This window comes from Corella eumyota, chromosome 5, assembly GCF_963082875.1.
Source record: "Corella eumyota chromosome 5, kaCorEumy4.1, whole genome shotgun sequence".
Taxonomy (NCBI): Eukaryota; Metazoa; Chordata; class Ascidiacea; order Phlebobranchia; family Corellidae; genus Corella; species Corella eumyota.
The window spans coordinates 1,938,925-1,998,067 of record NC_137494.1 but is presented as its reverse complement, the minus strand read 5'-3'; the positions used below and the strand labels follow the sequence as shown (position 1 = coordinate 1,998,067).

Genomic DNA, 59,143 nt, shown 5'->3' with positions numbered 1-59,143 from the left:
GTGTGCCCATAAAACGAAATGTATAACAAATCAGTATTTTTTTTTATTCAAACCCACCAATAATATCATAATAAATGTTAACCCAATTTACAAATTAGTAATATAATTTATGACAAAATTGCAAGTTTATTGCCAGCTAGAAAATAATAATCTACATTTTAATAGAGAGTCGAATCATCAAAAATATAAAAAAAGTATTTGAACAAGGATAAAATGTTGAAAAATGTATGGTTTTAAAAAAATGCTAAATTTTATGTTTACTTGAAAAAAAAGCTATTAAAAACTGCAACTGTACTTATATTTAGATCGGCACCGATGTAGGGTGTAGGGTCTTGTAGGGTCTTGGCTTCACTATATGAGGTTGTGGGTTAGATTCTGACTGTTTTCATGCTCACCCTTGAATAAGGCGCTATAAACGGTATAAACCACTGCTGAGCATTTTTATTCGGTAATTCCAAACTGCCAAAGGCAACTCGAGATTGGGTCGTGATAACAAATGTTACTCTGTGTTTATATAGTAAAGTCGACATTTTACATCGAGGATAAATAAGTACGTAAAAAAAGACCATTGTTAAAATATGTGATTTCTATGTACGCGGATGAATACGTAGGGTCACGTGATTACCAAAAGTTCTTATTTTTGCTAAATTATTGGCTCGCTAGCTTGTTAAACTATTTATCGTTATTAACTTAATTCTGGCCCAAATTCGACTACATTTTTCCAAAAAAGGTTTTTGCGCTGTACTTTGTGTAAAATTTGAACGTTAGGTGCAAAATTTGTTTTGTTAAGGCGAACTTTGGGGGTTATTTTAGCCGGACAGCATCGCATTATCATCTGTCTTTGCTGAATTTTTACATCTAAAATATTAATTTACGGTTAGTTATGGTTTAAATTAAGGCACATAAGTCTGCCAACTGTATGTATGCTAAAATTATGTGTAGTATGTTAACATTTATAAAAGTGCAAATATATAAATGTTAAAGAAAGTTTAGTTAAAAATGTTAAAAAACTGCTAAATAAAATAGGAGATTTCCAAAATTTGAAGTAACTCATTTGCTATGTTATATAAATAAGTATATAAGTTAGGTTAACAGCTACTTTTTTAACCATGTTATTTAAATAAGTATATAAGTTAGGTTAACAGCTACTTTTTTAACCATGTTATTTAAATAAGTATATAAGTTAGGTTAACTTTTAAATAAGTATATAAGTTAGGTTAACAGCTACTTTTTTATAATCAGAACTTAGTAATATTTAAATACAAATAATTTTAGAATAAATGGAAATTTAAACAAAACAAATGTTAAAAATTATGTTTTTTTTGTATCGCTTAAATGTCAGATCTGCTGGGTTTTAATTACACTTTTGTTTTAAAAGGGATCATTTTTTCTTAGCTTTAGAACTAACTCTAAAGTTTTCTTGATTATTTATAGATAGAGTCTAAGTCAGAATTTATTTGTATTAAGTTTTGTAATATAAATAAACCTAATTTCATTAAGGCTTGCAAACACACAGTATATTTGCTTAGAAAATAAAGTAGTCAAAAAAATTACATATTTTAGAAATATTTAAATAATAGATTAAGAACTGTGTTTCACAATAGCTTGCCTGCTTTAACTATAAACAGTGAGGTTAATTTATTTAATTAAAGTTCATTCAATTAATTGTTGTGGTTCTAAATATTTTTTTGTATAGGCCACTTATTTAATTAAGAATCAGTGTATCAAATAGTCAAGTGTTATATATATATATACACCTTAGTTTAAAAAAATGTTGTTGTTAATAAAGTTTTTAATTTGGAAACAATTTCTTAAACTTTAATGCTTTTATTTGACAAGGAATCTTTAGTAAAAAAACATGCAGTATTTTGCAAGGGACAAAAACACAGATCGCATTCGATTGGATGACTACACATGCGATCTAAACTTGGAAATCACAAATAACGGCTACTCCTGTTATCCTCTTTGTAACGATGGTTTCTCGTATATGTGGGCAGGTGCTAAATCAAACTATGGCATACGGTGATTTTTAAAACTTGTGTTTAAAGTTAGGTTAACTGGTTGCAAAGGATTATCACTTATTTACTCTGTGTAAATACTTGATGGGAATCACGAATTGCAAAAAAATATATACTAATAATTAAATGAGATTTTTAAATATAGCATGTTTATTGAAATTTAATACTACCAGCAAAAGTCTGACTTATATAAAAGCACATTTTAAAAATCAAAAAAGTTTTTCTTGTAAATAAAAAGCAGTTAAACAAATAAAACTTAAAATAACAAAACAAAAATGCATTTTACTGGTCAGTAAAATTTTTAGTTAAACTAAAGGGTCACATATGTTGTCCGGTTCTAGACAAAACATAATTACACTACAGCTCTGCTAAATTCTCTTGTCTGAAATACGGTGCGAGAGAATTCTTACCTATGGAGACTAGTTCGTCAGAATTCTTTGCAATGGTAAACGGAATTTTGTTTTCTCTTCGTTTGGGGCCTGTCTGCTAATTAACAACAAACTTAAATAGGGTTGGGGTATATATATTTGAAGACTTAGATGATGCTTGCAGAGGTAAAACAATCGTTGGTGTTCAGTAAAGTCGCATTCTTATAACAATAGGTCTTGTCTGACGACTAGTAATTAGCAACAAGCGAAGTGCTTGCTTTAAGACTTAATCAAACTGTTAAACTAAACTTTATTACCCTAGAATGTAGTAATTTATAGCGGTTGTATATTCTTTATTGCATTATATGGTAAATAGTTACACTTTTACAAGTAGAAAGAACCCATAAAAATTCGACACAAAACATAATTACACTGCAGCCCTCCTAAATTCTTTCCTGGATTACAGTGCAAGAGAATTATCACCTACGGATTACAGTTTGGGAGAATTTTCTCCTATGGTAAACGGGACATTGTTTTGTCTAGAGCCGGACAACATACATAATCCAAATTAAACTTAAAAAAGTAAGCAAAACTAACATTGTTCAAAAAATAAATTTAATTGGGTTAGTTGGAAAATGAGAACTCTGTCCAGCTTTACAATTTAAAAGTGAATTTTTAATTCCTTTTATAATACATATTTACACCTAAAACAAGAATATAAAACAGTTCCTAAATAATCTGTTGTTTTATAACAACCTGGCATTATTGTATGCCTAAAGGTTGCACAAATAGTTTTGTAAAGGTATTTTTGCTCAATTAGAGCAAAAGTTTCTATCTTTTAATTTGTTGTATGGAAATGCATCAAATTAGTAAAATAATAATAAGCATTAAAAAGTTAGAAGCTTTTTTTCTTTATTTAATCCTCTGAAAAGTGGTTGCAATTTCTTCAATCTTACTTAAAGATGTTTTGTTATGATCAGTGCCTTTTCTTTGTTTCCAAGTTCCATTTCAATTAAATGTTTAGTCTACACTTTAAGTTCAACATTTAAAAATAAATGTAACATTTGTAAATGAACAAAAATGTAAAAATCAAAGTTCCAATAAATAAGTTTTTTGAATTAAAAAAAAAAATAATAGCAAAAACACTGCAAACTTAAATGTATATATTTAATTTTGGAAGAGACAAATTAATAGGGATAAATCATTATGATTTTCGGGAGAAAAACCAACAAAAAGTTGGTTTTAATGTCTGTAGCAAATTTATAATTTAAATTGTCGACCTCCGTTCAATGGAACTTGATATATGGCAGTAAAGAATCGTTTGAAATATGTAGACAATACCAGAAAAACAAGTTTCAAATTTTCATGTGAAAAGAATAAAAAAGAATAAATTCAATAAATATGCGAAAATATATTAAAGCAACTTATGCAGTTATTATATAAGAAAAAAAAGACTTTTATTACTTGTTAGCAAATTAATAACAACTACAATTAAAATTATATAACGTTCAAATGGACTTATACGAACCAAGCTACAACTCCAGTAACTTTCTAAAAAGTCGATATTTTTAAAAAGCAAAAAAAAATGTATTTAAAAACACTATTTTAATAATTTTAACAAATATAGTATCTAATTTTTGATGAGGGGGAAAATCTTAAAATAACATGTACATAATCAAATTACAATAAAAACATTGAAAGTTAAGTAAAGTGACATTTAAAATATTATACAAACACTCAAACTTATCAATATTTAGGGGATTGCAAAATATTCTTTTCTACACACTCTATCGATCAGCTGTGAAAATGTTTTAAAAAATATGTGAAAACACTACTTATTGGGAAAGATTATGCGATTAAACAAAAAAGAAGACAATTACCTCATAAAATTCTTCAAAAAATCACATTTCAGTAACAAAAAACTAAGTATAATGATAATTAAGTGCTACAGGAGATTTTAGACCTCAAATCGGTATAAAAATTGTTTAACAAATAAGTAAAATATTATATTACTAAAAAATTACTTGATTAAACAAATAACAAAGAAATGCAGTTCCAATACACTACATAAATATAAAGTAATTAAAAAAATTATAACAAAAAGCTACATTTATTAATATTATGTTTCACTAACGTACTTTCTTTACACATCATGTCAAAAAAACACAAAAATTAAAATCCATTTAACTATATTATAAAGTGTATGATAAAAATATAATAACATGATTGAAGTGGCAGTTTTTTTATAAAACTTTTCTTAAACAATAAAAAAAAAATTACAAAAATAAACTTTGAAATCAACACAGTTGATGTTAATTTATGTTTTACATTTTTAGAACACAGCCCTTAAACTTTTTAATAAAAAAAAAGAATTAAAAAGTAATAAACCTTAGTTTCAAAAATGCACAATTTTTGAAAACAAATACTTCCATGCTGTAAATGTAATAAAAGTTATTTTTTTAAAATATCAAAAAAAAAATTTAAAAAAGTAAACTGAAACAATACAATTATTAAATAAAAAATCTTTATTTTATACCTAATAAAAACATTAGCATATAGTTTTTTTTATATATTTATACAAGTTAAGCATAGTCAATTTTTCTTCTTGTTTATTTACAGAAGTGGCAAAGCCTGTTATGAGGTGAAAATAACAGAGTATTGCGATGTTCTTAATAAAGAAATATCGGATACACATGTGTGTAGGTTTGGTTGGTCGACAGACATAGCCACCCTGCAACTGGGTGAGGATAAAAATTCGTTTGGATTCGGAGGAACAGGAAAAAAGTCTTTAAATCGAAAGTTTTTAAATTATGGCCGAAGATTTGAGAGAGGTAGTTGTGGTTATATATTTTTGTGTAGTTTATGGACTTCACTTGAATTATGGCTACTAGTTTTGTTACACGAAGTTTTTTTTTAATTAAAACCAAATTTATCATTTTTAAAAACAGTTTACTATTTTACACAAGTCACTTCAGTTTGTATATTAAAAATTCTTTGAGGTCAACAAACATTTTTTTTGCATAAAACATTTTAAAAATATTCTAACTATAAACCAGTTATAAATTAGAACAATTGTGAAATTCTAATTATAAGATTTTAATACAGTAACAATTTGTATTAATTAAAATATTCAGGTGATGTGATTGGTTGTTATTTGGCCATAGAAAATGGTTGGGTTGATATTTCGTACAGTGTGAATGGAAGATATTGTGGAAGTGCGTTCAAGATTAGATGGATGACTGATGAGGTTAGAGTTAATAAAGTTTAAATTGTTTATTGACTAGATTAAAAATAAAGTTATATACCTTTAAACAAAAGTTAAAAGTATTTAGATCTTGCTCACATTCTTAGTACTAAAAAATCAACCCTAACAACAAAGTTTTCTGGATATAAAAATTATTCATTTTAAAATGTATTAACCTACTTAATTTTCTCAATCTTTAGGCTCTCTATCCTCATATTCTAACAAAGAACAGCAAATTAGATATCAATTTTGGACAAGCTTTACACCCTTACTTCTCACTTCAACCAGGGTACAAATTACTGGATCATTTTGCTCCAGAGGCTTTGGTTTCTTCAGTAAGACCTCCTTCTTCACAGAAGGAATGTGAGATTATTATGATGGTTGGATTGCCAGGTGTTGGTAAGGAATATATTTTACATCAAGTTTTATATTAGTATTTGTAAAATAAAAGATTTTAATTAGTCAAAAGTTGCGAGGGTAATTTATGACAAAACTTCTGAAATAAGAGATTCAAACCAGGCAAAATTTGTTGAGGTAATATATGACAAAACTTTTGCCAAAGCCTTATCTAAATTGTAAAGACTTCTATAAAGTAAAAAAAATCAACAGTGTATTATGGAAATGCTTTTAAAATTATTTTGTTACAGGCAAATCTACATGGGCAATAAATTATGCCAAGCTACATCCAAGTAAGAAATATGTTGTGCTTGGAACTGATTCAATTATTGATAAAATGAGAATAATGGGAGTGCCTAGAAAGTTTAATTATGGAGGTAAGTTAAGGTGGTGATATAAGTTAACACTAAGTAATTTCTACACAAACATTTGGTCATCTAACATGTAGTATCTTCCCTTGTACAATATTATCCTTATATGTAAATCTTGACTTTGTTAAGTTCCTTTGTCAGGATTAAATTATTAGTTAAAAACCGTTTCTAACATAGTTTTAAAACTTTATTGTAGGAAGATGGGAACTGTTGATCAAACAAGCAACCGAATGTTTCAATATTTTGTTAAAAAAAGCTTCTGGACTTCCCAGAAACTTGATCTTAGATCAAACAAATGTTTATGATACAGCTCGTATAAGGAAAGTCAACCAGTATCGAGATAAAGGTTACACTGTAAGTTTGTTTAATAAATTTAATATTAAAATTATGTAAAAAAGTTCATTCTATTTTATTTTATTCTAACACTCTAATAGAATGAAGTCATGGCAGTTTGTAATTTTTTTTGGATCCTTTAACTTATTTTTACCAGAAACCAATTTTTCATCAAATTAAACTTGTAACAGATTTGTGCTATGGTGTTAGTGCCGCGAGATGAGGACATGATAAATCGCTCGAAGCAACGAACAATTGAGGAAGGAAAAGAGGTTCCGGATGTGGCAGTTTTGGATATGAAAGCTAACTTCTCCCTGCCAGAGGAAGATGAAAACTTATTTGACAGCATCACCTTTCTAGAGCTGCAAAGACCGGAGGCACAGAGATTGGTGGAGCAATATAACATGTGAATAACAGAACATTTTTGTCTGTAAAATCTAAAAAATTAACTGATAGATATCAAATTTTTTGTACTTATATAAGGTAGTAAAAACAAATTAAAGGATGACGTAATAAAGTATTAGATAAGGAACTATACTTTGTATATTTAAGGTAGTTAGGCAAATTACTTACTTTTGGTTCAATTTATATTTAGTTTTAGCTTAATTTTATTTTAGAGCTTTTTTTAATAGTTTAAGTTCTGATTTAAATTTAACTTTTATTTATCAGGGAGGCAATGAAAAAGGGTCACCGTAGCAACCAACAAATGGGAACTGGAGCAAACAAAAACCAAACTGAAAGAAAACGAACTTTGTATCAAAATCAACTTAACAACTCTAGGCAAATGTATGTTGATAATATATTTTTTGGTCTTAAATGTATCAGTTAAGATATGACTTTAAAATAAGTCCTTGTATTACAATATATTATAGTTTATCACAATTTTTATAACCTATAAAAATACTTGATAACATGTTTTGTAAATAGATCAAATTCACCTCAGAAAAAGGAAGATAGGGGTAATAACCAAAACCCTAGATATCAACCATACAAAGGGTAATTTATATAATATAAAACACTTAATAAAATAGCTACACAACCTAATATAACATAGCTTCAATTATGTTATATGGTTTAGTGTCAAGAAACCTGATTTTTCCTCTGGGTCGCGAGAGAAATATAATCGCGGTGAAGATCACAAAACAGATGATTGGAATAATCAGAGTAATATGACATCACAATCAAGATTTAGTCCTCAACAAAACATTGTAAGTTTTTTCCTTATTTTCATTCAAATTTGAAGTTACTAAACAAAAATAACTACTTAGTAAACGTAAATATTATTTTTTAAAAGGTAATTGAAATTGAATATTTTTTAATGTCAAAATGTTAATTATAATTTGAACAAATAATTTGATTCTAATATTGCATTAAATTTATTTTAAATAGAAACATGAACCACCTCATAAACCAAATTTTTCAACCTCCACCCAACAAGCCAGGTTTTCTTCACCGTATAATCAAGATAGAAATAAATCTCAGAATTTCAGGGATTATGATCAATATGACAACATGTCAAGGTATTTTAAAGTATTTGAAAAACATTACAAATGCTATATGTGCTTTGTAGTACTAAAATAAGGTTAAGTTTAACTCCACCAGGCAATTGCTTCTTCCTATGGGCTGCATTTTAAATGTTGTATTATGGTCACTTGAACTAACATTTTCCTGCGATAATTTACCTGCACACCACAAACAATAGTTTTTTAAAGGCCTTTAAATTGAATGTATATCCTGTCCACTAAGCTTTAATAGGTATATATAAATGTGTTAGTGTGCAACTTTTATTTGTTACAGTATTTAATTTTAAATATGTTTTTTTAGCCAAAATTCTTCAATGTCTTCACAACATGATTCTTATATTCCATCGAACCAGGTAGAAAGAAAATTTATTGTTATTGCTTAAAAATGTTTAAAATTTAAACTACTGCAGTAAATTGGTATAAATTTTACTCAAATTTTGCAGCGGAATGAAGAATATTACAAGAAAGAAAGAAAGCAGAGCATGGAAATATTTGAATCAAAATGGGCGAAAAAACAAAATTTTTCAGGTAAGAAAATAACTTTTATTAAACTTTTCCGTGTTTTAAAAGATATTTACAATTTTTTTTTATTTTATTTTAAGGATCCATGAAGCAAGAAAATGAGGATAACTGGAATAAGGATCAAAATAATTACAATAAACAACCGAATGACAATTACAAAAGTTACAATAATTATAAAGGTAATTTTGTAATCAAATTATGTATAAATGTTTCAAGAAAATTATAGCAGGGTTCAGACTTTTTAAATTTTTTAAATTTTTTTAAATTTTCAGACTTTTTAAATTTTTTTTTACTTTTTATAACAGAAAATAGTCCACAAAGGCAAGAGGATGTTAATAGAAAACCATTTTACCAGCCACAAGAAAATGATGGTAGAATTTATCCATATAGAGACAGGTATTTTTATAAAGTATTCAATTTTAAAGTAATTGTTGTTGAATTTATATTTACCTACAACAATGTTATGGTAAGAACACTTGGCTTTACTACATGAAAACCTGGATTTAATTCCAACTGATCTCATGCTGTAGCGCCCTTGGGTAAAGCGCTATAAACGGTATAAACTCCTGCTAAGCCAGCACTTAATTAGCAGGGTAACTACCGGGCAATTATAATTTATAATAACCTAAAATAAACTGGGTCGGGGTAACTGATGTTACTCTATGTTTAGATGGTGAAATTAATCTTTCCATATCGAAAAAAATAAATACAAATAAAAAAATATATATATCCTAAAAAAAGTAATTTGAATAAAATGTTTAATTCTGAAGAAAATCTTGTTTTTTGTTTTTAGACAAGACCAAAAAACACATGGCGACAATTACAACAGATTCGATAACCCGCCAAACACAAATCAAACATATAATGAACCACAATTTGATAATACAAGAAATGGGCCTTTATTTAATCAACCAAGACCGATGAATACACAAGAAATGCAATATAATAAAGAACCCCCTTTTCAGCAAAATCAGTTTAACAACCCAAATAATCAATATGGTAATAAGGGTGATATGGGTTTTAATAGAAACAACTCATTTCAACAAAGTCAAGATAACTATGGTTATGACAACAATGTACAGCAAAATAATCCTTCATTTGATGGCAATATGCAGCAACCTAACTTTGCGAATCAAGATAATATGGCTCCAATACCAAATATGCCACCAAGGATGAATATGCCACCTAATATTAATATGCCACAATTTGGAAACCAAAATATGCCACCACAACAAACTTTGGGCAGAAATCAAAATAATCAACAACTAAATAGACCAAGATTTCAACAGGAAGATTTTCAAGACAATCAACAAAACTTTAATTTTCAAGATGGCAACAGAAGTATAAGGCCTCCATTTAATATGGGTAATAATACTAGACCCACAATGGGCAACAATTTTTCTAATGGCCCAAATTTTTCACAAAGTAATCCTGACCAATTCGGGGAAAATAATTTTAACCAACCACAAGGTTATAATGAGCAATTTCAAAACCCTAATGCACAAAATTTTGAACCGAATTTGCAAAATCAAATAAATAATAGTGACAACAGATCTTACAATTCTTCCATAAATACCCAAAATAAAGACCCATACAAAAGCAGCAAGAATTTTGATGACAATTATCAAAACTATAGAAACGATAAAAACTTTTCTTCTGGCCCCAGAAATTCTGATCGAGAAAAATTTAGAGACCGTCAAAACTCAAGAAACGCTGACCGTAGCGATTCTAAAAATTCGGATCGTAAAGATTCAGATAAAACAAGATCAAAAAGTCCGTATCAACGAAGACAACGTTCTCCTGACCGTAAAAAATCAAGAAGAAGTCCAGACAGACGATCACCAAGAAGAAATAGTTCTCGAAGCGATGATAGAAATTCAAAAAGAAATGATAGAAGCAGTTCAAGAAATAACTCAAGAAGAGGGGAAAGAAATGACGACAGAAGCACAAGAAATGAAAATAGAAGTGACACAAGATACAATTCAAGAAATAATGATAAAACTGGTGGCCGTGAAAACGATAGAAATAGAGATAGAAAACAAGAAGATGATAACAACTCATACAGTCGTGATAGAAATCGCAATAACCCAAGATCAAACAACCAGCGCCAATCCAGTTCCCGAGGTAACGAATCTGATCAAGATAGACATGATAGTAATTATGAATCTGGTTCTAATAATAAGAATTCTATGTTTCAAGATCAGCAGAAGTTAGTAGAAGAATGGGAAGTGGAGCAAGGTAATCAAAATGTTGTTGCTAAATTTAACAATTTGTCAATTTGATAATATTATGCCAACTCAATTAAGCCAATTGGTCTGTCATTTTTGGTTTGTTATATATTTGTATTTTGTAACATAATTAACAAAGTCATAATTAACAAAGTCAATTTTTACTATTTTTTGAATAGTTGGATTAGGTAACTTAAATGACCAGGAAAGAGAGGCTTTAACTGAGTTGGCTGCAGTGGATTTTGATCAATTAAAAGCAAGTCTTGTTACTTTGAAGAAGTCCCAGGAATATGGAGATGAACCCTGTAAGATTTTTTTGATTGTTTTCAGATGATTATTTGGCATTTTTAGCAAAATTTGGTTAAGTTTGGAAATTATTTTAGGTAAATTTATTAAATCAAATTAATGTTTTTTTTTCTGTTAAGTTGGGAATGAACAAAGTTGGGAGGAAGGCAATGAGGAATATGATGTAAGTATTACTTTGATATCAGTTTGAAGGGCAATGTTAGAACTGAATAACTTAAAAACTATATTTATTATTTTAGGCTAACATGGAGGAAAATACAGGAATGGACTTTAACAGTTATGACCACGGATTAATGCTTCAACCTATGCGACCCAGATTTCGACCCCCTGGTATGAGAAGACCCATGTTTAGGGGTGGTTATAGGGGGGTTAGACCAAGAGGGGGCCCTATGAGGCCTATGAGGTAAATTTTGAATTTTTTTGTAACATTTATTTGGTATTATTTTTATCAGAAAAAAAACTTATTTATATTTAGCAAATTTTTTGACTAACCAATTTTTCCTTTTATTTAATTTAGACCCAGATTTTCTCCATTATTAGATGAATCTGGAAGCCCAATTAAGAAAGGGCTACTTGGTAAAATATTGAATATTTTTAAATTATGCTACCTAAAATTATGATGTACAATTGATTTTTTACTTGTTGATTTAGATAAGTGTTTTGAATTTTTAATTATGCATTATGTATCTAATTTTTCCTTTTTCAATTAAAAAAAAAACAATTTTCAATAATTAATTTTGTAAACATTTGTAGACACACCCTCTGATGCTCCAGCAGATGACATCAACACACCTGATGAGAACACCCCTATTCAGGACATGTCACCAATGCAGAGGTTTCCAGGTGCACCAAGAGGAAGGGGTGCCTGGGGTCCTAGAATGCCCCCTGGGTTTAGCGGTATGAGGCCCCCTAGAATGAGATTTAGAGGTTTGTGTAAAAGTGTAATATTGAAACTGTTTAGGTTAATGTCTAAAAATTTTTTTGTTGGTATTTTATCAATTTTATGGAATTTCTGTAATAACAATATTTTTAATTTTTGACAAGTCTTTTAAGGATTTAGTTTTTACAATTTATTTATATTTAGGACGATTTCCACCACCAGGTATGAGACCAATCATGATGAGAATGCGGGGAAGACCAATGAGGCCAAGAATGCCAAGTACTCAGTAAACTCACAAAATGTAGTTCGGACAAAACTCAAAAAGTCCACAAGACCTTTTTTATAGCAAAGCCGACTTAAATTTGTAGTTGTTGATTTAAAAAAATATTCGCCAAATACAAGGGTTACATTTTAACCACCTTTTAAAGTTTAAATTTAGTTTGCTTAGTGTATAAAAACTGTGTTTTACTAAATAAACCCTATAAATAACTGCCCACCATATAATACACACTGTACAATCACATTTTACTTTAAATAGTACGTTATTAAAATAAAACAGTTTTTGTTTTCGATGTTTTTTTTCCAAGTATCGTTTTTTTAATACACGCCTTCTGTTGGATTTGTGAAAAGTTGCAACAATTTTGTTTCCTAGAAAAAGCTTTTTGTTTTCTTTTGTTCACTTTATTTGTTTTTATAATTACGTCGAATACAAAAACAAACATTTTAATTGTTTCTGTACGAAGCATCTATTGTAACAATTACAATAGTTGTTAGCGAAAAAAGTTAATTGAATAGGTTTAAAAATAATTTTAAACAACAAATAAACTATTTCAGTAAATGTTTACAAAATAAATAAAACACAAGCAAGTATGTAATTGTTTTATAAACGCCATTTTTTCTTTTTAAGTTTTTTTTAATTTTGCGGTTACCACCAAACTCCAATCAAAAGCATGCTCATCACATTTTACGTGACTAATCGACTGTGACCTGCGCCGGTACACGTCATAATCAAAGAGCGTTCGCTGTTACACAACGCGACAAAGTTGAGTGGTTTCGAAATCAATCTCAAAGGTCAATTGAAGATCGTTTAAACTAGGGTTCGACGTACAGGCTTTATCAATAAATTGTGAGTGTAGTTTTCTTATTTAGACTTTGGTTAAATGTTGGTTAAAAAGTGGGCGTTAAATAGGCGAAACTAGGTGGAAATGTTAATCAAATATTTGCTTGTTTGCTAATGCTAAATATAAATGAACTCGTGTTTTCAGGCTTTAGTTATTTTCCATTTATTAAAATGATGTTGTTGCTGAAGATGGGTGAATAATTAAGGGCAATGCAATTCAGCAATTTTATACTAAAAAACACTACATTAAATGATTTAAATAGAATACGTAATAAACTTTTAAATAAAATGTAAGTCAGTTTCTCAATTTGTTTATTTTTTTAGTTTTTATTAGGTTAATTTTGAGCTTGTATTTAACAGTCTAAGTGCCTTAACTTAACTCAAGATGTCACTTTCCAAAGCCAACACTTTACTTAAAACTTTGAGACAATCTGCAAATGTTTCAGCAGCATGTGGATTTAATAAAACTCAACCAAAGAGAACTTGTAAGTTAAACAATAATTATATGGTTTTAATTATTTTGTTTTTACTCATTTGTCTAAGTTGAATTCTTGTAAAAATGTGTTTTTGTTTATTTGAAGACCTATAAATTAGACATATATACTAAATATATATTGTAAGCTTTTATTATAATATATAATATATTTTGATTTTTAATAGTACGTAATTTATGCTGAACAAAGTATTAAATACAAAATTATGTAAATGTTGCTCTATTTTGATAAATTAGAATTTAATTTTTAATTTATACCTAAACATTTTAAACTTTTTTAGTTTCAAGTAAATCGAGAATCCAGGTTGCCAAACCAGTTGTAGAGATGGATGGGGATGAAATGACAAGAATCATTTGGGAGATGATCAGAGAAAAAGTAAATTTATTTTTGATTTGGCATTTTTCTGGAATTAAAAGGTTTATTTGTTCTATATAGTTGTCTCAAAATTTCCTTACTTTTACAGCTTTAAAATTTTTGAAGAACAGTTTATATGTTGGTATAAAAAAGAATTACTTAATTTCCTAAATGAAGTTGATAAACAATCTTTTTTATGAATTTTTAGCTGATCTTACCTTATGTGAGCGTCGATTTAAAATATTATGATTTGGGCCTTCCATATCGAGATCAAACCAACGATCAAGTTACAATAGATTCTGCTTTGGCAACCCTGGAGCACAACGTTGCCATCAAGTGTGCAACAATTACTCCCGACGAGGAAAGAGTAATTGGTAAGTTGTAAAGTTTGGATAAATAATTGTTAAAAGTTAAAAAAACTGTTTTTCTAAAGTTATTTTTTAAATGTTTATAATCTTTTTTAATGAGCAAAAATTGCATAACAGTTAGGTTAAATCAATATTAACTATGTACTGGTTAAAATATTTTTAAAACTATTTGTAACTAATGCTTTTATAAAATGTGTGTTAAAATCATGATTTGAAAAAGAGTTAAATACTTGTTTCATTTTATTTATATTTTAAAATAAAAAAAATTTTATCAAAATTTTTTTAAATTTATTCTACAGAATTTAAACTTAAAGAGATGTGGAAAAGTCCTAATGGAACGATCAGAAACATCTTGGGTGGAACTGTGTTCAGGGAACCAATCTTGTGCAAAGTGGTTCCCAAGCTGGTACCAGGATGGACTGAAGCAATGGTCATAGGTCGTCATGCCCACGGTGACCAGGTAAAATAATTTTATTTTTTCTTATTGGTCTAAGTTTCAAATCCAATAATATTTACCTAAACTTATAATTTTATTGTTTTTTTATTTACCCATGCAGTTTTTAAACTATTTATATTTTAGTAATTTATTAAGTTTAACTTTGATCCTATTATTATAATTTAAAGTGGGCCACTATATACTGTCTTAAATAATTTATTAGATACACTTTCTGGCACAGCCACTTAACTTAATACAAATGGGGGGTTCAGATCTTGATAATAAAAACCCTTATGCTACTTTTTACTAATAAAAAAAATTAAGTTCTAAAATTAAATATTCACCTTTATAATATTTAAATTTTGTATTTCAGTACAAAGCTACTGACTTTGTGGCACCAGGACCTGGTAAACTGGAGTTGAAATATTCTCCAATAAACGGTGACCCAATTAACATGGAGGTTTATGATTTCAAAGATGGAGGTGGAGTTGGAATGGCAATGTACAACACCGATGCTGTAAGTTCATTAAAAAATTTGTACTTTTGCTGTATGTATGCTAACAGTATTTATCTAGTATACTTATTTACACACCTACAGGATTATATACATACCATACAGTATACTAACAGCAAGCTGTGTTTTTACTTAATTTTTTTTAGTAAAATAATATGACACATTGATGTGTATTACTAAATATAAGTCCAAATTTAAGGAAAGCATATTACCGGCAGCGTGGTGTAGTGGTAAAAACACTTGCTACACCACACATGAAGTTGTGGGTTTAATTACCACTGCTCTCATGCTGTAGCGCCTTTGAGAAGCCCCTATAAAAGATATGAATTCCTGCTGAGCCAGCACTTAATCAGCAGCATATTTATCGGGCAATTATAATCTATAATATTCCAAACTGCTAAAGGCAACTTGAGACTGGGTCAGAGTAACTGTTGTTACTCTATGTTTAAGTTGCGCATTCGACTTCCCACATCGAGGATAAAGATATATACAAAAAAAATTAATTGATTAATGTTTAATAGACAAGAAACAAATAAACTAATTGATCCTTTTGTTTTAGTCCATCAATGATTTTGCTCATAGCTGCATGCAAGTTGCCATTCAAAAGAAATGGCCTCTTTATATGAGCACAAAGAATACCATTCTTAAGAAATATGATGGAAGATTTAAGGACATATTTGAGGAGGTTTACGAAAAGTAAGAACTTTTACTTTTTTAATAAAATTCATACAAAAAAAGTTACCCTTTTTCTAACTTATTGCTTTTACTTTTTTTGCAATAGAAATTACAAGAAAGATTTTGAAGCAAATGGAACTTGGTATGAACATCGTTTAATTGACGACATGGTTGCTCAAGTATTAAAGTCATCTGGTGGTTTTGTTTGGGCATGTAAGAATTATGATGGAGATGTTCAATCTGACATTCTTGCTCAAGGTAATAAAACATTTTTTAATTAATTTTTTTTTTACAGTCACAAATAACTTTTCATAACAAATTTTTTTGCTTAGGTTTCGGATCTCTTGGTTTGATGACAAGTGTTTTAATGTGCCCGGATGGAAAGACGGTGGAATCAGAAGCTGCTCATGGAACTGTAACCAGACATTACAGGGAACATCAAAAGGTGAAAATAAATAAAAAAACACAAGTTTTAAAGTGCACACTTCTGCAAGACCCTTTTAGACAAACAGTATTATTACTATGAGTTGTGGACTAGTTAGTTGTTCTACAAGCATTTGTTGAAACATGCACCACCTTTAATCTAAGCGCTTAACTTTTTTTGGTTTAAATTTTAGGGCAACCCAACCAGCACTAACCCAGTAGCCTCAATATTTGCTTGGACCAGAGGTTTGGAACACAGAGGAAAACTTGACGGAAATGACGACCTTGTCAAATTTTGCCAGACTCTCGAAAAAGTTTGTGTAGATACAGTTGACAGTGGAATTATGACAAAGGATTTGGCTGGGTGCATTCATGGGCTTAAAAAGTGGGTTTTATTGAAGTTTTACATATTAAAAAAAATGATTTCATACAATTTTTACCATGCCTATTAATTTTAAATATTCTTTTTTTTAATTTAGTGTCAAGTTGAACGAGCATTATGTTGTGACCACTGACTTTTTGGGTGCAATCGAAACCGGGTTGAAAAAAGTTGTAGGATAAGAACATCAGTTTTAATTTCATTTTAATCTCACTGTACACAATTGTGTCTTCATGTTGAAACAAAGTGTTCAGTGTTCTTTCTTATTCCTGTAATAATGTCGGTGCCTATTTTCATTTTTTAAGTTTAATCTCTTACTTTCTAGCATGAAATGATTTTAATAAATTTTAATGATCTTTATGAGCTTGTGTTTTTACTTGTCGCTTGAGCCGAATATTTTTATCACATTTTTTGAGTCAAAATAGTTTTTAAGGGTAATGTATATCCCTCGTGTTGATACGCCATTTTATTAAATATTTAAATTTTGGCAAATAAAGGTGTTTATATTATATAGTTGTATTAAATTTTTTCAGTTACTCGCGTACGATATTTACCTGAAATAAAAAGGTTTTTATTGTTAAACCTTGGGGATAAACTATATATTTATCCAAGCGAATATGGTTTCTATAACAACAAGGAAACCTTTTGTAAAAAATAAAATCGACGACGATGTTTACAAAAAATTTAAACCTAAGTTAAATGACGTTTATAGAGTTGAATTAGGCTTAAATAAATATTGTTTTATAAAGTTTTTAGCATTCTTTTTTAAAGCAGTTAATTTTTTAGATTTTCTAGCCTAACTTTTATCGGTTTTTTTACTTTTAAAATAAATGCATTCGGCATTGCGTTGTTAATATGCAAATAACGTCAAATATGAGCAAAAAATATCAAAAAGCTGCTGAGGAATTATGCAAAGTCTCTTCACAGAGACATTGTGAGTATAACATCTATTTCAATATAACTGATTGTATTAAAAGTTAATTAAATTGATTTTTAATTTAGTTTCAACGAAGGAGGTCGAAAAACTGATTTCAGTTTATTACAATATTGTTGATGGAAGTAAAATGGACAGAAGTCAGTTTCGGGATATTTTGCACAGGAAATTTGACATGACTGAAGATTTATTAATGGACAGAGGTAAATTAATTGTTAAATAAAAACCGGTACCTATAAACGATACAGGATCGAATGGATCGATTTAATAGAATGTATATCGATTCTATAGAATGTATAAATTAAATGTCAAATAAAACTCCACAACACCTATGGTCCAGTCTGGAAAGTAGGGCAGTGTGCACGCACAAGATTTTTTTCGGTAAAACAAATGCACGCCTAAAATTAACGTTTTCACACCTAGTTTTTAAAAAAATTCACGCAAGCGCAATATTGACGCTTTGTGGTAACATTTTTAAGCCAAATTTAAGTAAAACACGAAACATAAATCATGCGGTCACGCCATTTTTTTACGCTTGCACCCATAAGATCTCATCGAAAACTGCCCTACTTTCCAGACTGGCCTATGGTTAACCAAATTTCTCTTATAAAAAATAAGTGTGTAAAACAAACTTTTTTTTCAGTTTTTAAGGCTTTTGACAAGGACAGTGATTCTTATATTAGTTTAATGGAATGGATTGAAGGGCTTTCGATATTCTTAAGAGGGGATATGGATGAGAGAATTGATTGTAAGTATTAAAAACTAATGTATTCTATTAGAATTTAAATTAAATATAGCTTAAGATAATTACAGCTTAAACAACAATGATTTTTGTTACAGATGCATTTTCTGTATATGATTTAAATGGGGACGGGTATGTTTCAAGGGAAGAAATGTTTCAGATGTTGAAAAATTGTTTAGTGAAGCAACCAACAGAAGAGGACCCAGATGAAGGAATTAAAGATCTTGTGGAGCTGACCTTAAAGAAAATGGTAAGTCAGTTATTGGGTTTCAACTTAAAAAAAAATGTGATTTATTTTACTTTGTTGAAAAAAAATGAATCCAATAAAAATTTCTGTTTTAACTTTAAATTACCTTGTTGTCGAAATTAAACTATTACAATTTTAGGTAAAAAACTAATAAAATAAAACTTATTACCTTTTGATATTTAAATTCAGCAAAATTTTAGAATTAAAAAAAGGTCAAATTGAGTTTAAAAACTTAGGTTTTGTTTAAAATCCAACTTAACCATAGTTTATAATTTATGTCTAAATAAAAGTTATGCTTGGGAAATTTTAATGATCAATTTATTCTAAATAGGATGATGATCATGATAGTAGACTATCACAATCTGATTTCTCAAAAGCTGTTATGGCGGAACCACTGTTATTGGAGGTATTTGGTCCATGCTTGCCCGACGAAAAATGTACTCACTTGTTTGAAAATGACGTTTTTCACTGCTCCAACAAATACAGAATGTAGACAAGTCTATTTCAAAACTCTTAACAGTGTTTAGGTCTTTATAACACTGTGACATTTTTAATATTACAAAAGGCACTTTTTATATGAGATTTTTGGTTATTTTTATATGGGCCTCTTAAAATTTCAAAATATGAAAATGTATTGACTGAGTAATTAGTGGCATTTTTATCACTAAGCTGTGTAATTTAAACAGCAAATTATTTATTTTCAGGTGTACATTTAGTTTTTACAGCAACCAATTCATTGTAGCATATTTACTTTGTTGATTTTTTTATTCACAAACAAAATAAACCTAAAAAAAAACATTTTAAACCCACTTCAGTAATTTGCCAGAAAACATAGAAAACAAAATTTCTTTCACATTTAATTTACCAAATAACTCTAAATGATTCCCAAATAAATGAAACATAATAATCGACATGTAAGACTGAACATCAAATGTAAGTGACATTTGTTCAGCTTTAATCCAGGCATACCCATCACTTGTCATACTTTTATCTTTTTCACTTTCGTTAACCATTTCTAAACTAGCTTTGGTAGGAAATGCAAGTGAATATTGAAATCTTGTATACAATATATACCATGGAAAATAACACAACAGATGCTGAATCAACAATAAGCTTTTCTGTATAGCGATAATACCAACTCTTAGAATTGCAAATATTCCGTAATACAAAGCTGTTGTTGGTAGTAGGAACAGAAGGATGGTAAACACTAATGTACCGACAAAGAAACGTTGCCCACTAGTGTCATGTGGTTGAGTCAAAGTGTCTACCCTCTGTCGAAGTGGGTTCCATTTTCGACCAATGAAAAGTCTCCAGAACGACACTAAACCAGTTACCTTAATTAATTTTATATAATTAGTTATTTAAGTTCATTTTTTTGGAGACAGAACTGCCCTTCTGAGACCTTACATAAAAACATCACATACAAAAGTAAAATTACTATATATAGAAGTTATTAATTTACCTGAAGTCCGTACACTCTTGCTGCATAAACATAAAAGCAATAAACATGGAAAGTTAGCAGAGAAGTAGCATCAGATAATAGAGCCAAGAATGTAGATAGCCCAGAATAAAATAACATCGGCCACAATAAGTTTAAGTATTTTGGAATAGGTAGATCAAGTAAAAATTTGATGTACTCTAACCAAAGCTTTACATGGTGAAGAAAGAATTTACCAAGAAATTGATTGAGTTGGTGATTTAATTTAAGTCCAATTGGAATTCCCATTAACCAATCAATCAAAAGATTAACCTGTAAAACAATGGAAAATCTAAATATAATGAAGCTTCAAGGATGACTTGTATATCCAATTTAAAGGCTCGTAGAGTTAGCATTCAACTAGTACTAGTAATTGCCAAATAGAAACACTAAAATAGACTCTTTTAAAAATTTGAAATAAAAGGCAGAAAAAGGAAAATTAAGTTAAACTCTATTACCTCTTTGCCAATATATTTCACAAATGGTAACATAACTTTCCAGATATAATCCATAAACTCAGTTCCAAAATTATTTGTTATCCAAACATAAACAAGGTAGCCAAGCAAGCTGTCAATCAACATGCAAGAAATCCCATTTTTGTAATTGATTTTGCTTTCATGGCTTTGAATGTTGAATAACATCTTTAATTTTAAGCATAGTCGAGCCCCAAAACTTGAATATGTGCCAAGATTTTCCAAAATTGTTAAGCAGAACTTGATCAAAGGAAACAAAAACCACATAGTTTGAATCCAAAAGTTGTCCCATTTTTGGATATTTTGAGATTTCGGAGTTTTTACATTATTTTTATGTTGAAATATTAAATCAAACAAAGTGTAAACTGATTTTGAATTCGAATATTTTTTCTCATGTTTTTCATTTGGTTTATTAGTGTTTGTTATTTTTTGATTTTCTTTTTTAGAAGGTATTTCGAAAGTCTTTTTGTTAAGGTACCAACTATTATAATTTACACTGTTTGCTATACCATCGAAGTCATACAAAATTAAGGAACAATTTTGTAATGCAGTGGGTTTATTAAATTGCTTTGTGGGGGTAACATAAATGGTTTCTTTAATTTTATGTAAAGCAATTCCGTAATTTAAATCGTCAAAATGTTTTATAAACTTATGTGAATTAGAAGTGCTTGCGGTTGAAAAAAATCCAATAATTTTGTTATTTAAATCATTTTGTTTGTGATTTTCACATAAATTTGTTACGTAATAAGAATTGGTTTCGTTGTTAAAATGTCCATACAACAAACCACTTTCACATTTTAACATTTGTTGTGGAAAATAAACGGTTAAAGTCATGTTTAATTCAGAACCACGTGCGTTTAATTTTGTAAACAAACAATTTTTTATTAAATTAGAAACAGTTTAAATTTGACAAAGTCGTCGGAAAAAAATTCAGGTAATTTTACCGGTAGGGTGTTTCCAATTTAATTTAATGCATAATTAAAAAAATGGTGTATTTAAGGCTATTTAATAATTTTTTTTTTAATTCAAGCTTTAATATTAAATAATTTTTTTACGTTTTAAATAATAACTTAAGGCTAAATTTATCTTAAATAATTAGATATTTTTAAATCTAATTACAAAATTTATTGGAAACACTGTAATGCGACAATTAAAATTTCAGTATTTCCAAATATTTATTAATTTGATTTCGCACCGTATTGTTGTAAATGTTTAGGCCAAATTTTGGTCTAACTATTAAGAAATAGGCGACTCTGGTATGCCCACAGACAAAATTTAGTATTTTTAAGTTTATTTTTACAAATACATGATGGTTAAATTACAATGTTTAATTTCTGTATGCTAAAAAATGAAGTCTGTTTATTGTTCATACTTCTATCTGCCTGTACTTCCCGTTTAATTATTGGTAATTAAATTATATTCTGTTTTGATATATATAAAAAAAAATTAAGGTTTAAATATTTTATGTGTTGGTGGCCCAACATTTTTTATTTAAATTGGGTATATAAAATTAAACTCTGCTGTCTATATAAATGTGTGTATGTTTACTTAACTAGTTAATGATTAGGGCAAAGTTATGTAGTGTATTTATGCGGTTCTGATATTGATATAAATATTTTTTAAAAGGTTATATTAGTAAGGTTTATATGGGTTAAATGGTCAGTTTTCTATTAATATCCATTTTTAAGATAAATTAATATATTTCCTATATATTTTTTGAAGATTTATTTTTTTGAATGAAATTAATAAATAAACATAACCAAATGCAAGATCCATGTTACAATTATGACGATATGAGCTTGAAAGAAATTGAAATGATGCAAAGGTTACTCGATTTAAAACGAAGATATTTACAAAAACAGAACGAGCTTAAAAAACTACAAAGAAGAAAAAAAACTTTTGAAAACTTGCGCAAAAAGAAAAAGAAACTTAAAAACTCTGCCTTTAATGACACAACACCTAAACCTGAATTAAACGCAATCATAGATGATAATAACAATGTTACTAAACCAACAAAGCTTCAAAATGGAGAATGTAGCCATGATGATATTGTTGAAAATACCAATTTAATAGATTTAAAAACGAACTCAAAAAATAATATTATTAACATAAAAACTGAAATCAATTGTAAAAACGAAAATAAAATAAATGAAATTCTACCTGTTAATAACGAAAAGTTATTGGAAAACACAAATTTAAGTTCCAATATTGTAACAGAAGATAAACAAAGTGCATCGGGGAGTCGAAAACGAAAACATTGCAAACCTAAACGCTTAAAAATCGATTTAAATTCCCCAGAAAATAACGGCACAAATATACTATCACCAGTTTTAAGTGGGCATGAACATAATAAATATTCTTCAAATAAAGGTCTTTGTGCAACTGATTTGGTTGAAGGCCTGCAGGTTTTAATGTTACAAGATGACGACCTTTTATATCCAGGTACACTAACTTTAGTACACCCCCCAGATTTGTATGGAGTTTTATTAGAAGGAGACAGACGAAGAAACAGACCAATTGTTTTATGTCAAGAAGAGGTTTTCAACAAATGTATCGAGAATAAAAAAATATCTTCAGATATAGCGAAAAGTACTAGAGTGGCTGCTTATTGGTCGAAAACTATGAACTGTTTGTATAAAGGTCATGTTAGTTCTAATAAATCTGTTAAGGGTTGTTACGATGTTTCGTTTGATGATGGTGATTTAAGGGTAATACCGCAAGAACAAATTCGATATCTACCCCCTGGTCATTTTGTCTCTTTGGATCATGATTCTGATGAATTAATTGCTTTTGATCACAGAAATACAGAACCACTTGTGTTAAAATCGCCCCGGCGGAAAATATCCACAGAAAAACACAAACCAATAAAATTGTCGAAGACCATCACGCCTAAAATTAACCACCCAACATTCGAAAATGATAGATCATTCTGGAAGTGGAGTGGGCCTTGTTATAAATGCACGGAAAACGATAAGGTCAATAAAACGTTTTATGAAACTCTCACTCGCAATAACGAGATTATTCATCGTGGAGAATGTGCAGTATTTTTATCTTCGGGGCGACCAAGTTTACCCTACGTTGGGGTGATCGAATCAATGTGGGAATCTTGGGGTAAAACAATGGTGGTAAGGGTGAGGTGGTTTTATCACCCCGAGGAGACGATAATCGGACGTAAACGTCACCATGGTAAAAACGCTTTGTATCAGTCGAGCCATATTGATGAAAACGACGTTCAAACGATCTCACATGTTTGTACAGTAATTTCTTATAAGGAGTACAAGAGAAAAAGAAAGCCATGTGATTCAAATACTTATTATTGTGCTGGGAGTTATGATCCAATTAATGGGAAAATTCACGAAGAATCAGATTAAATATTTGTTTTTTTATCACTGCAGCAAGGGTACTTTGCAATTTTTTGCCATAAAAATTATTTTTTAAGCTTGTTAAGTGTGGAATTCAAAAGAGCATTTAAAAATTATGACAAATTTATAACAGCATCAAAAATACAAAACAACATTTTTCTGTGTTGTTTAATTTTTCTTTATTTACATTAATTTTCTTTTGTTTACCTAGTTGTTTAAAGGAAACTTTAACTGTTTTTTAGTTAAACGAAACCGAAACTTGGTTAAAAATTGGAAATTTACTGAAAATAACTTACAAAATTCCCGTTAAGTATGCAACTATCTAGTCATTGTAACTTTTAATATTTATTTTTAGAATAGTTTGTTAAGATTAAATCTTATGTAATACTATTTTTGGAGATTTATATCTGATGAGTCAAATATAAATATTCCATGTTTTGGTTTAAGTTGACTAAGTGGTAATGTGAAATATTTATAAAAAACTTTTTTAAATAAATTTTTGTTTGTTTTTGGAAACTTTTTCGAATTGCAATATTTTTAGTTTTGCTACTGCCCTACTTGTAACTTACTGCATATTTCTATTTGCTTCTTAAAAAATATAAATTTGAATGAAAACATTTTGATTAACAGCTTAATTATTTAGAGTTTAATTTTTGCATTTTTTTTCCAACTTTAATAGCTTAACTTTTTAATGTTTCAATTTATTTTGGATATGGTTCTGTAATTTAACAAGTAATTAAAATATATTAAATTTACAATCAAATTACACTTTTAATATTTATGTTGTATGTTTTATTTTAACATATTTTGTTCTACATTCATCTAATATATTTCTGTATCACTAACATTGTTTTAAAGCATATTTTCGTTGTTTTTTTACACAATTTTTATTTTTTGAATCAAATTTGTTGCAGCTACTTTTCTGTATTTTTTATTCTTTTAACTGATTGTACGAGTTCAATACCAATACACTGTTCCGACACTTCTGCATATTTTGTTATTGGTTTGCCACCACCGGGATTCAAACCGTTAACACTTGCACTAAGAAGTCACTAATTTATTTATTTTTGACACATGATATGAAAAATAGAAAACACTTCAGTAAAATAATATAAAAACACTTACAAATAACAGAACAAAATGTAGTGATTAAAACATTGACATTTACTTAAAATAAAAAAAGGGAAATTTAATTTAACTTAAAGAGAAATATAAAAACTGTTATTAAAAGTAAATATTTAAAGGTGAATATTTAGTGTTAAAGCTTTTGCAGATTTCTTCAAGTAGTATCTAGTAGGTAGTTTTATTTTTAGGGCTTTTTTAATCATAATTAAAAACTAAAATATAAAAAATAATTTGGGTATTGCCAGGAAAATGGTAAAATTACTACACATATATTTTATAAACAAATTTAGAATATCTTTTATGAAATTGGCAATGAAAGAATGAGTAACAATACAACAGAAAAATGCATTATTAAAACACCTCTAAAAATTGTGTAAAAAAATATGAAAGAAACACAGTGTTAAACAGAAATGTCATGATCTAAAAGTTTTTTATTTTTTCTCATTCATTAATTCATTTACTTTTCTTTCTCTTTCTTTGATTAAATTTTGAACTTCTTCCAACACAAAGTTAAGTGGATCCTCTGGTCTGGTGTAAACCAGATGCTCTGTGATCTCCTTAAAACCAAAATTGAATTAAAGTATTAGGTTTTATATAACAACAGTAGAAAATTTAATTACTTGATATGCCTTAAAAAATGGAATCTCTCCCTATGATAAGAAGTACCACAAAAGTATGCCAATAGTTTTTTTTAATCTATATAATTTTTGTTGGAACATAAATTACTGACAAATTATATAAATTTAAATTATTAGTGCATGTTTAAATTTAATAAATTGGTCTTATTCATTCTTGCACTACATTTTCATTTAAAAATATAAACTACTAAAAAATTAAATAAGTTTAAATTATTATTGAATGATTTTCACTTTTTTTTGTTTTAGCACTGGGTTTAAACCCAAGGCTTTGGATATTCTATTTGTAATTTTTTTAATGTGTAAAATCAAGAATAAAGATGTTTTAAGCAAGAATGTTTCATCTAATTTACCACCATGTTTTTATATAGAAAATAGTTGGCCTCGGTAAATGAACCTAAGACCTTAGGTATTATATGAACCGGCAGCGTGGTGTAATGGTAAGAACACTTGCTACACCACCATGAGGTCGTGGGTTCAATCCCCATTGTAGCGTCCTTAAGTAAGGCGCTTTTTTTTTATTACTGGGTACAAAGAAAGAACAAGAATTTTGTATTAAATTAAAAGCTAAACAATATAACTTACTCTGAAAATATGCAAGATGTGATGCTTCTCCATATAAGTTACAGCTCTATCATATGGATCTTCATATAGTGGAACATTTTCCAAATCTACATTATCATTAGCAGGGGTTGTGCTTGTTGTGATGGGGCTGGGGGCTGCTTGTTCAGTTGTTTCTGTCAGCAAAACTCGTTTTTCGGGGCTGGTTTCTGATGACATTATTAGATTTAATTTAAAAAAACTTAAATTATGTTTATAACCTTAAGAATAAAAAAGTGATTTAAAGCAATGGTTGTATTAATTTATGTAAGCACTTTGAATTTTATTTTAAATTTACTGAAGTTAGAATAAATGTAATTTTAAAAAAACATTCTATTCTTTATACTAATTCTGTAATTCAGATGCCTTTAAAATAAAACTACATTAATAAATAAAAATATATTGATGTAGGTCTGTAAATTGGCGGCATAAAATCTGTTTTTAAATAAATATTGTTTCAGTTTTCTGGTTTACATTTAATTTGGTTATTAATAATTACTAAACAATCGAAATAATTTAAAACATTTTATATCTGATTGTTTTCTGATTGTTGTATTTTAAATTTTCGTTAATAATAATTATAACAATATGAATTGTCTAAAACAATCGAATTTTTATTCTATTTCTTTGCAAACCAAAACAACCACAAATATGACGTAATCTCCTTTGAAGCTAGTTCTGCGTCACTGGGTTGTCATGGTAAAATCTTCTTATAATTACTCAAGCGTAGCAGGTTATTTTGCAAGTTTATTTAAGCTAACAAATTCAAACCCATTTTAACAGCTCAAAACCTTTAAATAAATTTAGTTTAATAATGTAAGACTAAATATTATTGATTTTAAAGTTTTTTTTAATATAGTTTGGTCGGTAGATGTCGATAGAAATCTGATATAAATCTATTTAATTACTACGTTAGGTTAAACGTAAAGTAAAAGGCTTAAGTTCAAGCCCCCTTGAAGTACATTTTCTTACATATACTAAAAGTATTGGGTTAACTTATACATAATTTTTCCCTTTTTTTAAAAAAAAAGGAAAACATAAAATTAAAAAAAAAAATAATCACGATTTTTTTAAATTTTGAGATAAAAAGGGCTACAAGTCCTTAGGTGAATATGTTTTAATGCATGAAAAATATTTAACTCTGGGTTTATGAAGGCAAATTGGTCACAAAACGCTGCGTTTGTCGTTATCAACTTATTGATAACCTGATACTTTGTTGATGTTATCAGAAAAATGTTTTTCTGTAAGTGAACAAAATTACAACGTCTTTAAAGTGATTAACAACCAAAAAATTTGCACAAAAAAATATGTTGAATACCCAGTACTACATTTCTCCTTTTAGTCTATTGTGCAACAGAATTGATACAATTTTCGTCGCGTAGTTGGCGTAATTTAGTACACTGAAACTAACGATCAAATGTCAAAAGATTTATCCGGTGGTGTAGCTTAAAAGAAACGAGATACCTTCAGAGAAAATAAAGAAAAGTGGTTTTATTATAAATCTGTATAGAAGGTCGATTAACGGTAAGGAAAGACCACATAGTAAGGTGTAGAAACTAACTTAAATAAAAAAGGTTTGAAGACAGATTTATAAACGATTTGTCAGTTAATATCGTTAAATAAAGATTTGCAAAATACAAATTAATTACAGATATAATATAAGACCAATTATACTTTTATTTAATAGAGAATTTTTTTCAATTTCATTGCATTACTAAGCTTATAGCCTCAGACTCAGCTTAAACGTAATTATAAGGTTCAGCATTTCGGCTCAGCGCAAGAATTACTATTTTAGTTTCATGACGTAACAACCTGTTTCGCCTCAGTGAACTTAAGCACGGCAACATGAAGTTAATTTTCGTGTCGGTTTTGGTAATCTTTAACTTTGTATGTTACCATAACATGTTCTAGTATAATCGTATTAAAGGTCAATGTGCTTCAATATTGGGTTATTTTAAGCAGGAGTAATGTAAATATGCGATTAAAAATATAGTTTGTCGATTAGGATTGTTTTAATACCAATGCTTAATTGTTTTATTGTTAAATTTAGCAGACAGGTTTGTTATTATGTTTGACAATTAGCATTGTCACTGTGACAATAAGATTTTATATAGTGATTGTTTCATTGTTATTCACGTTTATGTTATATTCACAAATACATTAGCTAAGTAAACATTTACGTTTTTTACTGATAATAAATTATTGATATTTAAACTGTTAAATATTAACTTAAAACCACAAAATAACAATAGGTGTTAAAGTGTAGAAAAGGTGTAATAAAAAAGTATTTAAAAAGTTTAAAAAAAAAATTATTTGAAATTATTTAAAAAGTAGATAAAATTATATTTCATATATATAATTTCCAATTAAAAAAAGACTAATTATGAACATAAAATTACAATCAGGTAAAGTGGCATAAATATATGTTTAATAATTTTGGCATGTTTTAAAACATGAATTTAATGTTATTATTTTTTCTCATCGCATTAATGAAATGTTAATTGTATATTTCTTACTTCTTTATTAATGCTTAAATATTTAAATAAATGTTAAAGTTCTTTACATATTAACTAAAATCTGGTACTTATAAAAAATGGAATAAATGGTTTTTACATTGTGTATAAGGTTTAATTCATCCAATTTCATCCCTTTTAAACCATGTTATTCATTGATTTGTTTGATCCATTATATTTATAAGTACCAACTTAAATCTTATTATTTTATGTTTTTAGCAGTATAAATATTTAAAACACAAATATACCAAGATGGCATATAGAGTTCGAGGATTAGGAATGGATCGGGAGTTGGAGCAGAAGACGGAGCAAAAATACTCGCTCGATGATGAAAACGAGATCGTGGAATGGATTGTCTCGGTGCTTATGTATGGAATGGGGAAACAAGATTTTGAGGATTGTGACATCAGAGTTCCAGAATGTCAAGGAAAACAGGTACAGACATTTTTATTTTGATAAATTTTTTTCATTTTATTTTTTATTCTATTTTTCGTGCAAATAAAAGTGACAAAAAATATATATATATACAATTAATAATACATTGTTTCAATAAAAGAAGTGGAAAACTAAATTAATGAATAAACCAATGTCTTAAATATTTTATAGTTAGACCTAATTCTTAAATATAACATATAGTAGTTGTCATACTCTTAAAATTTTGGCAAATATTCTACTTTTTTATCTGTTTTAAATATTTAAAAATATTTAAGGCGATGTTTAAGTAAAAGTTTAAAAAATATATGTTTGTTTGTCTGTAATTCCTTTAAATTAATGTTTAGTGACCATGTCATAAAATGTACAGGAATTGTTTAAACAACATTAAATGCTCTTTACCCATCATTTCTTGTACAAACATTAGTAACAGTTTTATTATTTGTTTTATATGATTAAGATTCTGGCAACAAATAAAATGTGACATTTATCAAAATTCTATTTTTAACATTTTAAATTTATTTTTTAAATTTGTTATAATTTAGCTATATTGTAAAAAGTTTCTTTACATTTTAACGTGTTTGATTTCTTTTACATAAGGCTTTATTTACTATAAATTATGTTTATAAATATAAAGGATCACAAAATTAATAAATTTGTTTAAGAACTGTGAACTACAATTGTGTTATGATTACGTTTAAAGATTAGTATCTAAACTCTGTTACTAATCCCTATTCTAAACTAAGAATACTTATTTTTTAGGCATTTAGAGAATGGTTAATGGATGGACATATCTTATGTGAATTGATGAATGTTTTGTCTCCAAATTCCTGCAAGCCCCAACCTACTTGTGGAATCAAACTTGAGGTGAGTAAATTATTAAATATTTTAGTTTAAATTATAAAGGTTAATACGATAGTAACCCATTTTATTGTTTGCATAAATCAAAATTACATGATGTTTTATTTTTATTTTCTTTTGGTGATTGTAAAATTAAATTAACTGATTTTTATATTAAAGATAGAAGTGTAAAAATGATGTGTAGTGCTTTATAAAAATAACTTTTAGTTTCCTATTTTGTACTAAAAAAAGCACGGATTTTGTTATTTTAAAAAAACAGAATTATATATTTGTTCAAATTTTTATTGATAAAATTATCTTATTTTAGGCAATGAAGAAAAGTAAAGAAATGAATAATATTTGTATCTTCTTAAAAGCAGCAGAAAGATATGGAGTTAACAAAGCTGATCTATTCCAGGTAAGTTCTATTATAAGTTTGTCAATATTCTAAACTAATATTTAACCTTCAAATAGGTTTACTTTCAATTGATAGATCACCTAATGATATTTTGAATTTCGCTTATCTTTAAAAGTAAATAAAATGCTTGTTATAAAATGTGGTTTTGTTGTGGAGAACTAGAGGAAAATGTTATAAACAAGCTTATACTAATCTGTTACATAGAAATGTATTTGCACTTGATCTGTTAATTATATAAGCTCTTTATGGCTAATGCTAATTTAATTCTGTTTAACAGAATTATAAAAAAAAATAAATGAAAGTTTTAAATAGAAATATATTAGTAATTATTTTAAGTGTTTATATTAAATAACATTTTTAATGTTTTATGCTGCAAAACATTGCTTTATTTTAACCTTAAAAATTTGCTTGTTATTTTAGTCTCTGTACATTCTTTTTTAATTTACAGCCTTTGCTAATTTTCTGTCCTACTTTTAGGTCTTTGCTAAATCAATTTATACTTTTCGGTCCTCACTTATTCTGTCTCGTACTTTTAGGTCCTTACTAATTCTCTCTTGTATTTTTTAATTCTTCTTATAATTTATGGTCTTTGCTGCATTTTTCTTGTATTTCGCGGTCCTCACAAATTCTTTCTCATAACGGCCTTTGATATTTTGGAATATTGTAAAAAGTGTTTTTATTGTTTTTATAGTTATTTTATGTGTGCATTTAGTACATCATTGTTTAATTAAAACACTAATTTTTTTAGACGATAGATTTATACGAAGCTCGTGATTTAGCCCAAGTTCAAGTAACCTGTTACAAACTAGGTTCAATGGCACAAACTAATAAGTTTGAAGGTCCAGTTATTGGAGTAAAAGTTGCAGAAAAAAATATCAGAAATTTTGACGAAAATCAGAAAAATATTTCAAAAAGTGTGATTGGTTTACAGGTAATATATTGGAATTCATCTTTATTTAAATTAATGTAAACTGTTTATGAATTGTTACATCAAAATTTTTTTAAATAGAGCAATACTTTAAAATCAAACATATAGAAGTTTAAAGTTTAATATCAACAAATAATCTATTTTAAATGACCGATACTCATAAAAAATTCAAATCTTTTTTCACTTAAATGTTGTTATACAAGTATACCACACAAAAACAAGTTAAGTCAGTTTAAAAAGATGAGCACTCTTATAATACCACTTTAAATGTTGTTGTGATAAACATTAATATCACGTTACAGATTAATATCATGTATGAGAGCTGTATTAGATTTTATATTGTTGTAAGATTTACTGATTTTTGTTATAGTTCATTATCTTGTTATATTGTCAACTTTTTTATTACATTTATTGTCATTTATTATAACTAAAATAAAATGAAATAGTCTAAGACAATTACAACATAGGTTTAATTGTGGAATTGGTTTATGCTTTTTTTAAATTAGGACTTTAATGAAATTAATTTCCATTTACTTTTTACAAATTATATTTTTCTTAAAATTGCATATTAACATTAGCATTAAACCTTAATTTAAAACTTTGTTTTTTTTTATAAAAAATCTTACCCTTACTATTTTATTACTACCTTTATTTAGCCTTTAGCATTTTACCATTACCTTTTAACTTCATTACCATGAGATCCAATTTAAAAAATTGTTTTTTTAAATTTAAGATGGGAACTAACAGAGTAGCATCACAAAGGGGAATGACCCCATATGGATTGGGTCGGCAAATGGTTACTAAGGTGAATGGTAACCATGGGGTGGTAAAGAATCATTCGTAACTACGACAACTTTGAACTTTTGTAGGGATTTGTTACAACTATGAAGGTTGCTTAGGTTAAAAAATTCTGTCTTAAAAAAGGTTTGGATTTTAAAAAACAAAAACTTAAATTTAAGGGGGTCAGAAAACTTAAATTTTAAAGGGTCAGAAAACCTAAAATTTAAAAGGGTAAACAACCTAAATTTTAAGGGGTCAAAAACTTAAAATTTAAAGGGTCAAAAAACTTAAATTTTAAAGGGTCAGAAAACCTAAAATTTAAAAGGGTAAACAACCTAAATTTTAAGGGGTCAAAAACTTAAATTTTAAAGGGTCATAAAACTTGAAAAATGTTTAAACTTATTTCTCTTTGTAGTTAAAATGTTTGTCTTATATTATGCCATCTTATTTGTAGTATTATGTTGTTAAACTTTTTTGTACTTGAGCCTGGTGTGCTATTTCTTATATCTTTACTTTGTAAAGAAACTTTCAAGCGAAAATATTGAGCAACTACAAAGAAATTGACGAGCAAAATTTTCTTTTTTGATAAACTAAATTTTACGTTGTATGTATATATATAAGCTTGTTATATACAAAAATTGCAAATATTATTTAAAAAAATTTTTCTTATATTTTGGGCTATTTTTGAGAGCTTCTAAAAATTGTCTTTCGTTTGTTTTATTTCAAATATTTAAGGTTGAAAATTTAAATTAATTCTGTAAATTAACGAAATTGTTCAGCATGTTTGTTGTAGTTTATTTCCGTTCAGGTTTTTGTTAATTATTGAACTTTTACACTGTTATATTAACCTGTCCACAATCATTTTAATTACTAATTAAACTAATTATTTGCTTGGAAAAACCTACTAACTTCTATTCTAAGTCATTTAGATTTTTATGCTTAACTAAAAAATGTTTTTTTTCATTTTTTGTGAGAAGTAATTTATCCAAAATTTTATTTTTTTGACAAAATTTTATTTTATATTTTGGGTCACTTGTAGTTTATGGTCCTCTTACAAACTTTTTGGCTTTTGGTCCTTGCCAAATTTTACATTACTTTAACCGTTTTTTGGGATTAAAATTGTTATGTACTTTACTATCTAACTAATAATTAGTATATTGTTTTTGCTACTCTTTTTATTATAAATTTTGGGAAAACTGTAAACTTACAAGTGATTCCATATTTCTGTAAGGGACTTAACATTGTTGAAATTATACTAACTATAACTTACCAAATTTTGCTTTTAATTTGATTGCAAGGTTTAAACTAATATGTTTGCTATATTGAGATTGCTTCAAGCTATATAAGGTGCTCACTAATTCAGCCTATCTTTTCGAATGTTTCTTCATATTTTTCCTGTTTTGTTAGTCCCAATAACTAAATTAAGAAAACTATTTTCATATATTCCAATTTTTTTTATTTCGTTCGCTTTTTTTACATTCCTTTAATGCATTCTGGTTGAAATTACTTTTTCTGTATTATTGTCCGATCACAAATGTCAATTTTCATCATGATTTTGATAGCCGCGCGTTGGCGCTAAAGATATCTACTTTTGCTTAAAAATACGTTGTTGACTATTTTTAACGTGATGATAAGTATATGTGTGTGTACTTATTAAAAAGCCAACTAAGAATGTGTGCCATTTTTTTGCAGAATAAATTGTTTAAATGTAGTAGCCATAGTTGAAAAACTTTATATCATGTTATTTTTACATCACCTCACTACTCGACTGTATTATATATTTTGTGTGACAATTATTTATGTAGTGGTAATCTTTTTATTTTTGTAATATTCTATGTTAAGCTGGTGCTAAACGTATTTACCATATAATAATACCATGTCGTGATATAAATCCATTTTACACCTGAATCAAATACAATTTATGATTTTTCATTGCAATAAAACAACGTCTAAAACAATGTGGTTATTTTTTTTCCGCCTTTGTTTTAACTGTTTTTAACAATTTACACTTTTGTAAATTGTTTTTTCCTATAAAATGCAAACATTAGGTCTTTCATTTTCGATTTTAGAGGATTGTGTAGCAGTATATTTTCTTACAGTTTGAATTGATTTAAACCTATTGTTATTATAAGCCTTAAAATAGCTTTAATCCCCTTAATAATACATGTCTACCGCCTCAAGCCCTAAATTATATAGCTTACATGTAATTATAAGATAATAACAATTGCCTACACATAATCAGCATAACTATAATTGTATTAGGGCATTTTTTAATGTGTTTATGATTGACGCAAATATAAAAAATATTGAATATGATGACGTAGATGATCGAGTACGTGTGGTTATTGGCGGTAATTAAACTTATGCCCTAAATCATGATATTTAGAAAGGGCGTTGTGCACGTATTAAGCAAATATTCATGTTTGAGTTACCGATAACGTTGTAACGTATTCATTTTTTTCAATAGGGAAAAATAAAAAAAATAAATTTATTTTTCTTTTAAAATTTGAATATTTTGTCACTTTTTTATTAAGGTTTTCACGCAACAATGAAGTTATTAAAAAGATTTAGAATAAATATTACATTAATGCGACGGGCAAAAATGACAAAATCACTTTCTTGAAAATTAAAACATGCCAAGCATATTAAATTAAAGAAATGGATAGTTTAAAACCGCCCTCAATCTATATTGCTGTCCATTATATTGTGATTAACCTATTTATATGTACAGCAATTAATGTTAAAATGTAATGCATGTTCAATTAGAGGTGCAATTAAAGTTTGTTATTATTAAGCTTAATTCAAATTACATGTTGCCCTTCGGCCAGGTTAAGTTTATAAATTGATGTCAGATATAAAAGCAATGTTATTAAGTTTTAAATGATATTAGATTGTAAGTCCTGATACTGATACAGGTGGTGATATAGGGGTGTTAACTTAGGGTACTGTTACATGCGCGATTCTGGGTCATAAAACTCGATGTAATTTATCTTTCGAAGCGACGGTTGTGACGTCATACTGGAATTTAGTACTTAATCGAGGCTCGCCCATATAAGGCGAAAAGCGAATTTGGTTCGGTTCAATTTGCTCGCACAGCGGATACCGAAGCTATTTTATTGACGTCATAATAGAGTGTGCCATAACTGAATGGCTGCACATTGTTAAAGAATAATTCGGTAACTCTAGAATGTTGGTTTGGGCAAAACACCGCCGCGTCATATAAGGAGAAATAGTATGGGCATGTTTATGAGCCACACATTGTGACGTTGCTAGTTACTGAATACTAGAACTTATTTACGGCGTATATAAAATACCGAGACGCAGTGGGATAGCGTTCTAGTTTATTTCTTTTTGCGAAAGTAGAAAAATAAATATAAGTGACATAGATTGTTTGAAGTGAGCAAATATAGCGAGTAAGCGATAAAACGTGGTGTGTTTGTTTAGGGGGATGAGTATATTATGTCCATGTTATATAATGAAATATTAAGGTAGTGTGTCTACCATGTTATAACCGTCATAGCATAGTCTTTTTATGAAATTTACTATTTCACATTGCTTAATGTTTAAAAAACTAAAAAAGTGCGATTAAAACGGGTGTCTTTAAGAGTCGTTACGTTCTAGTATTACCACGTTAAAGGTCTGGTATTTATCTTTTAACAGCAATGACATTTTACAGACTTAAAGAGTCCTGTATTTGTTATTAACCAAAATAGGTTTTCGGTCACACAGTCATTCAGTTTTAGCCAGGCCTAAAGGCATTGCACGGTTACCTCCCATTTTAGTCAATAGACTTACAGGTAGCCATGCGTATCCGAGCAAAAATTCTGAAATGAAATAGAGAAAAAAGCAAATTTTAGAAGCGCCTCGTTGCCATATAAGGATCTAACCGAATTGATCGAACCACCGAAATTTAAAGTTTTTTTTATCTATCAAAATTGTTAGGCGAGGTTATGTGTTCTAGATTTTTGAAATACGAAGTTTCTACAGACGATTTTATAAGATTTCGGTGTATTAAATGACATTTAAATGTCGATTTCAATATGTTAAAAATAGAAATGGCGATATGAAATACTAAAAGAATTTTAGGGAGTTTAAAAAATGGAAAATTACTCGTTTTTTGAACATATCAAACGTTGTGATATATTAAGCATAACATGAAAGTTTAATAAACATCTATTTCGTATTATATATTTAAGTTTAATATAAAAAAAAGCAATTAATAATATTTAAAAAAATAAGAAATAATAAAACCATTGTCAGATTGTAGATTTTGGAAATATTTTATGCAAATTAAATCGCGAAAAATTGTTATATTTTAAAGTTTTAATACGCAAATAATAATAACAGAGTTAGATAGTTTGAAGTGCACTTGACTTTCTGTGTATTAAAACTTGTCTGATATGAACATGTGTTGTGACGTCATAAGGTAAAGTTTGTGTAATCGCACGTTCACTAGAATCGTTTTCCTGTATTACGTCATTATTTATCTGTGTATAGAACATCATCTATGTACCAGGGTTTATATTAAATGCGAACGTTTGGGCGTTTTTGGGTAGTTTAACATTTTTAAGCGATATTTTTTGTGATTTTTGGTTAAAAAAATGGATTTTTAAACACTCTACTAATCGTTTAATAAAAGTTAAAATCTATGCAATTAAATACGAAATATTTTGAGTTAAAACCGTAAATATAAAAAAACGTTATGCAAAAATGTAAACAAAAAAACTTAGCGCTTGCCTATTCGCTGATGTATTCATCCGCCGACCGGAACTCTCTTTAAATAGATGACGTCATTACCTGTTATTTCCTGAATGTTTAAACGCTCAGCTAATCACCGAGGTTGAATGTATATTCAGGTTTCAATTCGAGTTTGCAACATTTTTAGAGTTTATTAAAGTGCAGAGGACTTTTGTTCACGTGCAATTCAACTTTGTATAACTTGCAGAAATATTAAACTGTTGAAACAAAGTAGTAAATGTCGGAAACTTAACTTTATTTTACGCTTATTATTTTCAGCATTTTTTTATTAATATTCAATCTTAACTAAATAACAAATCCATAATGGCAAACAGACCCAAGGCTTTTGGTTTATCTCATGAGGTTGCTCAGAGAATGGACGCAAAATACTCAGAAGATGACGAAAGAGAAGTCGTCGCCTGGATTCGAGCCTTAATTGGCGAGGGACCACCAACTGGAGGCAAAGCAGTAAGTTACCCTTCCCATTTTTTTTGCGCTTATCGTCTATGGTTTACATTCCTGTATAGCGTTATATTGTGTCTTAAATAGTAATTTTTTTTTGATATAGGCACTACATGCTTGGCTTCAGGACGGTATGATGCTATATAAAATTATGGAGGCGCTTGGACCCGGCGTATCAAAAAAACCAAAAGATCCGTCAGGAGTCAAGTTAGCGGTAGGCAGAAGTTAAATATTAAATTGTTAGATTTTATTTGAATGCACCACAATTTTAGTTTCACTTTTTTGATATGGATTTATTTTCTGTATGGGAGGGTCGACTTTACGACTCAAACATAGAGTAACATTTGTTTTTTTCAACACAGTCGCGAGTTGACTTTAGCGGTTTGGAATATTATTGATTCTATTGCCAGATAATTAACTTGTCAATTGGTTTTTGGCTAAACAGGATTCTTAATGTTAATAGCGTCTTGCTAAAGGTCGCTACAGCATGGTGACAGTGGGTATCAAACCCAAAATCCACGTACATGTGTTCTCCTTACATGGGTAAATCTATAACAACTATAAAACTTTACAATTTTTTTTTAACAAAGGCAATGCGAAAAAACAAGGAAATGGAAAATATCAGCTTCTTTCTAACCGCATGTGAAAAATATGGAGTTGGAAAGGCCGATTTATTTCAGGTTAGTTTTAAAAATAATAAAAAATTAGATAAAAACTATATTTTACGACAATTTTTTATTTAAAAAAGTGGATCGTAAAATTTAACAAATTCTTTTTTATTGCTTTTTAGACTGTCGATCTTTATGAGGCTCAAAATATGGCTCAAGTTTTAACAACAATGTACAAGCTTAGTTCTGCTTCGATTAAACAAGGATTCGCAGGCCCAGCTATTGGAGTTACAATTGCAACTGAAAATAAACGAGACCACGATGAACAAAAACTTAAGGAAGGAAGAAACATTATTGGTCTACAGGTATTTGAATAACTGTTAGTTGTTTTACGTAATAACGCTTGTTAATGATTACGGTTACTTGATGGACAATCTTTACTTAAAGTTAAGTATGCAGAAAACAAATGCTATAAATAGCAATAAACGGTGGATAACATATAGAAACTTTAAACAATTTATATATATATTAAAGCTTAGTGGACGATATAAAGGACAATATATAAAAGTATGTTTAACTTAAAGCCCTACAAAATAATTGCTGTTAAATTCAGTCGTTTGAACAAAGAAATTAATATGTTGTTTGCTTTTTAGATGGGAACGAACCAAGTTGCCTCGCAACAAGGAATGACACCTTATGGACTTGGTCGACAAGTTGCACAACCTAAATAAGAGAACAAAATATATTGACAGGACTAATATAATCATTACAAAAACGCTGAAAAAATCTTTAAAAAATTTGCATGGCAAAATTTGCTTTTTCATTTGCCTTCAACATGGCTGTTACATTACTGTACTTAAACATAAAAAATAATATTTTGAACTTTAAAAAATTGCAGAACTCTTAAAAACTATGTTTTAAATTGCTTTTTTTGTCTTGTTTAATATGAATGTTCATTTTAACATCATTTTTATATCATTCTGTAAAGTTTTTAAGCGATCGCACTTGACAAAAAATTTTAATAATACAGTTTTGGCTTTGTGCAAAAAAAAATAGTTTTCCTACTTTTGATTTTACGCTTTTAATCGTATGCACTTTGTTTAAAACTAAATATAACGGAGATAATTTCTATTCGTTGTCGGTGTTTTAAAAATTAAAAATAAATATCAGATCTGTTCGTCTTTTTATCAACTTAGCATTTATTTGTAAGCGCAATAAAACCTGCATTGCAAACGGAATGTAGCTAGCTTTTATTTCATTGTAATATTCGAGGCAAAACTGCTTGCAAATTATGACAAAAACTCTTGCAAATTATGACAACCTCAAAACTGATTATTGTAGCGGAATGAAATTTCTTTATTAAGCAATGTAACTAAACAAGGCAGACTCTACGTTTTAGTTGAAAGTGAAGTTGCAATAACATTCCTAATTAGCTCTAACTATCGGTAACAGACATTAAATTATATGTACCAACTATACCATATGTGATAAATATTAGTAATTTTGTGAAGAAAGAGTAGCAAGGTTTTACCTACTAAGTAACATAAAAGATTTTGGAGATTAGAGATGCGTTGTACACAAATGTATAAACACTATTTTAGTTGACTTTTAACACAAAATTTATCTAATTTTATAGATAATTCTTTTATGTTGCATCTTAATTTTTGTTACGTTTTTCTATAGTTTTTTTTTCATATATTTATAGTTATATTTTGTCTGCAAAAAAACGTGCAAAATGTGTTACTTCTCATTTCAATTTTTTGTTTTAAATATTACTAAAATAACTCATCTTTATATTTTCTAGATCAAAAAATTTTCTTAAAATTAAATTAAATTTTTGACTTGATAATGGCTGATAACAGACCTAAAGGATATGGCCTCACAAGAGAAATTAGCGACAGAATCAACTCGAAATATTCGCTTGAAGACGAAGTTAAGCTAGTCAACTGGATTGCAGCAGTTCTGGCAATAGACAAACCAAATATTGAAGGCTCTGAAGTAAGTTTTTTTAAGGTTATATTCCAAGCAGTCAAGAGTTCTCTAAATAGTTTTTTTTGTAAGCAAGCGATTTGTTATCTACGATAATTTTAGTTATTGTAAGGTTTAAAAATAAAGTGCTTTAATCTGATGTTTAGCCTTTTAGTCAACTTTTATCTTTAAGGCAAATAGAGCTACTTTAAAGTGGCTTGAACAACAAAATCGACATGGCCTTAATTAACCAAAACTTAAGCTACTGATCTTCCTTTAATTGTTGTTTTCTGTAGTATTTATCCTGTTTAGCTTAAACTTTCATTTAAATTATTATTTATTTTTTACTTTTTTGTTACTAGGAATTTAAAAAATGGCTTGAAGATGGTTTAGTTTTATGTGAGTTGATGAACGCGATTGTTCCGGGATCTTGTAAAGCTCAAGACCCTTACGCTGCAACGTTTGCTGTGAGTTTTTTTGTTGCAAGATTTTATATTTTTAATTTTAACTGATTTTCGTCAATATTTTTTATACATATCTTTATTGTTGATATAGAAAGGTCGACTTCACGACCTAAACATAGTAACGTAAAATATCCCAATCCAGAGTAACGTAAATGACCCCAATCCAGTCTCGAGTTACCTTTGTCAATTTGGGATATTATAAATTATAGTTGCCCGATAATTATAATGCTGATTAAGTGCTGGCTCAGCAGAAGTTTATACCGTTTATAGCGCCTTACTAAAAGGCGTTACAACATAAGAGCAATGGGAATTGAGCCAATGACCTATGTAGTGAAGCCAAGTGTTCTGACCACTACACCACGATGCTAGTTTTATCTTCCATGTAAGAAAAGTCGAACCAGACCGCTTTGTGATGGTCTTGTGCATTTTGCTTGACTATTTTTGCAGGATATTTTTGCATCTGCATACAGAAAGGATTCAATTGAAAGTAGTTTAGGTTTAATATTACTAATTCAAATTTTATGTATAATAGTCGATGCAAAACAGTAAAATGAATGAGAACGTTGCTAAATTTCTGAATGCTGCTTCGGAACTTGGGGTCAAAAAGTTGGATACATTTCAAGTGAGTTATAACCTTAGGTTTTTATGAACTAGTTCAAATTAAAACTATGCGAAAGGCAATATTTTGCAATAAAGGTAAAAGAATCAATGTTGTTGATTCAACATTATAATATTAATGAAAACCTGTATGTATTAGAAAATTGTTACAATTAACTTTTTTACCATTTAAAAAATTCTAAAGTAAAGTTTGTTTTTTTAGACGGTTGATTTACGTAACGGGACAAACTTAGCGCAGGTCCAAACCGCGCTCTTTAAGTTGAGCTCCGTGGCAACAACACAGGGATATGACGGACCTTCTATTGGAGTAAAAGTTGCCGAGAAGAATGCTAGGGATATTGACGAAGCGAAATTAAGGGAGGGTAGAAGTGTGATTGGATTGCAGGTGATAGAAAATTGTCTTTTTCGTTAAAAAAATAAGTATTTTAGCGCCCTTTTTATAAAGAATTTGATCTTTTTGTAAGTGTCTAAACTATTGCACTTTCCCAAAGCTTTCCAACTTCTATACACTAGATTATATAAAATGTTATTCTGATTTTATACTATAAGTTATAAACTGAATGACACTTTGCTTTCTTATAGATGGGAACGAACCAAGTTGCCTCGCAACAAGGAATGACACCTTATGGACTTGGTCGACAAGTTGCACAACAAAAATAAGAAAACAAAATATAAAGTTATTTCTAACCGGCTTGCAGCATAAAATTACCAAAAATTTACCCCACTTTAAAAACGTTTAATAACTTTTTGAATGCTTAGTTATTGTATTTATCGTAACAAAACTTGCCAATATTGTGCCACTACGTTTGTAATCATGTACAATAGTAATCAATGTAAAATAAATATAATTTAATGAGGACAACTTTTTATTTTTTAGTTTCAAAAATATTTGGAAACTCTAAAATAGTTATTTATTTAAAGTTGTTAAGGGACCAACGCCTGCGGTTTAAAACATAAAAATACAGAGAAGGAAAATTTACTTTTTGTTTACGATAAACAACAACGTTTTAAGAATATTTTTATAACAGTTTAATTTTGTAAAGGTGCTAGTTTTTACTTTGGATCAATATATTTAACTTAAAAAAACAATAAAATTGTAAAAACTGAGATTAAACTTAAAAACTTAAGTCAGTTCACAATTTATTGATTTATTAGCACGAACTAACTGACTAATAAAAAATAGTTTATTAAGTTTTTTTATATCTAATGCGGGTAAATATATCAATGTTTATTAGCAGAATAATGATTAAAATAAGATATTAAATGACTTACTGATGTGGATTTTGTTAACTAATGTTACATAAAAAACAAATAAGATGAACATGGCAGAACCTCATGAAAAGTAAGTTTTTTGTTTATTTTATAACTATTTTTATATAAAGTGTTTAAACCATTAACTTAGTATAAATTTTGCTTTTAATTAAGTAGTTAAGTATCAGTTGTTTAGTTTTTAATTTTGTTAAAGGTTTGACTAATTTTTTTTTTTTTTTACAGCATTTTGGGTGATTCCTTAAATGCTGAAACCAATGAATTACAAGTAAGTAAAATTATACAGTTAAAATTAAATAAAATTTATACAAGATTAATATTTTTTTTATGAAAAGATTCACTTTGAGTATATGATTTAATTGCTTTTAGTTATGTTTAAAAGTATATAATACAAATATATTTGGCAAATACTTTAACTTTTTTTAATTATACTTTTTTACTAAAATTTCAAGGGCACATATAGAGTTGAAGGAGTCCCCCAACCCCAACCTGTTTCAAATGAAGAAGAATTTATAACAAATAGTGGAAGAAGAATTAAGAAATCTGATTTAAAAAATAAGAACGAAAACTCTTACAATAACAAAAGATTAAAAAGTCAGTATCATTTAATACAACTAGTTCATTTTAATTGTTTGTTTCAAATTTGTCATGTTAAAGTTAAATTTTAAAAATGTTTTGCTTAAGTTAATGTATACAATGTTACATTTTAATACTATATTAGGCAACAAGAACCGGCAGCGTGGTGTAGTGGTAGAAACACTTACTACACCACCATGAGGTCGTGGGTTCAATCCCCACTGCTCTTATGTTGTAGCACCCTTAAGTAAGGCGCTATAAACGGTATGAACTCCTGTTGAGTCAACACTTAATCAGCAGCATAATTAGCAGCAATTCTAAGTTAAATATGATCTAAAACTGCTAAGACAACTCGAGGAGAAGTCAGGGTAACAGTTGTTACTCTATGTTTAGTTTGTACATTTTTTCGACCTTTTTACACACGAGGATAAAGATATATATAAAAGAAATTTATTGTTTTATAAATTTTTGCCTTTTTTTGTCGTTTTTTTAAAAAGTTTTAATTTGTTAAAGATAAAGTTGGTGAAAATGCAGCAAAACACTTTGAAATGACCGAGAGCATTCAAGCAGAACTTCATTTAAGTTTGGATCGATTAAGCGAAAACTCTTTCGATCCAGAGAGCAACAAAAACAAGGTAAAAAGTCCCATTTAAATGTTTTGTTTTTACAATAAGTGTATTCCAATTTAATGTAGTTTAAAAACTTAGCATATTTTATTCAAAAGAAATTTTCAATATTTACACTAGTTTATTGCCCATGTTACGGTCTGCTTTTTTGTTTTTTCAGTAATAATTGCAACTGACAGTTGCCTGTGGGGTGCACCTGCAAATCATAAACTCCTAAGATTTTTTATATATTGATGGATAACAGTGCCATGCAAAAAATGGTTAAAAAGTTTAATATAGGGCATTATAAAATATTTTATATATTATTTTTGGTAATGTATTTTATTTTATTACAGAACAACAATCCCTCTCATCCTACTGTATCAAGTAAATCATATCCACTAATTCCTAGCACAAATTATCAGCAAAATAATCTCAAATTCAACAAACCTTCATTTATTGGTAAGTTTTATGAAATTCACAATATTTTTTTTAACAACTTTTAATTATAACTTTCCTTAATTCTATTCACTTAAACAATGTGGGGCCAATTAGCTTCTATTGTTATGATAATTACTTGCTTAAATGTGCCAGATTTATGGATTACAGAGAGACAGAATCATTTTTACTTTTTAGATTTTAAATAAGTAATTAGGATAACTTTGTTGAAACAAAAACTATTTTAAATGTTTTAAATTCAGAAGTAAATTAAGTCAACTATAGTGGTCTTTTTGCCAGTATCTATTATAAAGCTTATAGAAAAATGATTAGTAAAAGACGGTTATTTTGCCTATAAGTAATAGTTGTTTATGTAATTATTTATTGTATAAGCTATTAAAATCTAAATATTATTTTTAAATATGTTATCATGCAAAAAGAAGACAGTTTATCTATTAATTTTTAACTAATTTTTATGCTTCTAAAAGTGGTATTTAATTTTTAATATTAAACAAATAATTTTTTTAATATAACCAGTTGCGAATGAAAGTTCAAACTCTCCAACAATATCAAACCAGTCAAGTAATTCAACAACAACAAATAACTCAACAATGCGGGATACAACAACAACATTAATACCTTCTGGTCGACAACCTTCCAGTTCAAACTCAACTGTGAAAGATTCTCTTGAACTGAGATCCAATCAGTCGGTACCTAGAGTGACGGACAGTTTGGATGATATTCATACAGTTGTTGCGGATGATTTTATGGTGTCGGACAGAGATGATGACAGTTTGACGAATGGTTATACAGAAATGAAAAAAATTGATAAAAAGTAAAAAAGTTTGTACTTCTTGATAATTTTATTTTATGAAATTTAATCACAGAGCTAATGAAGTTTTTTATATATATTTTTTAATTTTTTTACATAAAAGGACGACTTTATAGTTTAGTAATTAAGTTATTATAACCCAGTCTTAGTTGCTTTTTTATAAATTACTAAATTAACAATTTTGTTTAAGCAACTTCGTTTTAGGTTCATTCTAGTTATTTTTTTCAAAAAATTTTCTTTTTTCCCCTAGGTCTACCAACCCAACCACCACCAATGACCCCTATGCACATCTCAGATACAACCCTGATTGGAGGGAAAATAATGTTTCACCTGAGATGGTGATTGACTTCCGAGAAGCACCAAGGTGAGATCAAAGTTTCTGATATTTAGCATAATCTATAATAACCGGCAGCTTGGTGTAGTGGTAAGAACACTTGCTACGCCACCATAAGGTCATGGGTTTAATCCCCCATGCTCTCATGCTGTAGCGCCCTTGAGTAAGGTGCTATAAACGGTATGAACTCCTGCTGAGCCAGCACTTAGTCAGCAGCATAATTACTGGGCAATTATAATCTATAATATCCCAAACTGCCACAGGCAACTCGAGACTGGGTCGGAGTAACTGATGTTACTCTATGTTTAAGTTGCGCATTCGACATTCCCACATCGAGGATAAAGATATATACAAAAAAAAAATAATAAGTTTTGCACTTGACTTTATAGAAATTAAATCCAAGTAAGTCTATATACTGAGTCCTTTCTTGTTGTGTGATATTTGAAATTTAAAAGAAACTTTTTTGAACAAATTCTAGTGTTTTACACTTTATGGTATTACCCTATTTTTTGGGGGATATCCTTAAAAATTGTAAATTATTTTTTTCGAATGGTTTTTATTTAACGAATTTAAGATTGTAAAAATTTACATTAAAACTTTCAGGTTACCTAAAACACCAGTTGATGCTGAACAAAGTCCAACTAAGTCAAAAAAGGGAGCAATAATTGTTCATAATCCTGATCTTTCCCCTATCAAGTAAATTATTAATTGATGTGAAATGTAAAATAAACCTTAAACCTTATTAAATGATTACACTTAAATTTAACATTGTAAATTAAATAGGCAAGCATTTGAAATTAATATTTATTTAAGTATAAATTTTAACTTTATTTTATAAATTTTTTTTAAATTTATTTGCTTATGGTCATTTTATAAAAATCAGGTTACTTCTCTATATCACCTTTGCCTTAAAACCTGATTAAATTAACTTTATTGTTTTATTCGAATTAGTGATCATAACAAAACAGACATAGAACAAAATGGTGATGTCATAATGATTGACAGGTAAGAACAATTGAGTGATTGTGTTAAAACAAATAAAACTTTTATAGTCTGTTGAGTAAAGATTGAGGTGGTGTGTTGATAAAAATTTAACCAAAGTCGTAACTAGAATATATTCTTGTAAGATATTTAAAGTTTTTGCAAATTTAAATTTCGAATTTTGTAGAAAAATAAGATATAGTTCATTTATAAAGTTAGCTAATTTAAATATCTATTGGAAGAATTGTAAAATTTATTGTTTAATAAATATATTTGGGTATTTATATGACGTAATTAAACGTTTTTAAACATTATATATTTTCAAAATATAAATATAGTTTTATAGCTTTTTATATAGTATAAAAACTTAATTTTGTGACAAAAATGTTTCCAAATGTTAGAGAGTCAATGTTGAGACTGAGTTCAGATCCAAATAAAATGCTGAAAGTTAATGCCCAATATGAAAATGAGTTCGAGAAAATGATGGAAATGGAAAGAAAGAAAATGGAGTCAGGTAAATTAAATTTTTTTAAATGCATGATTAATTTCGTACTAATAAACCTCAGTTGACAAATTTTCGACCTTTATCCAATACAATTATCTTATATTTAAGATTTTTTTTAAAAGCGCTATAAACAGTATAAACCTCTGTTGAGACAAAAATTAATTGAAAGTTATATTTATAAGTTATAAGGCATCTCTAATCTCTTATATCTTAAACTGCTAAAGATTGGGTCTGGATAACAAATATTATTCTATGTTTGAGTCGCTAAGTTGGCCTTTACTCACAAGAATACATAAATATGAAAAAATAACTTTAGGCAGTGTTTTGTTAACTGTATTTTTATATATTTATATTTACAATGTTTGTTATTTGTAGAACAACATAAAGAAGAAAATTATGGATCAAGCCCTCATGAAAGTTCCAATACATCGAACTCTCAATACAGGTTTGGCATAAAATCAACAATTTTATTAACTTATTCTAAGAAAATGTTATTTTTAAAAGTTTAACTTTTTTTAGGTCTAGAATTCCCAAACCAAGAACGTATCACAAATCTCTTGTTCCTAAAACTGAAAGTCAATTTTCAACCAACACCTATATTATTAATCAAGATCAACATTACTTGGGTAGTAATTAAGATTTTATGATTGTAACTATTAGCTTTGTTAAAAATGTTGTATTTGTAATAATTTTTTACATCTTTGAACTTGTATTTTATTTTAGTTAATGCTAAAAATATGACTTTAAAAACTAAGTTAAAAAAATCTAAGATTTTTTTTATTAAAAACTAATTTTTAAAATTAATTTACCCCAGACCCTCATCAAGAATCTAATTACAATTCATCACCCCGAAATAATTTTGAAAACGAGGATAAAGTAAATTACGAGGACAAATATTCTCCAGGGAGAACCAAGGAGAAGAAGAGGATAAATCCAGCACCACCAGAGGCACCAAAATCAAATCGCGATCGAGATTATATCGAACTTAACAAATTAAGGTAAAATTTTTAGTTTTTTGATATTGAGTTATTCGTTAATATTTAAGTTTTGGAATTTATAGTTTTTTTTATGTGTTTTAACAGTGTTAGTTTGCCTACCTAATAAAAAGTTCTGCTATTTTGTTCAAATTTTAGTTCATTGTGATACAAGTAATTTTAAAGATAATTTTTCAATTTTTTTTTAGGCTGGGTAGGAAAAGTAATTCTGCTTCATATTTGGAAATGTATTCAAAGCGAAACAAGAAAGAAAAAAATTCCCCAAAACAGCAGGAAAGAAGGCCTAAGTCTGACTCTAATAAAAATAAGGTAAACTTAGTAACAAATGTATAATTGTTGCTGTCCTTTATTTAAGAGCTTAAGCTTCTTTTATATTAATTAGATTAATTTGATATTTTTTTAGTCATCAAACAGCCAACCGAATGTAATGAACGAAAATGAAGTGAATAATAATGAGACACTTGAAGATAGGTGGTCTCAACAGGTAAATCTTTTGTTATCAAAAACTAGTCAAGTCTGTTTTAATTCAAGTCTGTTTTTATAAGTCTAACCATTTTATATATTTAAAGTTGCTAGTTGGAAATGTGCATATCAGATGCAATATATTGTCTTAATTATTAAAAAAAATTTGTAAAAATAGGTTAATTTTTTGTTATATTTTTGCATATTTTTTGTTAAATTTTTTTTATATTCGATTTTTAGGCTGATAGATTAAAATCACTTACAAGTGGGAAACCACCTTTACCGAGAAAACCAAAACAAAGAGAAACATTACGTGAAGTTGGCAACCAAGTCAGACCACAATACAACGTTAATGATGTTACAAACTATAACCAAAATATGGGTAAGATTTTTCTAAATTTGAATTGATATTATTTTATATAAATTTAGATTTAAAAAGTTTTTATTTGTTTTTTTTTATTAGATCAACAGCAAAGTCCACCATTGGTTAGTCCTCGTCGACAGTTTCACCACCAAAGCCAAACTGGCAGTAGTGAGTCACGACAAACGAGCAAGCATCGTTACTCTTACGAGAGCGAGGATAGTAACTTTAGCGACCACCCTGCATTTGCGACATTCTCCGAGAAAAACGAACCTCATTTTGTTCCTGATAGTTACCGTGGCGACGGATTCGACAAACCCTATCAAAATGAGGATAAACTCATTCCGAGACAAACCCAGCAACATTTTGCATCCAGAGAGTATCAGAACGCTTATCAAGGATCTGGTAAACCTAGGAATGGTTCTAACATTGGGGATTCACCTTTTTATCAAGTTAAAAATGAAGATTTTGAGAAACAAAGTCCTTTAATGCAGGTTTGTAGTTTAGTTATTTGATTTTTATACAAAAAAGTTGTGTTTATTTTTTAGAATTGAAGTGTTTATTTTTTTATTTAGGCTTACAATCAAAAATTTGTTCAACGACAGCCTATACAACAACAACAGTTTTATAATCAACAAAATTTCAGTCCACGACAACAACAACATTTTCAAAATCAACAAAATTACAGTCCTCAACATCAACAATTTTATAGTCAACAAAATTATCCAAATCAACAAAATTATAGCCCACAACATCAACAAAACTTTCAAAATCAACAGAATCACAGTCCACAACATCAACAACCCCATAGTCAACAGAATTATCCAAACCAACATCAACAAAATTACCAACAACAAGATAAAATGTCTCTTCCACCGAGTCAAGGTCCTGTGAGAAGTCCAAGAAAGGTGGAATATAATTATCAGGAGAATATGAATAACAACGTGAGGGGAAGAGCTTATTCTGATTCTTATGGATATAATAATAATTATAATAATGGTAAGTTTAATTGGAAAAATTAGTCGATGGCCCGCTCTGTAATCAGAATTTTAAAGGTTGAAACTCACAACCATTATTTGCTTGCGATAGTTTACCCATGCACCACAAAAAGCAGTTTTATTTATTTTGTAGGTTCCTAAATTGGACACACATATATATATATATATTTTTTTTTTATTAGTTACTAAGCTCTATTAAACCAAGTTTGTCTTTAATATAACACTACTTAGCCGTTAATCTTATTGTTTTGTAAATGTTTCTTTTTCTGGAAAAATGTTTGTATTTAAATTTTTCTTTTATTTAGGTTCCCAAGACGACAAAAAACATGTCAATTTTGCCCCAGCATATTACCCCGACCAGCCTTATAGCAAACCATTATACAAATACCCTTTACCCTTGCCCCCCACCCCACCTGCCCCTTTAAACAGGGGTCAACATGACAGAATATCACCCAGAGGTGATTTTCATAGTGATGGTGATGTACAAGTAGTGCCAGGTAAAATCTAAAAAATTTTAAAAAACTTCTTTTAAATTGGAATAATTTAAATTTTTTTTTGCATATATGGTATTTAGGTTTGAATCGCAACCAAAATATACCAGTGTTGCCGCCAATTAATCCCAAATCGCAAAACCTAAACTCAAGTCATGATAGTAGCATGTTTGGGAAATCTTTCCACGCTGAAACTGATGGTTATCTTCATCAATATGAGAAACAAAAAAAAAAAAAAAATTATAAAGTAGGTTTTTATTTAAACACATGGACTTAAATAATCTTTTTTTTTGTGATATAAACATTTTTATGTTTTTATATTTGTTAGAAATACACGTTATCAGATTATAAGAATTTGAAGAGAGATATTAATTTAGGGGGTCTGGGTCCTGATTTAATCACAGCAAAACAGAAGGTTTGTTGTAACACTTATTAACAATATTTAAATACTTAAATAAATATGCTTTAGTTGTTACAACTTGTGTTATATATAGATGGATAAAATAGAGAGGTCTCGCAAATATGCTGAATACATTCGTCAGCAACATAAATCAAACAAGAAAACTTATTTCACTGATGATAGTGGGGTTGATGTTTCACTTGAATCTAATGATAAAAGATTTAGTATGGGAACTGAATCAGAACAAAAATTACAAGAAGTTAAAGACAGAAGACAGAAGGTATTGTAAATAATATATTAGGCTAAAAATTGTAAAGTTTATTAGGTATTCTAAATGTATTGTTATAGTTTTTAACTTTTTTTTGCCCATTCTTTTATTTTTAACAACTATTTTTAAAATAAAGTTAATTTAAAGTATACATGTATTGCATTTTTGTATTTAAAATTGATAAGAAATAATTTACATTAAATTTTAGGCATTGGATTATGCCAAGCAAGTACCCAAGCCTAAACCCCAACCCCTTTACACCAGTTCACCCACTTTGAACCCCCCCTCAAACCACACAACTCCTCGACCCTTTGACCCATCTCCTAATGGGGAAAACCCCTCAAATGATGAGTTTGATTGGGAGTTGTTACAAGCTATGAGAGAACGACATGAAAGAGAAAAAGTTTTAGTGGCTGAGTTATCATCAAGTCGAATCGCTTAAAGTTTACAAATTTTGGGATTTTAAATTATTGATTAATTTCCAAGATTCTAAACTTTAAAAATTTAGTTTGAAAACAAATTGGGGTTCAACTGAAAAACTAAATCTTAGCTAAAAATCTAGTTAAAGTTTTTACAATGGCTTTAAAGAAGAAATTAAAGAGTTAGCTTGCAACAAATTGTAGGCATGTGTTTTTCCTATAGCGTTGCTTTTTGTGACGTCACCAACAAAAGATTGTGACGTCAGCTTATTGGAATTTTCCTGATTTTAAAATTGCTGCAAAAGTCGTCAAATATTTTTTATATTAAAACAATCCTATTTAAAATATAATATTTTCCACTGTGGTTTTGTATAGCACATTCTATTTTATAACGTACTAAAACTTTTATATTTAAACGTACTTTAATATTAAATAATTTATATTTTTGCTGTCTTTTGTATAATTTATAATTAAAATAATAAATTGATTTAATATTTGTTGAGTAATTTTTAGAATTCGTCTAAATTTAAAATGGATTCAGGACTTTAAAAAGGTAAGGTAATGTAGTTTTACTAATTTAAACTTTTGGATTTTGTCTAAAAAATGCTTAAACTGTTTATAATCAAGATAAGGTAATGTAGTTTTATTTTTGAACTCTTGTCTATTTATAACTATAGTTTCAAAACAACAAAATTTGCAATTTAGTAAGCAATAGAACTGTCATCAAACAGGAACTAATTCAATTCGCTACATCGATTAATCTCTTGTTGTTGTTATCATCAAGCTCTTGCTAATCAAACAACAAATATCGGAAGTACTTCCTCAGTAGACAGACTTGTTGTTACTTCATAAACATAGGAAGTATGACATCACAGCGTCATTATCATGACTTCATAAGCAATAACAAAGATTGTTTACTGTTTTATTAACATTACAAAATTTTGGACTTTAAGAAACACCATGTTTATATTACACATTAAAACCATTTTAACTTGAAATTTTGATTGAAATTTATAAAAAAAGAACGGTAGTTGTTTTATCAAGAACTTTTTGTATTTGGTTTTGAACTTTTTTAGCCTTTAAGCCAATATTTACAGATTATATTACAACTTAAACTTTGATTTTTTGACAAAAATCGAACCATATTTGAATACCATTCTAACTAGCAACCATATGCCTTATTTCTTCACCACCATCTACAGTAGCAACATTTACATTTCTTCGTCTCCGATTTCTTGCTATTACTACACCAATAACACCGAATGTAATGAACAACATAGCACCTAGAACTACTATGACTGTGATCAGGTCTTTGTTGTTGTTGGGGTTAATATCATAAACGGTCAAGTCGCTGACATCTAAATAGAATGTAAAAAAAAGATGAAATTAACAAGTCCTAATAAAGATCTTTATAGGAATGTAGCCTATATTAAGCTACTGCTTTGTGTATCTAAAGTTGTAAATTTTCTGTAAAAAAAAGATATGCTACATAGGCCTACAAAAAATTAAGATTTAATTTATGTGGTATTAATTTTTTGAAGGTTTTTATATTGATAAAACACGGTAATCTGGAAATATCACCGTTTTATATCGTTTATTTGTATTACAAAATCAAATATTAAACTATACCAAGAGATCTCCCTCTTCCATTTGTCCCAAAAACGCTGAATCTAGCATCACTTTTTACTCTATGTTCAGGTGTTTCAAGAACTCGGCTAAAAATGGAGAAAATAAGTTTACCCAAAAATCAGGATTTTTAATTTAGAAGTGTGTTTATGCTTTTACTTTTCATGTTCAATCATCATGGATTCTTCTCCATCTATACTTCTCCTTTTTCTTGAGGGTGTAGCTACGTTATTTCCAGCTGAGCTGATGCACTTTTCGGCACATCTTGTATTTTCCCCAATCACGCAAACTAGCACCGTACACTGTGATGTAAAAACTTTACGTAATCCAATTTCTTTTTGGAAAACATGTTGAAACCTATGGTATAACCTTTTTTTCGCGTAGTCCAAACAAATAGGGCTATTTTTTAACTAACGCGCTGTTTTGTAAATTCCGTTAGTAGCTTATTAAATGTAAAAAATTAGTGGTAAGAGCGCTTGGCATTACAGCATGAGGTCACGGGTTCGTTTCCTACTTCTTCGATAATTCTTGAAGTTCAACCAAAACTAGGGTTTAAATATCAGGCAATTTTAACCGTTAACATCACAAACTACATAAGAGAACTTAAGACTGGGTCAGGGTAACAAATGCTAGTCTATGTTTAGGCTTTAAAGTCAGCCTTTTTACACCAAGAAATAATTATAAAGAAAGGTTTCAATAAAAGCAAGTTGTTATATTTATGAAAGTTAGTTTACCTCTAGTTTAATTCTTGTTTCTGGTGTAAGTCCAGGCAAGTTACTTCTAAATCTAAAAGCTGTGATCTTGTATCTGTTTTTCAAGTTATCACTGTTGGCTATTTCGTCAAGGGTGGGATCAACCAAACATCTGCAAAAATTAAAAGTTTTAACAAATTGAATGTTTAAATTGAATGTAAAAATTTCAAGAAATTGAAAAAAGCATTTATGTTTCACAAATAAACGTTTAGTGAGGGCGCCGGTATATTTTTTAAGGGCAAAATTAATAAAATTAAAATTTTTGTATTTATTTGCTATCAACCTACCCTTCCTGCATAAAATTATAACTGATTGTAGAATCAGTAAGGTCGCCGTCAGGTGTCGCTACACACGACTTTGTAAAAAGTTCCACGTTTGCAATATTCGAAGCTGATGAAATTTCGTAGTAAATTGATTCGTTGAAGTGATAAGCGATCGGAAAATCATCGGTGGTGAAAGGATCCTAAAAAAAACAAACAATATTATTGACATCTTTAATAAATTTTTCGTTGGCTATTGAGAATTGCGAAAAAAAAAACAGTTTATAGAAAGTTTTAATAGGCCAGTCGGTAGTGTCGTATACTGGTTGTGGCGTCAAACTGCGAGCCGAAGGGTTTTGGGTTCGAGCCGCACCAATTCCACACTATTCGCCCTTGAACCCGGCGTAAACGGATAGCTTAAACAAGTCGCAATATTACATTTTATTCCAATAAAAATAAAGAAAAAAATATATAGGAAAATAAAGAACATTGGTGTAGTTGTACAAAAAGTGAACAAATATGTGTCAAACATATTTATCAAGATAAAATTGGCTTTTAGTGGGCTAATTATTTTATGAATATCCGTCATTTGTGTACCAAAAACCTAAATCTCTATGTTGTTTATGGCTTGAGTTAACTAATCATAATCGACCGTTTTAATGATAATGTCGTCGATTAAGCGACACCCGGATACTTAGTAAATCATGAATCACTGTTTTTTCATAAACTGCTTCTATGTTGTAACAGTTTATGGTAAATATTTATGTCACAGTAAAGATGTTATTATCAATGGTTGAACCTTTATAAGTTCATTGCTCTAATTAAAATGCGTTTTTTTTCTATGTGTAAAAACGGCCATCCTATTAAGCCCGTGGTTTGTGAAGTTGTTTTTTTTATTGTAAGTTCCTTTATAAATTTTTTCTTTACGTGCAATTATTTTTAAAATTCTGTTTTTTTTTTGTGGTCTTTTAAGTCTTTTTAAACTTGCTATAAATAAGGGAATAAATTTAAAAAACTCACCTCAAATGTATTGTCTTTGTAGAAGTCAAACGCGAATGTAAAATCTCCGAAACCTTCCACTTTTAACGACTTTTTCTGCTGAGTTTCGAGCCAATATGAATGTGTAACATTATCATGGTTCGAATACGAGCAAACAAGATTAATATTAACATAATCTCCTTCTCTGGTGATCGTTTTAGTTTCAGAACTCCAATCTAGCAACACTTTGATCGCATTCCCAAATTTGATGTTTTTTCCTACAGTCTAAAAAACAAATTTTCCGTAATTTTTGTCGAATAAGTTAAAAGTTTTAACAAAAAACTTAAAAATCTGGTAAGAATTTTATCATCTATGTCCTCTAATTTTGTTGGATTTAGTTTTTTTAAGTACTAGGGCCATAAAAAACTATTTTCCAAGCAAAAGAAATGTCCTAAGTTATAAGATTCTAGTTTTTAGGTCCGTACCAGAGTAAAGAATTGATCTAAGTTATAAGGCAACTTATGTATACCAAATACACATTAAAAATCATTGCCTGTGTGGTCGAATCGCATTGAGTAACATCGAAGCTAAAATTATAATTATCATCATCAACTTGAAACTTGCATTCCGACGGAGCCGACTTTGGGTCGTCGCTGTACGGGACCAACCCTATGACGTCAGCAACGGAACATCTGGGCAGGTTCACACTCATAATGTTTTTGTCGCACGTGATTTTCAACTCGGCTGTCATGTAATAGTGACGTCATAATAAAACCAAGTAGTGACATTACAAAAATACCAAGGTTATGACGTCATAATTAATGGTGCAACGGTAAGAACACATAAAATAACGTTACAAGAAAACAATCAAAATGTGATTACGTCATAATTAACTTACGAACGCAGGTCTTTCCGTCAGCTCCAATCACCCAACATTTGTTCTTACAAGAACAAATCACATGACCGGCTGTGTCGTCACAATTATCACTACAATCACCATTGTTATTAGCACACAATCCGTTAAGACGAACTGTTGTTGTTGTTGGTGTCGTTGATGATGTTTTTGCGACTGTGGTCGTTGTCGTTGTTGAATTTTCTGTAGATTTGGAATTAATTTTTTTTGTATATATCTTCATCGTCGATGTGGGAAAGTCGAATGCACAACTTAAACATAGAGTAACATCAGTTACTCCGACCCAGTCTTGAGTTGTCTGTGGCAGTTTAGGATATTATAGATTATAATTGCTCGATAATTATGCTGCTGATTAAGTGTTGGCTCAGCAGAGTTCATACTGTTTATAGAGCCTTACACAAGAGCGCTACAGCATGAGACAGTGGGGATGGAACCCACGACCTCATGTGTGGTGTGTGTGGTGATTTAATATGTAAAATGTTGCATAATTGTATTTCTGGTATATATACAACTACAAAACACAAAAACAAAGTTTAAAAATTTCTAAAATATTAACTATACTTATAATATCAGTTTTGTTAAACTACGCATTGTAAAATATTTTAATTAAAAAAACTTTCTTCGGATTTATTTTTAAATTTAAAATTTTTGTAAATTTTCTTACGTGCATCACTGAAAGTTGCGAACAACAAACTAATCAGGAATATTCGAATCATTTTTGGACCAAATTTATTCAAATTTTAACACGAAATTTTGCCTGTAAAAAATAATTTAATGATATTGTGATTATATAAAAAATAAAAATATATATTTTTTGAAAAAAAAAAAAAAAAGGAAAAAAAAAATTATTTGATTTTTGATATTTGTGTTAAATTATATTTATTTTTATTAATTTTTAAAACAAACATTATTTATACGTAAATATATATTAATACGTAAATATATATTAAATAATATAAAAAAAAACAATGTTATACTCGTTTCTTGCAACTTTTAAAAAACCAGCAAAAAAACTTATTTTAACATGGTACTATAATCTCTTCTATGATTAACTAATATTACTAATAATTAAACCACATTTACATCTTATATAGCCGCAAATATTTATAAACAATAACGTTATTAATACCATCATATCCAGTCATAAACAAAGATTGTTTCAAAACCTCACATCCTGTGACGTACTTTCTTTTTCCGTTTTGGTTTTACGTTTAATTGGAAGCGTTCCTATTGGTCCAAAATAATCACGTGATGTAATCGAGCATCACTGAACGTAAACTAGAATCATAAACTAAGAAATTAAGATTTTATTTTTAGCGTTAAACATTAAACTTTTTTAGGAGAATGACTTAAATTGCATTACGTTGTTGTTTACTGTATTACTTTTTAATATATTAATCATCTAAACATTAAAACAAGTTCATTAAGTTGGGAAAGTTGACTTAAACGGCAGGAAATACCGTTTAAAATTTTTGATTAAAAATTACAAAAACTCCGAATTGAAACCGGAAAATAACAAGTTGATTTATTGTTTATGGTTTAGTTGCAAAATTTTATTAAAACCAATAACATGACGTATAAGAACTGAGAACGATATAGTTTATTTTTAATATAATTTGTAAAAAATTATAAAAGTTAATAATAAATTTTACTTATAAACGGCCATTGTAAAATTAAACACTTAAAGTATTATTTTAAAAAATAATACCACATAGACTCAAATATAAATCCAAATCTCATTAAATATAAATCTTTTGATTATTTAAAATTTTTCGGGGGTCTTATTATTACGAAGACACTTTTCTTGGTTGTTAAAGTACCCTGTGTAGTATCTAAATACTTAAGCAACCACACTTAGTTCTAACGAAAAAACACGGACAGTGTGGTACACGGTGCATAATTAAGGTGTTTTCAAGTGACACATTTAAAACAGCTGTTCATGCTAAGTTTCGGTCGGAGTGTGAAAAAACACATCTTTAGTATTCTTGAAAAATATATTAAACACTTATTTATATATTATGTTGCTGATTTTGTTATTAATATTATACTTAAACTTTCAACAATCTTTATTAAGGATCTTTTGAACCTTACATTTTACATAAATTTAGTGGCAATTAAGAACTATACTTATAAATATATATCGTAAAATAATTTTTATTTATGTTTTTAAAAGTTTGGGTAGAAAGTAGATCTAGTGCATTGCATATTTTTTTTAATATCTAAAATAAAATAAAATTTAAAAAATAAAAATTCTTCGTTTTAGTAATTCCGTTCTACTCCGCTTTCCGCAATATAGTTTAAGACGTTCCGTCGATAACTTCGCCGCTAAAATTATGAAACAAATTTAACGAACAAATTGGAAAATTGTAATTATATTTTAATTTAAGGTAGTTGCATATAATTTTAAGTTGAATAACATTACATCAAGTACGTAAGATTTAAGGTATGGTAATTTATTAGTCGAATAATTGTGTGAATCAATGTTTTGTGCCTATTAACAATAAACTTTTAGCCTTTTTTTTGGATTTGAGAAAAAAAGTTTACATAATATTTATATTTAGCTATTTGATGTAAATAACAATATTTAATATTTCTAGAGACTGTTTTAAGTTGTTAGAGTTTTAGATTGTAAATGTCAGCTTGTAAGACAATTTGTTTATTTATTTAAATAACTTCCTGACCTTACAGCCTTATGCCTAAGAAATAAGCTGACAAGACACTTTGTTAAAATATAATTTATAAATTGTTAACTTGTATGATCTAAAGTACCTGAGTTGTGTATATGTATATTGTTAAGTCACAAATTGGTCATATTTCTTGTGTCTTTGTGTCGAATATAGTCGTCATAGATTTAAATGTAAATCTATATTGTATAAACTTAATTAAGAAAATATTGTTTGCCTTTTTCAATTTTTTGTTTTAGTAATTGATTACCAAGTCATTCTAAGTTTAATGTTAGTTTGGCACCTTATATCTTAGTTGTATTTATTTAATATGATATCAAATAGGTAGGGCAGAAAAAAAATATATTTTAGGAAATTAATAAAATTTCTGTCAAAATTGTTTTGAAATTTTTAAATTGATGTTGTAATAAAAATAATGATTGACAAAATATAAATCTCTATCAGGATATTTCAAATTAAATATTCTGCAAGGTAGACAAAATTTGAGGTGATTAAATTCTACTTCTAAGAAATAAACGTGATTATAGTTAATGTATTTCACATACTTCCTTGAAATGTCAGTTTGATTGCTTGAAATTTTTACATCAAAATAGTTGAAATTTTTTTGAACTCACCAGGTTAGAATTTGATAAGGAATTCGATGTTCAGCCAACAATAATAAAATGGTTAAAATTTTATTTG

The 59,143-nt window shown here is 28.4% G+C and overlaps 11 protein-coding genes across 13 annotated transcripts; 8 read left to right on the top strand and 3 right to left on the bottom strand.

The window, feature by feature from the left end:
• The first annotated feature begins 686 nt into the window (after positions 1–686).
• On the top strand, positions 687–12,897 carry LOC145753665 (uncharacterized). Of its 3 annotated transcripts, XM_082570083.1 has the most exons (23): positions 1,485–2,022; positions 5,006–5,217; positions 5,521–5,633; positions 5,831–6,029; positions 6,278–6,403; positions 6,594–6,751; positions 6,922–7,136; positions 7,400–7,516; positions 7,658–7,726; positions 7,809–7,938; positions 8,120–8,250; positions 8,555–8,606; positions 8,697–8,781; positions 8,856–8,954; positions 9,081–9,171; positions 9,569–10,899; positions 10,975–11,013; positions 11,183–11,308; positions 11,429–11,472; positions 11,549–11,712; positions 11,827–11,885; positions 12,063–12,236; positions 12,394–12,897. In XM_082570083.1, exons 1-23 carry the CDS (start codon positions 1,859–1,861, stop codon positions 12,477–12,479), a joined length of 3,984 nt encoding a protein of 1,327 aa, XP_082426209.1. In that variant the 5' UTR covers positions 1,485–1,858; the 3' UTR covers positions 12,480–12,897. The 3 variants fall into 3 exon arrangements, with proteins under 3 accessions (XP_082426210.1, XP_082426209.1, XP_082426208.1); XM_082570084.1 differs by lacking the exon at positions 1,485–2,022 and adding an exon at positions 687–876 and having other exon boundaries at positions 9,569–11,013; XM_082570082.1 differs by having other exon boundaries at positions 9,569–11,013.
• A 740-nt stretch (positions 12,898–13,637) lies between these two features.
• LOC145753666 (isocitrate dehydrogenase [NADP], mitochondrial-like) lies at positions 13,638–17,312 on the top strand. Its single transcript, XM_082570085.1, has 10 exons — positions 13,638–13,794; positions 14,084–14,178; positions 14,366–14,531; positions 14,825–14,985; positions 15,335–15,478; positions 16,035–16,171; positions 16,257–16,408; positions 16,483–16,595; positions 16,768–16,958; positions 17,053–17,312. The coding sequence occupies exons 1-10, from the start codon at positions 13,695–13,697 to the stop codon at positions 17,132–17,134; spliced, it is 1,341 nt and encodes a 446-aa protein (XP_082426211.1). The 5' UTR covers positions 13,638–13,694; the 3' UTR covers positions 17,135–17,312.
• Positions 17,313–17,713: 401 nt separating this feature from the next.
• On the top strand, positions 17,714–19,694 carry LOC145752327 (calaxin-like). The gene is made up of 5 exons (XM_082568593.1): positions 17,714–17,886; positions 17,955–18,089; positions 18,530–18,634; positions 18,727–18,878; positions 19,207–19,694. Exons 1-5 carry the CDS (start codon positions 17,808–17,810, stop codon positions 19,366–19,368), a joined length of 633 nt encoding a protein of 210 aa, XP_082424719.1. The 5' UTR covers positions 17,714–17,807; the 3' UTR covers positions 19,369–19,694.
• Positions 19,676–21,659, bottom strand: LOC145752568 (uncharacterized). Its single transcript, XM_082568873.1, has 3 exons — positions 20,811–21,659; positions 20,338–20,625; positions 19,676–20,209 (listed from the first exon to the last, which is right to left on the bottom strand). The coding sequence occupies exons 1-3, from the start codon at positions 21,657–21,659 to the stop codon at positions 19,676–19,678; spliced, it is 1,671 nt and encodes a 556-aa protein (XP_082424999.1).
• Positions 21,660–22,120: 461 nt separating this feature from the next.
• Positions 22,121–24,805, top strand: LOC145752848 (uncharacterized). Its single transcript, XM_082569204.1, has 2 exons — positions 22,121–22,230; positions 22,548–24,805. The coding sequence occupies exon 2, from the start codon at positions 22,562–22,564 to the stop codon at positions 24,194–24,196; it is 1,635 nt and encodes a 544-aa protein (XP_082425330.1). The 5' UTR covers positions 22,121–22,230; positions 22,548–22,561; the 3' UTR covers positions 24,197–24,805.
• Positions 24,806–25,328: 523 nt separating this feature from the next.
• On the bottom strand, positions 25,329–26,766 carry LOC145753082 (testis-specific expressed protein 55-like). Its single transcript, XM_082569472.1, has 2 exons — positions 26,533–26,766; positions 25,329–25,869 (listed from the first exon to the last, which is right to left on the bottom strand). Exons 1-2 carry the CDS (start codon positions 26,725–26,727, stop codon positions 25,744–25,746), a joined length of 321 nt encoding a protein of 106 aa, XP_082425598.1. The 5' UTR covers positions 26,728–26,766; the 3' UTR covers positions 25,329–25,743.
• A 2,228-nt stretch (positions 26,767–28,994) lies between these two features.
• On the top strand, positions 28,995–34,410 carry LOC145752910 (transgelin-3-like). Its single transcript, XM_082569277.1, has 5 exons — positions 28,995–29,495; positions 30,255–30,359; positions 30,661–30,750; positions 31,499–31,681; positions 32,412–34,410. The coding sequence occupies exons 1-5, from the start codon at positions 29,313–29,315 to the stop codon at positions 32,520–32,522; spliced, it is 672 nt and encodes a 223-aa protein (XP_082425403.1). The 5' UTR covers positions 28,995–29,312; the 3' UTR covers positions 32,523–34,410.
• A 3,045-nt stretch (positions 34,411–37,455) lies between these two features.
• LOC145752912 (transgelin-like) lies at positions 37,456–39,436 on the top strand. The gene is made up of 5 exons (XM_082569279.1): positions 37,456–37,663; positions 37,764–37,871; positions 38,248–38,337; positions 38,448–38,630; positions 38,919–39,436. The coding sequence occupies exons 1-5, from the start codon at positions 37,520–37,522 to the stop codon at positions 38,994–38,996; spliced, it is 603 nt and encodes a 200-aa protein (XP_082425405.1). The 5' UTR covers positions 37,456–37,519; the 3' UTR covers positions 38,997–39,436.
• Positions 39,437–39,645: 209 nt separating this feature from the next.
• Positions 39,646–42,177, top strand: LOC145752911 (transgelin-3-like). Its single transcript, XM_082569278.1, has 5 exons — positions 39,646–40,263; positions 40,596–40,700; positions 41,230–41,319; positions 41,518–41,700; positions 41,898–42,177. The coding sequence occupies exons 1-5, from the start codon at positions 40,114–40,116 to the stop codon at positions 41,973–41,975; spliced, it is 606 nt and encodes a 201-aa protein (XP_082425404.1). The 5' UTR covers positions 39,646–40,113; the 3' UTR covers positions 41,976–42,177.
• A 373-nt stretch (positions 42,178–42,550) lies between these two features.
• Positions 42,551–51,692, top strand: LOC145752907 (uncharacterized). The gene is made up of 23 exons (XM_082569273.1): positions 42,551–42,657; positions 42,810–42,852; positions 43,037–43,178; positions 43,674–43,795; positions 44,122–44,227; positions 44,741–45,038; positions 45,286–45,399; positions 45,973–46,065; positions 46,321–46,374; positions 46,752–46,864; positions 47,231–47,300; positions 47,375–47,481; positions 47,670–47,853; positions 48,039–48,159; positions 48,254–48,334; positions 48,553–48,694; positions 48,776–49,167; positions 49,249–49,672; positions 49,977–50,168; positions 50,246–50,409; positions 50,491–50,577; positions 50,657–50,842; positions 51,039–51,692. Exons 1-23 carry the CDS (start codon positions 42,632–42,634, stop codon positions 51,270–51,272), a joined length of 3,495 nt encoding a protein of 1,164 aa, XP_082425399.1. The 5' UTR covers positions 42,551–42,631; the 3' UTR covers positions 51,273–51,692.
• Positions 51,693–52,160: 468 nt separating this feature from the next.
• Positions 52,161–57,094, bottom strand: LOC145753066 (oncoprotein-induced transcript 3 protein-like). Its single transcript, XM_082569456.1, has 10 exons — positions 56,908–57,094; positions 56,443–56,535; positions 55,764–55,961; positions 55,419–55,609; positions 54,908–55,150; positions 53,915–54,090; positions 53,610–53,739; positions 53,035–53,177; positions 52,879–52,964; positions 52,161–52,607 (listed from the first exon to the last, which is right to left on the bottom strand). Exons 2-10 carry the CDS (start codon positions 56,492–56,494, stop codon positions 52,408–52,410), a joined length of 1,419 nt encoding a protein of 472 aa, XP_082425582.1. The 5' UTR covers positions 56,495–56,535; positions 56,908–57,094; the 3' UTR covers positions 52,161–52,407.
• Positions 57,095–59,143: the final 2,049 nt, after the last annotated feature.

Coding starts and splice junctions, on each gene's coding strand:
- LOC145753665 (XM_082570082.1), top strand. CDS start 1,859: ATGCAGTATTTTGCAAGGGACAAAAACACAGATCGCATTCGATTGGAT. Junction 6,030..6,277: donor GGTTGGATTGCCAGGTGTTG/GTAAGGAATATA, acceptor ATTTTGTTACAG/GCAAATCTACATGGGCAATA. Junction 11,309..11,428: donor GGAATATGGAGATGAACCCT/GTAAGATTTTTT, acceptor TTTTCTGTTAAG/TTGGGAATGAACAAAGTTGG.
- LOC145753666 (XM_082570085.1), top strand. CDS start 13,695: ATGTCACTTTCCAAAGCCAACACTTTACTTAAAACTTTGAGACAATCT. Junction 13,795..14,083: donor AACTCAACCAAAGAGAACTT/GTAAGTTAAACA, acceptor AAACTTTTTTAG/TTTCAAGTAAATCGAGAATC. Junction 14,532..14,824: donor CGACGAGGAAAGAGTAATTG/GTAAGTTGTAAA, acceptor TTTATTCTACAG/AATTTAAACTTAAAGAGATG.
- LOC145752327 (XM_082568593.1), top strand. CDS start 17,808: ATGCAAATAACGTCAAATATGAGCAAAAAATATCAAAAAGCTGCTGAG. Junction 18,090..18,529: donor AGATTTATTAATGGACAGAG/GTAAATTAATTG, acceptor CTTTTTTTTCAG/TTTTTAAGGCTTTTGACAAG. Junction 18,635..18,726: donor TATGGATGAGAGAATTGATT/GTAAGTATTAAA, acceptor TTTTTGTTACAG/ATGCATTTTCTGTATATGAT.
- LOC145752568 (XM_082568873.1), bottom strand. CDS start 21,659: ATGACTTTAACCGTTTATTTTCCACAACAAATGTTAAAATGTGAAAGT. Junction 20,626..20,810: donor TGAAATATATTGGCAAAGAG/GTAATAGAGTTT, acceptor ATTGTTTTACAG/GTTAATCTTTTGATTGATTG. Junction 20,210..20,337: donor CAAGAGTGTACGGACTTCAG/GTAAATTAATAA, acceptor AAATTAATTAAG/GTAACTGGTTTAGTGTCGTT.
- LOC145752848 (XM_082569204.1), top strand. CDS start 22,562: ATGAAATTAATAAATAAACATAACCAAATGCAAGATCCATGTTACAAT.
- LOC145753082 (XM_082569472.1), bottom strand. CDS start 26,727: ATGTCATCAGAAACCAGCCCCGAAAAACGAGTTTTGCTGACAGAAACA. Junction 25,870..26,532: donor ACATCTTGCATATTTTCAGA/GTAAGTTATATT, acceptor TTTGGTTTTAAG/GAGATCACAGAGCATCTGGT.
- LOC145752910 (XM_082569277.1), top strand. CDS start 29,313: ATGGCATATAGAGTTCGAGGATTAGGAATGGATCGGGAGTTGGAGCAG. Junction 30,360..30,660: donor CTTGTGGAATCAAACTTGAG/GTGAGTAAATTA, acceptor ATCTTATTTTAG/GCAATGAAGAAAAGTAAAGA. Junction 30,751..31,498: donor ACAAAGCTGATCTATTCCAG/GTAAGTTCTATT, acceptor TAATTTTTTTAG/ACGATAGATTTATACGAAGC.
- LOC145752912 (XM_082569279.1), top strand. CDS start 37,520: ATGGCAAACAGACCCAAGGCTTTTGGTTTATCTCATGAGGTTGCTCAG. Junction 37,664..37,763: donor CACCAACTGGAGGCAAAGCA/GTAAGTTACCCT, acceptor TTTTTGATATAG/GCACTACATGCTTGGCTTCA. Junction 38,338..38,447: donor GAAAGGCCGATTTATTTCAG/GTTAGTTTTAAA, acceptor ATTGCTTTTTAG/ACTGTCGATCTTTATGAGGC.
- LOC145752911 (XM_082569278.1), top strand. CDS start 40,114: ATGGCTGATAACAGACCTAAAGGATATGGCCTCACAAGAGAAATTAGC. Junction 40,264..40,595: donor CAAATATTGAAGGCTCTGAA/GTAAGTTTTTTT, acceptor TTTTGTTACTAG/GAATTTAAAAAATGGCTTGA. Junction 41,320..41,517: donor AAAAGTTGGATACATTTCAA/GTGAGTTATAAC, acceptor TTGTTTTTTTAG/ACGGTTGATTTACGTAACGG.
- LOC145752907 (XM_082569273.1), top strand. CDS start 42,632: ATGAACATGGCAGAACCTCATGAAAA. Junction 43,796..44,121: donor CAGAGAGCAACAAAAACAAG/GTAAAAAGTCCC, acceptor ATTTTATTACAG/AACAACAATCCCTCTCATCC. Junction 48,695..48,775: donor AAACTATAACCAAAATATGG/GTAAGATTTTTC, acceptor TTTTTTTATTAG/ATCAACAGCAAAGTCCACCA.
- LOC145753066 (XM_082569456.1), bottom strand. CDS start 56,494: ATGATTCGAATATTCCTGATTAGTTTGTTGTTCGCAACTTTCAGTGAT. Junction 55,962..56,442: donor CGCAACTTTCAGTGATGCAC/GTAAGAAAATTT, acceptor CCAAATCTACAG/AAAATTCAACAACGACAACG. Junction 53,740..53,914: donor TATAATTTTATGCAGGAAGG/GTAGGTTGATAG, acceptor TAATTTTTGCAG/ATGTTTGGTTGATCCCACCC.